Source organism: Drosophila miranda, chromosome XR, assembly GCF_003369915.1.
Source record: "Drosophila miranda strain MSH22 chromosome XR, D.miranda_PacBio2.1, whole genome shotgun sequence".
NCBI lineage: Eukaryota > Metazoa > Arthropoda > Insecta > Diptera > Drosophilidae > Drosophila > Drosophila miranda.
The window spans coordinates 33116570-33187665 of record NC_046674.1 but is presented as its reverse complement, the minus strand read 5'-3'; the positions used below and the strand labels follow the sequence as shown (position 1 = coordinate 33187665).

Genomic DNA, 71096 nt, shown 5'->3' with positions numbered 1-71096 from the left:
CCCTTGGCCAGGTGGAGCAGTAGAGCAGCGCATGCTGCCTTACAATGGTGGAGGTTTATCTGCAGGAGCGTCAACGACATTCCTGAGGCTCGCCTCCACCATTGTTGCTTCTAGATCGCTGTCAGGGGACTCCGGCTCCTCCCCGACAACGATGTGGCTGAGACCTCTTGCTAGGTCGCTCTCGTCGAACGCGTAGTCGTCCAAGATATCGTCCGACATCATGGACGCCGCATCCGACGCCGGGTTGTCTTCCTCGCACGAGGCCCCCTCTTTCGGGATCTCCGGCAGCTCCGGGTCTGGCTCGACCTCCGCTTGCCTGCCCTTGCGATCGCACTTGTAAGTGGATATGGTGACCTTCTTGTAGCCATAATCCACTACACCGTCCGACTTTGCGAGGAGATCAATGGATTCCTCATTTAGGACGAGGATAATCTGGCGCCTCTGCCCTTGGATATCCTCCACCTTTGCCACCTTCCAATCGGCTGTAGGAAGGTGGGGGTTGCAGACCTGCAGTAACCTGAGGATCTTCTCAGGCTCTGCAGGCTTAGCCGAGACCCACGCTCTGGCTCTCGGGCGACTAGGGACATCTTCACACTTCACGGCCTCCAGTTTCGCCCCTGGATAGACCTCTTTTAGGGCCGCCACCGCCTTCATGTAGAGGGCCGCAGAGCGAGCGTCTTGGCAGGCGATGGCTTTCACCTTGCCTTGATGCCACCCTGCGTCCTCACACTTTGGCGGTGGTCCGCCGTTCTCCTCCAGTTCCAGTAGGAACCGGTCCTGGAGCTCGTTCTCCACCAGGTGCCACTTATCGCGAGGGACATGGCCGTCCTCGGCGCCCCTGTCCAGGACACCGATCAGGGTCCTGCCCCTCGCCACCTCAGCGAACGACCGGTTCGTGAGGTGGGTCTTCACCCGCTTGGCTTGCTGGGCTTGGCCTGGCTGATTTGCGGGGTCCTCCGCTGAGCGTTGCCGCTTGTTGGCGGCCTTGGCTGCGCCCTTTCCGGCTTTGGCTGGCTGGAACAGTGGAAGGATTGAGCAGGCCCACAGCCTCTGCTCCTTTCCTTCGGCTGACGCCTTGAAGTTCGGGTCTTCGTTGGACAGGATGAAAGCCGCTCGTCTCCTGTCCTGGTACGACGGCTTTCCACCCCGTGGTGCAGAGACGCTGCCCGCCGGGGCTCCCATGGGTTCTTCGGTCCCGGTGCGCTTACCAGCCGCGATTACGCTCTGCTTGGCAGCCACCCCGGTATCCGCTTCGCCCTTGGAGCCACCCGACTTGGAAGGACCCGATTGGCTTTTCGGGCCCCCCCTCGCTGCGGCTGCTGCCTGAAGACGGTGGACCGACTCAGTCTCCTTCCCCGTCTTCTTTGTACCCGGTTTCCCAGGCGCTGGTGCAGAGGGATTGGCTTGTCCCTCCGGTACTTTAAGAGGAGTACCGAGCTCCTTTGCGGCTTTGTTGGTTTTTATATGTTTGTTATTTGGCATAGTAGTTCCCACGAGTAGGCGGGAAGGGGATGGTCACCCGAGGCATAGCCCGCTTGCCCCGGGAAGCCTGATTTAAACTGGAGGTCGGCAGGTATCCAGAGTCCGCATATTAGCGACCGGGCACCCCCCCCGGCCATGCATCCCTCGGCATATAACAGTGTCACCTTGGATTGGGGTAATTTCACTGAGAGTTTTCTTCTCTCCGCCCGACTACCATTCGCCAGCATCCTAGCAGAGACATGACCGTGCTAGGACCTGTTTCCAGGTCTGCTTAAGCCGGTTGTGTTTTTTTTCTTGCTCCCGCATTCTCCGCCCTTTGCCTAAATATCATACAACATTGTTGTGACTTTGTTTTGATATATTATCGCATCTCTTTAATTTGATTCTACTTTGTGTTAACCACCAGTGTTTTGTTTGTAAACAAGTGTTTAATATAAATTCAATATTGCAACGTAACACATCGGACTCGTGCAGGCAATTTGTTATTGTTTTTTTGCCCAGTCTGCTTTTCGTTATCGTTTCTTCGGTGTGCACTGTTCTCGCGCATCAGCGTTTGCATCGCCCACACTCTCTCGTGAGCATAAGCAGGCTGCTCGCATTGTTGCTCTCACTCTCTCTGGATTGCCTATACTCTCCCTCTCTGTGGACTTTTCTTTTGTGTCTGTGCTTTGGTGAGTTTACTGCTCGTTTTCTGCACTTCGTTGGATCTGCTTTGAATTATTGCCGCTGCAGCTGATTGTCTGGCTTGCTCTGCTGTCTGCTCTCCTACTTTACTTGCGATCTCACTCCGTTCTTTTTTTATTCGTGCACAGTGATTCTACTACTGTCCATAATGGCAATTGTTTGCAGTGCAAAGAAATGTGAATTCGGTGGTGTTATCATTGGTGATTAATTTCTTAGCTGCTGGCTGTGCGACAATTTTGCCCACATAAAATGTGCTGGTGGTGGAAATTTTGGCCGGCTGAATGATCTGATCTCGAAACGCATGGGCGTGTCTTGGTCATGTCTGGCTTGTCGGGAGATTGAGGCCGAAATGCGCACATTTATGAGACAGACTCGAACTGGGTTTCTGGATGTCCGGAAACAATTTGTGGCTCTCAACGAGAAATTTCTTGCCCTTGAATCACAGTTTCTTGGGCTCAAACTCTTGAGCGAATCGCCTAGACGGAAAATTCCGCATAAAGATACCAATCTCTTGCAACCTAATCCGATTGATACGCCTGCCTCCCACCTTCATCCATCGGAAGCATTTCCGTGTAGTCATGCCACGCCGTTGTCTGTAAATCCGCCAACGGTGGCTCCGGAGTTCTTTACACCGAGCAATGTGCTTCCTTCGAGCACCCAACTCCCAACAGCATCAATCCCATCCCTGCAGTTTCTGTGGCCGTCACTTCTGACGCGGTGTGCTGGTTGCTGACGACGTCTTGCCAATTCCTGCTCCAATTCCTGCTCCAATTCCTACTCCAATTCCTGCTACAGCCATTGCTGCCAATTCCTCTGCCCTTGTACCGAGATCTCTTTTAGGAGTGGCTCCACCATCTCGATCTCGCTCGGGACTTCAACTTAGAGCACTGGTCCCTCGGAAAGCAATATTTGTTTCTCGTCTTATTCCTGAGGCTACAACGGAGGATGTTAAACAACATCTTGCCGCTAAAATTAACACTTCGCCTGTTGATATAGTTGTGACTAAATTTACATTTAAACATAAGCGCAACATATCATCCTTTAAAATTCTTCTCCCTGATTCTTTACTATCCTGTTCTCTAGAACCGTCAATATGGCCTGAGCATACAATTGTGCATGAGTTCCTTCTCAAAGATTCGAGCTCGAATCCAAGAATTACCGAACATGCTCCAAAAAACTGATGTACTATTTTTCCATGCACTATCAGAACGTCCGCAGTTTGCTGGGAAAATTGCGTCAAATTCATACTTATAGCGCGTCCTTTGATTTCGATGCCATCGCGTTTACCGAAACCTGGCTTAACTCCTCTGTCAATGATCATGAAATTTTCATTGATAGTTACACTATTTATAGAATGGACCGCCCATCTTTTTTTTTTTTTTTTTTTTATCTTAGATGTTGTTTTATTCCCTTTAAAAAACTGCTACGCATCTGACGGTGTTTTTGTTGTCCTTAAACCTCGTAGCCATAGGATTTGATGATTTTGTTGAAGGGCTCAGCCGCCTTGGCAATGTTTTCACGTGCCTGAACAGTCAGCTTCTTCAGCTCGCGGTTGTGCTTGAGGGTGACACGCAACTTGGCCTTGCGCTTACGCTCCAGGCTCTTGATCACATCCTGGTAGTGCCAGCCAACCTCGTGCGACAGACGGCCGACCTGGCAGTACTTGCGGTCGGAGCGCAGTGTCAACACACGCATAGCGATGGGGACAACGACGCGGCGACGCTTGTCGTAGGGCGATGGGATGCCATCGAACACACGCAGACGAGCGAGTGCAGCCTGGCCACGCTTAGTCTTGTGTGGGATCATACCTCTGACCGCCTTGTAGAAGATCCTGGACGGGGCACGGAAGTGGAAGGGACCACGAGCTGGGTTGACGTTGCAACGCTTGCGCAAGTAGGCTAAGAACTTTATTTTGTTTCTATAGAAGTGGCCGGAGAGGTTCAGCTCCTCGCAGCGAACGACGGCCACCTTGCCGCCCTGCAACAGGTACTTGGCGACGACGGAAGCCAGACGGCCAAGCAAATGGCCGCGACCATCAATAACAACGGTCCCATTCGTTAAACCAGTCATGTTTAAGAACCGCACGGAAAGGAAGTGGGGTTCTGGTTGCAGTTAAATCTGTTTTCTCATCTGAGTTATTCCCATTCAATAACATTCATGGAATTGAATTTGTTGCAGTCAAAGTTCGTGTTGGCTCCGCATTTTTCTATTTAACCTGCTCTTACATTCCTCCCAGGTCTGATGCTGAGCTTTACTTACACCACCTCTCAGCAATTAATACTGTTGTTTCTGCATTAGGGTGCAATGATCGAATTATTGTCATGGGGGACTTTAACTTCCCATTTCTTTCTTGGCTGCCTTGTGATGACGCTAACCTGTTGTTTCCCAATTGCCATAATGACTTTATCAATGACTTTATCAATTTGTCCAAATTAATGCCGTTAAAAACATTAGGGACCGACTTCTTGACCTCGTTTTTGTTAACGATGGTTCTCTTGCTACGGTATCTAGAGCAAGCCCAATATCTCTCCCTGAAGATCCTTACCATCCAACTTTGTTGATATCACTGGAGTGTACACAATCTGGAGGTGCTGACAGTTCCATGGCTCCTTGTCACATAAAGTGTTTTCGCAAAACAAACTTTATCGATTTAGATCTACATCTCTCGCGTGTTGATTGGTCGTTTCTTTATTCATTACCGAACATAGATGCAACTGTTAACTCGTTTTATAGTTCTATTTACTCCGCCCTTAATACGTTTGTTCCAGATATCACTGTACCTGTATCGTCCAAGCCTCCCTGGTTCTCCAAGTATTTGTCATACCTAAAAAATAATAAATCCCGGGTCTATAAAAAGTACCAGAAGTCGGGCTCCACGTTGGCCTTAGCTCTATACTCCTCCGCTCGCTCTCTGTTCCTTGCCGTCAATAGTCAGTGTTATAATCATTACCTTTCACAATGTAGTAGTAATTTTCGTAGTGATCCTAAAAAATTCTATTCGTTCGTTAATTCTAAGCGCAAGTCAAACGTTTTTCCTCCGTCCCTTCATTACCAGAACAAAACAGAAGCTTCTGCTGTTGGTATTGCAAATTTATTCGCTAACTTTTTCCAAACAACTTACTCGTCTCATATTTACAACGCATCCACTCCGTATCCGTACCAGCTACCTCAAGCTAACAGCATTTTTCTGCCCTTTTTCGAGGAAAGCGTTGTTCTGGAAAGTTTGTCATCTATGGACATATCGTTTTCTGCGGGTCCAGATAAGGTACCAAGTTGCATCTTAAAACACTGTGCCCAGTCCCTTTGCAAACCCTTGACCTTTCTCTTCAACCTCTCCTTGGAACAGTCTTGTCTCCCAGTAATTTGGAATGAGTCCTACATCATTCCGCTTCACAAAAAAGGTTCAAGATCAAACATTGAAAACTATCGTGGTATCGCAAAGCTTTCCGCCATCCCGAAGCTTCTTGAGTTCCTGGTCACCCGGCAACTGCAACATCTTTGTTGCAGCTTGATATCTCCGTCGCAACACGGTTTTTTCAGACATCGTTCAACATCGACTAACCTTCTTGAGTTTTCTAACCTAATCCACCGTGGTTTTCAAATTGGTTTGCAGACGGATGTAGTTTTTACGGACTTCAGCAAGGCATTCGATTCTGTGAACCATGCTCTGCTTATTCAAAAGCTCTCTTTATTAGGGTTCCCAACGAATCTTCTAAATTGGATTTTGTCCTATCTCTCTAACCGTACTCAACGTGTTTTGTTTTCTAACGTGTTGTCAAATACTGTTAATGTTACTTCAGGTGTGCCACAGGGAAGTCATCTGGGCCCGCTTCTGTTTATTTTATTTGTGAACGACCTTCCTCAAGTTATAACATACTCTACTACACTAATGTATGCTGATGATGTCAAAATCTGTCTTTCTTACTCTGATTGGTATTTGCACACACGCCTTCAACTTGATCTAAGTGAACTACTATTGTGGTGTTCAACTAATCTTCTTTTTCTGAACCTTTCCAAATGCAAACTTATGACATTTTACCGTCGCGCTCCTCATTTTGTCTCATATGTTCTAGGTAATCATGTCCTTGAGCGAATTTCGAGTTCAAATGACCTCGGAGTCCTTTTTGATCATAAGATGTGTTTCAACACCCATATAGCTGCAACTGTAAATAAAGCTAAGGGTGTTTTAGCGTTCATCAAGCGTTGGTCCAAGGAGTTTGACGACCCGTACGTTACGAAACAACTGTACATCTCGTTAGTACGTCCTATATTGGAGTATTGTTCTTGTGTGGAGCCCGCAGTATAAAGAGCAGCAGGCTGTTATTGAATCCGTGCAAAAGCAATTTTTAATTTTTGCCCTTCGGAACTTTAACTGGGACTCGGGTAGAATCTTGCCACCTTACCGGTCTAGGCTAAATCTTATTGACCTGCCATCGTTGCACCATCGCAGAATATGCAATGGTGTAATGTTCGTGCACAAGCTCCTTCTTGGGACTGTTGACTCCCAAACTCTCTTGGGTCAGATTGACTTGGCCGTTCCATCTAGACCTACCCGTACTTTTAGGCCTATCCGTCTACCCATATGTAGGTCTAATTATGCTGATCATGAACCTTTTAGGGTTTTATGCCATAATTATAACTCCCTCTGTCAAACCCTATCCCCTGAACTGTCTCTTAAACTAATTGCATGCAATATTTATAATCATTTAAATTTAGCTAACTTTTAACTTATCTTTTTCCGCCTTTAGTAACTAAGCACCATTATTAACAGATAATTTGTTATTTGTTAATTTGTTCGCTTACTAGTCAATGATTTCAACAGGTAAAGATCACCTTCAAGCATAGCTCCTAAAATCCTCTCATTGACGGACACATTGAGAAAATGGACTGAAAAGACCCGATCAAATCTGTTTTTGCTCAACTCGCTCTTTGCTCAAGCAAAGACCGATTTCTTCACTTCTCTTTTGTTCCTGTTTTTCACTGAGCATCTTGTCGCGAGTGAACGAACAAAGTGTCTTTTGCGTATGTATGCGTGCTTGAACGTGTGATGCTTATGGCAACGATCAATTTTTGTGAATTCTATACGGTTTGACTATTGGAGCTTAAAATGAATCGTGAAAAGCAAAACGAAAATGTTCGTTTGCCAATTTTGCAAATAAATATACATATTACAATACAATAGCCCAAAAGATGCGGAAAACATGAATAAATAAACATATACACGAAAAAAACTAAAAACACTTTACTCAGACACTTTTTTGGTTCTGCTCATCTAAAGACACTTTTGCTGTGAGCGCTTGACCAAAGTGTCTCTCTAAGTTGTTATTGTGAGACACGATCGTGTGTCGGGCTCACCCGAAAACCCGAAACACATAACACAAGCGAAGAGACAAAAAGTGTTCTGCTCAGTGAGAGACCGTGTCTTCGTGGTCTTTTTCGGTTTTGTCAGTGACGAGACAGCAAAGGGAAAAAGTGTTGACCGTCGTTTGCGAGCTATGCCTTCAAGCAACTCTGCAGAGTTGCTGACTCTACGGCTGTCAGCATACCTTTCATCGTGCTCGTGCTCGGGCCAACCTAGTCATTGGCCCTACTTGCACCTGCCGCTATCAAATGTAAATCTATTTTATGCATCGAACAGAACTTGTTCCTTGATACCTATTTTTTTCAATTTAAGTAAAGTTATGTGGATGAATAATTGCATATGTACATATGTATGCATCGTTTCGTGACCTGAAGATATGCTGGACGAGAATATAAGACCGTTTGAAAAAATTAATATATGTGTGTACATATGTACGTAAATTGGAATGTTATAGTTCATTTAATTTAATTATGCGTTTTGAAGGTGTTAAATAGATGATACGCGGTTTTTAGAATTTCAATTAAGCATGGTTGGAAGCCCGATAGAATATACAATGCTCCCGTACTTACAAGCTTGACCGTATACAGAGATTACATCCGTTAATATTTATTCCGCTGATAAATGTTGGACTGAACAGGCTAGTTGGTCATAAAATATTTAGCAGTACGCTATGAATATTATACATTAATATGATACGATAGTTATAATCTATAAGACAGCTCTAAAAATCTTGTATTTTCTATCTCAGTCTATATTCGATCTGAGCTATGACCGCGTAAGTAACTTCTGTATTCATTTCTTACAAATAATTACTTGATTCAGTTATAATACTATTGCTATAACCTTTTTGGGAATGTTTGTATGAATTTATAAATGTAAATAATAAATTTTAAAATTCAATTTTTGCGTTCCTTTTCTTTGCATGTATGCATGGGAGGTGCAAAAAATGTGACATTTAATTTCGCAATGTTTTTTAATCGGGTAAGAAAACGTTTTTAATTTTTTTTTTTGGGATAGTTTTGTCAGCTCCACGCTGAATACTCTATACGATTTAGGTACATAACCAAATTTGTGATCCGTTGCATATCGTATAGTTTGACTGAGATTTGAGTTCGTGCATTAGTCCATTTTTCCCACTCTCCTTATTCGGATGGAGTTAGATCGCGCTCCAGCTCGTTTTCGTTAAGGATTTGCGACAGCAACTCGTAAAGCGGCTCGAAAATTTTTTTGGCGCCGGTATTCGTAAGGTTTTTGTAGTCAAACATATCGTGGTGACTGATAGTACCGTCACACTGTACCAAACCCTTGTCGATGGCAACTGTCTGTACGCGATCCATGCCCTTAGTCATCTCTTTAACCAACTCGTTAATTTTGGCATTTTTTTCGCGAAGTTTATTAGGTTGTTGACCTCGTGGGAGCAGTGACTGCATATACGTAATAGGTATTATGGTCATGTATATTTTCATAGGGAGAGAACGACTGGACACTTACAGGAAGTATAACGTAGGCGCCGTTGAGTTTCTCACATATTTTTGCAACATTTGCGAGAATACCTTCCGCTACTTCGGCGGCACTGTTGTTAACATTGTTGGTGCCAACGTGCAGAACAACTATTTTCGGATTAACATTGTCCAACGCTCCATTTTCGATACGCCACAGAACATGTTCTGTACAATCGTCCCGTATGCTGAAATTTAGGCAGTGCAATGGTGCAAAATACTGATTCCACGTCTCGCTATCTTGTAACGTCTCAAATATGCAATCTCCGAGGAAAATCACATCAGGATCTTTTTCACGACAATCGGAAATGAACCGACGATGTATGCTATGCCAGCGTTTGTCACCGGCATCGTCGGGAACGGGCGTGGGCAAAACACACGGATTCATATTCGTGTTCGGAATATTCTGCATTCAACGCAGCTCTTCGTACTGAAAAAAAAGAATTCGCTCAGGAACATAAAAGTTATTTGCTTCGTCTCCTGTACCTGATATTTACAATGTTTTAAATGTTTTCTTCTGAAGCGGACGCAAATGAAGAAAATTACAATATAAAGAATCATTAACACAAAACGGCGCCGTTATATATATGGCCAATGACCACGGCATTAATTGAATGGGCATATCACATATCGATATTTTCAAATATTTGATCGATACTATGGTCATATATATATATTAGGATGCATATGGGCTCTGCACACTGAGAAAATACCCGAGGAACGGTGGGAATTTTTGGGAGATGTGAAGCCCAGAATCACACTGGCACACTGTATCATCAGTCATATATATATAGATATATATAATAGGCTGATGAGTATAAAATTACAAAGTTTTGGTCTATTCTTTTTTTTTTTTTTTAATTAAAGATTAAGATTAATTAAGATTATATGTTGTGTTTTTGATTATAAAATAATCAGGAAGGCTCCGTTTTTCACTTACTTTTGCGGATTACGTTTATGGCCTAAACGCTTCGTTTTACGGTGTTGTTTTTGTTGCCCTGGCCGATTTTTTCCGAGCCAAATTTGAGGTTGGGTTACAATAAAAATATTTCTAGAGAATGTAACAATTAAATTACTCTGATATAGGTGACAAGTTATTGTTAATGCATCAATAAGTCATCTGTTTTTTTTTGCTTTTGCAATTAAGGTTCGTTTCGTTGTATACAAAGCCGTTTACTTTTCATTTCGTCGACGAAAATGTTTTCGTTTTGAAAACGAATAAATCTTGCGGAATGTGAAAACGGGAGCCTCAATTTATGTGTATTCAAAAGTTAATCGGAAAAATGTTGTGAATGTGAAAAACGGATCCTGGCTGAATATCACTGATACAAATTATGTTGTTTGCTGTTACTGTTAGAGTAACTTATACAAAAGTTACAGAAAACATTACGATGATTTAAAAAAAAATGCTTCTCATCAGGTAATGGCCGATGCAGTCCGATTTGGTTATCGGAACGTTGGCAAGACATACATTTTTGCGCATAACAGCCCAAATGTGCATGTAACAGTTCAGACTGTGCTTGTAACATGCGCTAAACAGAACGTCTGGGTGAGCTGTTTCCCGCCCCATTCAATTTAGACTTCAAAATGTAGGGGATATTCTTTATATCCAGGGGAAAGCATAAATTATCTTTGCCCAAAATAATTTAGAAAGTCTGTTTGTCGAAATGACTTCACAAGTCTGAAATCTTGACCATTAGCAATTTAATTTTAAATTTGCAACACAAGTGTTGCATATAAGATGTCTGGATCTTCTTAGATCACGTTATCTCTACCGTCGTTTTGCTTATAAACAAGCTATTGAAACAATAAAATGCATTTTAATCATGCTGTAGTTTTACATAGCAGCCAGGTCAGCAGTTTTTGTTTGCCAGAAACGATGAAAAATTAAACATATTGTTACGTTCATACAAATCGTATCTTCTAGGTTGAGAATATGAAAACAGAGAGTATTTTAACTATATTTATTTTTGATCCAAACAACTTCTAGTCAAGGCAGACTATTTTCAATATAATCCGACATGACAACAATGGGCAGTCTACTAAATCTCCATTCCTTACACTGTCCTCCGCCTAACCTTGTTCGTCCCGAAGAAGTGCCAAGTCTCCTCCATGGTAAGGTGAAAGTCTCTCGAGATGTATCATTTTTAATTTTGCTCGTCGGTTGTCCTTTTTTTGGATGCGATACGCCACATCATTGATTCTTCTATGATTGTAAGGGGATCCTCCCAATTGTTCTGTAGCTTGGGCGATAATCCCTTCGTCCTTTGTGGATTATAAAACAGCACTAAGTCGCCATCATGAAACCCTTCAGTGTTCGCCTTCAGATCATATCGGGCCTTTGTTCTGTCACTCATTAATTGGATGCGACATCTTATGATTTTTTGAATCTCGTTCAACTGGTTCCTTTTATCACCATTACTTCTAGTTCCATTAAAAGTTGAGGTTACGCCGAATTTCAAATCAGCCGGAAGCCTTAAATCTTCCCAAATATTGCAGCTGCCGGTGGGGTCGCTGTTGCATCATGCTTTCCGGAGCGATATGGAATTAAAAACATTGGACTAAGCTCATCCCAACTTTTCTTATTTGTGTCGACGACTTTAATAAAATACTCCTCTAAAGTTCTGTTAAAACGGTCCACCATTCCATCGGATTGAGGATGAACTGGTGCTGTACGCTTTTCCAGAATTCCTAATGTCTCATATGCATCTTTGAATGTGTGAGACTCAAAATAATTTATATTATATTTATTTCCACTGTCACTGGTTTGGAATGGGCTTGTTGTATCCATGGCGATCCTCTCAAACGGTGCTCCTGAATTGTACTGCCGCATTTTTCGGTGACTTCTAGTTGGTGCTTTTGCTATAGTACAACGGTCACATCGACGGATCCAATGAGTTACCGACTCCTGGCAACCAATCCAATAGAATCATTTTTTGATTTTTTCGATTGTTCTGTTTATGCCAAAATGTATCCAAAAAGGAAGAAGCTTTTATCTTTTGGGGTTTTGATAGTAAATTAACTCAATTTTGTATCTGTAATCTTTCTAAATCCGCTGGCTTTACACGATAGCTATACATTTGAGATTCATTTGCTTTGCAGTCACATCCATCGTAGCCTCTTGAAACTGTTCAATTATTCCCCTTTATGAATAATTTGATTCGTTCTAGTTAAGTTTAAGAGCCCTAGTGGTATCTGTCCATCTTCGGTAGCGTTTACAAGAGTCTTTTCCAACAAAATGTTTTTAGATTCTTTTTTTACGGGCTCGACAACCAATAACTTCTCATCTCCATCCCTCTGACATAACTTAATCCACACTATAGTTTCCATATTGGGCGGCACTACGATATAGTGCCATGCTCAAATATTCCTCACGTAGCCGTCGTCCCTAGTTCCACTTACGTATAGGCAATTCTACATTTCCATATTTCACAATTTTTTTTTGGAAATCCACTGTAAAGTCATAATTTTCATGATCAGTTATCCACTCCGATAATGATGTCTTCTACGATATCAGCAACGCTAAAATCGTGTTCAAAATTTATATGTGCAATTCTAAGATTATTTAAAATCATGCCTATTATATGCGTCTCTTCACCTGTAGCCGTTCGCAGGCAGTTCTCATTCAGAGGCTCCACATTTCCTGTAGCTATACCTCTCTTGATTATAGAATAAGATGCGCCTTTGTCCAAAGTTAGTAACAACTCGGTTTCATCCAAGATGCTCCTGTTAGTAAGGTTCTTCGAGTTTCGAAGTTTCGACAGTTCGAAGTATGTGTCAACCCTTGCCCCTCTGTGTCGACTCGTTCTAGTTTTAACAAATCTCTATCGGGGGTCTCCATGCCCTTAATCCTGTGATAATTTCCTCTCCATGGACCAGGATCTCGGTCTTTTTTGTCTATCGCAAAATTGTCTCGCCATTTGGTTGCAAATACTTGTTCTTGTCGGTCGATTACCATTATTCACCAAAAGGTGATGGAGGGCATATCAATAGTTATGTTTCTCCTCGTATGTTTTTCTCTGCATCAGAACCACAGCGGGGCGTGTGTCTAAATCCTTGATTTTGCATCTCTCCAAAAAGTCGGTTGGGACATCATTGCAAGCCAGGCGCGAGAGTCGTTCTATGTCTGTCGCGAACTTTTGAAGCGACTTCCCGTAACGTTGTACCCTAAACTTTAGTTCCAAGCGATGAACTTCCCGCATGTTGTCACCTCCAATTTATCTGCGTCAGGAATCGATTATAGCACCTCAGCAGCAAGGAAAGCACCAAAAGCACCGAATTGAATCAAGTAGACACCAAATGTTGTTTTACCATCAAAACTAGGTGTAGGGAACTTCGGTTTGGCTGCTGTCATGTTGTTCAGAGGAGTACCCAATTCCAATTGACGAAATCGGTGCTCGAGCCAAACTTCGAGACGATTTTCTACTTGCCGAATTCCTTCATCAAGACGTGTGATCTCCTCATCCAGACGCTGAACTATTTCTGAGTTTTCCTGGAGTTTCTTGTTAACGCTGGCCCATTTCTCCTCCATCTGCTTTGTCATAGCTTTTAATTCCTTTTTTAATCCTTCACTCTCATTATCTGCAGCATTATATGTTGTTGTCGGACACCCTTCATCTGCAGCATCATCTGTTGCAACATCGCCATCATTTGGATATTGTCTGCCACCGGCTGCTTATCCTCCACTGTCGACCTGGAGCCTTGCTCATCCAAGAACTCATAATCGACATTGAGGCCTGCTCTCCCGATTGCAGCTTTCAACCGTGGCTGAAGATTGGCTTTCAAGCCGCTTGTCGGTAAGCCCCGCTCAGCTAATTTCTTTTTGAATTGTTTAATTATAAGCTCTCCGTAAAGCTCTCGAAAAATTCGAGTTTCGATTTGAAATATGTCTAGGCGCGAACTATTTTTGATTGCCATTTATTTTTTTCAGAGTTGGATTCGTAAACTATCTTTTAAATATCGCAAAGAAACGTGCGGCTTAGAAACATCCCAGATGAATGGTGGAATAACTGGGAAATTTTCGGAATTGCAAAACCTTACAGACCATCCCCGAAATAGATGATGGATGGTCATCAGTGGGAATAGATTTTCGTCTTTTGTGGTGGCGAACGACGGCATGGCAAAGTTTTGAAACAAACTTGATTTAGTTTGATATCACAGGAGTCTGGATACAAAATTTCGTTGCTGTAGCTCTTATAGAGAGCTCTGAGAACAAGGCGTCAAGAAAGACGGACAGACGGGCAGAAAGACATGACTCTATCGACTCGGCTATTGGTGCTTATCAAAAATATGTATACGATATGGGTTGGGAAAGGCTTCCTTTTGGGCGTTTGAGTATCGAGTATACAAAATTTCTTTCATCGATATATCTACGGTATGGCCGTCCCAAATTTCAGCAATGAAGACCAAACAGCAGTGAGCCTCGAAGGCCAGGGGTGCTCACTGAAAATCGGCTTTACATACATGGGTCACGACCAACCAGACCCCCTCCACAGGCGCTTCGGGCGCTAATCGCAGACTGCGAGGACAAGGACACCGGCCTAATCGCAGGGTGCAAAGCCAATGCATACGACTGCCAAGCCGGGAAGCCAAGCGACTGGGGAAGCACTGACTCTAACGAAAGGGGTGAGTACCTTTTCAACTATTTACTGACCACCCAGATGGTCCTTTTGAATCGGGGGAGTGATACCACCTTCATTATTAAAAACCGCAAGGAGGTCCTGGACCTCACACTTGCCTCTCATGAGATACATGGGAACATCGTATCCTGGAGGGTCCTGGAGAAGCACTCCTTTTTGGACCACAGGTACGTGGAAACCGTATTCTCTTTTTCACTACCGAGACCAGCTCAATTCCGGAACCTCAGGCGGACAAACTGGACTCGGTACTCAGACGACCTTTGTCGTGCTCCACCTGAAGAGGGGATTTCCAGGGAGGCCACAACTCATCTCGTTAAAACATTTACAGACGCCTGCAATGATGCGCTCGATAAATCCTGCACCTTTTGGCAAGACCAGAGGCCGGAAGAAACCTCAATTGTGGACTCCTAAACTTGGGGAACTCCGGAAATCCTCCCGGAGACTCATTAACACAGCTAAGGCTAAGAACGTTCAGCGGAACTGGGCCGAATACAAGGTCAGTCTTTCAACTTATAATAAAGAACTAAGGAAAGCCAAACGCGCCTCATGGAGTAAGTTCTATGGCGAAATTGAGAAACTCAGAAGCCCCACGCTTGCACATGGTTCTCTCGAAGACTTCACCCAATCTGGGCTACCTAAAGAATGCCGACCAACGTCCGGCAATGAGTCGCTACATCTTCTCCTAAACACCCACTTTCCCGGCTGCGATGCGACAGACCACACTACATTGCGGCTCCTTCCGTTGCCTCAAGTGATATCACGAACCTGCTAAGCCAGGAGAACATTTCCTGGGCAATCAAAAGTTTCAAACCATACAAGTTTGCGGGGCCAGATGGCATCATCCCTGCCCAACGGATTCACGTTAGACAAAAAGCCACTAATTGGCTCAAAAGGATATATAAGGAGTATATCCTAGTAGCCTTCCTCGGCATAGAAGGTGCCTTTAATAACATCCTCCCGACCGCCATCACGAGTACACTGACGGACCTGGGGGTTGACTCCCGGACGGTGAGCCTGATCGATCAGATGCTACAATGCAAGACGGTTGAGGCATCACTGGGGACGTCAAAGTCCACCAGATTTGTCAGCAGAGGCACCCCGCAGGGCGAAGTACTCTCGCCCCTCCTATGGAACGTGGCATTTATCGTACTGCTGCAAGAGATAAAGGGGTGTAGCATACAACGTATAGCGATACGCTATCATAACGAGCTGATCTTTTTGTAGCGACCAGAGGAGCACGCGCTGCTTCCGGCTTCTATTTGTCGTCTGCAAGGGGGGGGGGGGTGGGGGTGGGAATTTACCACTGTGCTACCTGCTCGCATTGGATACATATAATCATATTGATTTTGCGTGCTGTTTTCCTCCCTAACACATGTTCGATCGGACTGGACATACAGAAAATAAGCTACCAAGAGTGACAAGCTATGCACGCATAGAGGTTGCTCTGCACAGAAAACAGAACATGCTGAAGTACGGGTTGCGCTGCTGAGTAGCTGTAGGTGCAGCAGCGTTTTGCCCACCCTACCTTGACCATCTGGGCCGCCAAGCCATATTAGTGGCCGATGATCCCTAAAACCCCCAGACTCACTTCATTTCCATAATCCACTCGGCATGGCGCCCTAAAATAACTTAGTTCATTATCGATTTCATTTTAAAACTTATTTATTACTTCAAACAGGGGCATTTCCCTACTCTATTTGAAATCCCAATTGACCCAAAAACTATATTAGCGAACAACAGAATTCAAGAAACTTTCAAGTTGGCAATTAAAATAATAATAATAATAATAATAACTAAAATAAAGGAATTATAAAAAAATAGGAAAATAAAAAGGAATTACAATATATATAAAATATAAAATAAACAGTATGTATGTAGGAGGTAGCCGCTAAACTGGCATACAAATTTAAAAGAGCATTTATGACAACAACAAAAAACCCACGGTTACTGTTCTTGCTCTCTCTTCCGACATGTGGATCTGCCCAACTGTTTTACCTCTCTCCTTCCTTCTTTCCTATACCTCTTCTTCTCTCACGCTCATGTATGCATTTTATTTAGAGTAAAGCAATATTCCTTCACTTTTGTCGAAGACGATCCGCTTGCTGTAATTGCTGTAAATGTAATTTTATTGGAAGAGCACAACAACAAAAATAGAGATGAGGGGGAACGTTGTGAGTTGCTGCGGACACCGCAACTCTACATTTATACCCGAACTTAGTCAGTATGTCTCTCCTCCGGCAGACGACGCTAATATTAAACGACACGACAAAGAGTGCGTGCGAGAGAGACAGAAAATCAGTCTGAGCGTGACGTCGGGCGCTGCGTAGCCACTGCAAATTGATTTGTTCCTATTGGCTATACAAATTATCTGATCTGATTCAGCAATCTGATAGATATCGTCGTTATCTATAACTCTGCGTTTTTATACCCGATACTCAAAATGAGTATTGGGGTATATTAGATTTGTGGTAAAAGTGGATGTGTGTAACGTCCAGAAGGAATCGTTTCCGACCCCATAAAGTATATATATTCTTGATCAGCATCAATAGCCGAGTCGATTGAGCCATGTCTGTTTTTCCGTCTTTCGGTCCCTATCAGCGCCTAGTGCTCAAAGACTATAAGAGCTAGAGCAACGATGTTTTGGATCCAGACTTCTGTGATATGTCACTGTTACAAAAATATTTCAAAACTTTGCCCCGCCCACTTCCGCTCCCACAAAGGGCGAAAATCTGTGGCATCCACAATTTCGACGATACGAGAAAACAGAATCGTAGAGGATGACTATATCTTCTAGAGTGCAAAATCTGAACCAGATCGTACAATTATTATAGCCAGAATCAAGAAAACAATTTTATTCTTTCTCGCTCTGTCTCTCTCTAACACACAGGTTTCATGGTCGGTTTTGCCAATTGCAAAATATGAGTTCAAGGATCTCAGAACCTATAAGAGCCAAAGCAACCAAATTTGGTATCCACACTCCTGTGATATCGGACCTTGACCGTTTTGTGTCTAAATTTTGGACGAAAATCTGGGGCATCCACAAATCTCAGAGACTATTAACGCTAGAGTAACCAAATTTGGTATCCGCACTCCTCTTAGATTTCACTATAAAACGCATATCTCAAAATTTCGCCCCACCCCCTTCCGCCCCCACAAAAGACGAAAATCTGTTGCATCCACAATATTGCAGATTCGAGAAAACTAAAAACGCAGAGTTATAGATAACGACGATATCTATCAGATTGCTAAATCTGGATCAGATCAGATAATTTTTATAGCCAAAAGGAACAAATCAATTTGCAGTGGCTAAGCAGCGCCCGACGTAACGCTCAGACTGATTTTCTGTCTCTCTCGCACGCACTCTTTGTCGTGTCGTTTAATATTAGCGGCGTCTGCCGGAGGAGAGCCATACTGACTAAGTATCGGGAATAAATGTAGAGTTGCGGTCTCCCCAGCAACTTACAACGTTCCCCCTCGTTTTTTTTCTTGCTTTGGCACTGGCGCGAGGTCAAGTTTTGTTCTTCCGCTAATATTTCCTCTTTCACAAAAACACTGCCTTCTGAAGTGGGGCCCAAAATCGAAAAGAGCGACCGTAGCTGGACTGGCATCCACGAACCCTCCTAACAGCGAAAGTGCCAACCACCATTTCCCTCGAATTAACATAACAGCGGTCTACTCTCACCCGAGTCCGACCGTCTGCCCAAAAAGTACCCGCCGATCACCAGCAATAGGGGCGCTAACCGCAATTACGATATTCCTTGGATTTAAAATTTTTGTTTGGTTTTTTCGTTCTTTTGTTGTTGTTGTTGTTGTAGTAATGTTGTTGTAGCTGGTTCAAGCGTCACTACAGGGGGGTAGCTGCCACGTATGCTGCCAAATATCTTGGCCTAATTCTCGACAGAAAGCTCTATTGGAAACTGAGCATAGAGGATAGAGTAAAGAAGGCCACAGAGGCCCTTTGCACATGCAGGAAACTAAAATGGGGAATGACCCCGTATATAGTTCGGTGGCTTTACACCGCCATCATACGACCGGATTATTGTATCCCCAGTGATCACCTCTCGACGCCTTTCCAGGTATCAATCCCACCTAGGGAGGACTGGGAGATGGGCGAACCAGGACCTGCAAATGCGGTCCACTGATGGCTCAAAGTTGGACGGCCGCGTGGGAGACGGAGTCTACTGCAGCGAGCTGAACATCAGTCATTGCTTCAGGCTCCCGGATCACTGTAGTGTGTTTCTATCCTCTGCAAACTACTTCTAGACACGCACCTAGTGTGCGTCTTCTCGAAAAGTCAAGCAGCTATTAAAGCCCTATGCTCAATATCGTCGAACTCAGCGACTGTAAATGATTACGTGCAGGCTCCTAACGCACGAAATGTTCGAACAAAATGCCAATAGGAGATGGCAGCAAACCGTTTCCTGTAATGTCTCTGGACGGGACAGCCCTTAATTTGCAATAGTTTCTTCTCCACGGATTTAGGCATTGAGAAGGAGCACACGCCCATGCGGCATCACAACGGACCTTTTACAGGTCCAAGTGAGCTTGGGGGGTTTCATCGCTCCCCACAGGCTACCGCCTAAGCCTAACCTAACCTATATCTACGGTGTATTTTGAAAATGAGAAGGTATATTATGGTATATTTCTGAGGTTTAGACGGTATATTTAATCGATTTGTCCGCTAAGTCCGATAAGTGCACAGCACTGTTGACTTTGGACTCTAACCATACAGTATACTGTAGCGCAGAGGAAACATTTTTGCATGTGTTAGTACACACGCAATATTTTTCGACAAAAATATGTGTTTGTATGCTTTTTTCGTTTCCAGAGATCTGATGCTGATGCTAGTTTCTGTTTTCTGTTGTGCCTCCAGAATATAAGAATGTATGGGTGCACCCGCATTCTCACGTACTTTGCGTGTGTGTGTTCTAGCATTGCTGGCCGCTAGAACTTAAGTTTAAGTTTGCTTCTTGTTTTGGGTCTTTTGATGAACTGACCTACCGCCACAAAATAAATGAAGAATGGGCAAGGGGTGGCGGTATGGTACACTAGGGCGCGGGAAATAAAATAATCTGTTATGATTTGATTTGTATTACAAAATATAAAATATTACAATAATATAATTACATATTTATTTCGTTATTTTCAAACAGGTTGATTATAAATTACACAAATTATGTAAACGGCATCGGTTCTCGACTTCTTTATTTATTATAACTAAAATAATGATGTATCTAATTACACGATATAAGAAAAAATATATATAAACTAAAATAAATATAAAGTCGCCGCTCAAATTGGCTCCCGATTGAAGATCGGTACCCAGGGAACATCACGAGAAGGCCATTATAAATTAAATGGGGTCAAAAATTAATCTGACTTGTCGACTTAGGTTAGGTTAGGTTAACCCGGACGGCCCTCAGCGGGGCCACGCATAGGCCAATCTGGCCCTTAGTTATCCGGATAGGGGGGTGTATGAACCGTCGCGGGAGTGTTTATGTGGTTTTGAAGTCCCCGAGAATCGAAGTGTTTTTAGCATAGGCCAGCAGTTCCTGTGGCGTCCTTTTGGAGGCATCTTCCAGTGATGCCAGCACTGGGGCGCCCAGGTATCTCCTCCTTGCCCTTGAGAGAGCCGGACAGTAGCAGATGAGATGTTCCAGGGTTTCGATAGCCCCAGGTTCATCACATTTCCTACAACTTCTCTGTTGGTGATGCCTAGCTTTGCTGCATGTGCAGCAGCCATACAGTGACCTGTAAGTATTCCCACTAGCAATCTACAGTCCTTTCGTGGTAGGTGTAGTAGGTAGTGGCTAAGTTTCTCGTTGCGTTCCTTGCACATTATCTTCGAGGTTCTGCAGGTAGTGGTGCTTCGTTTCCTTCGATGCCCTGGTGGCTGGGAACCCAATAGATCCGCACTGTCTTTGTCGTGCTTAGGATGTCTAATGCCTCCCTGCTCGCCAAGACACTTATGGAACTGACCGCGGACGACTGCATGGATCTTATCGCCGCTTGGCTGTCGACGAATAGGTTGACCGCATCGTGTGCTCGTTCTGTGAGAAGAGCGACCTCCGCTGCTTTTCCGATGGCAAAAACTTCTGCCTGGAATATGCTGCATTGGTCCGGTAGCTTATACGACAGCCTTATCTCAGGGTCTGTACAGTATAGGCCCGCTCCTACTCCTCCGTCCATCATGGAGCCGTCTGTGTATATATCGAGGTGCTCAGTGTGGTCCCTTCCAATTTTCCAGTCTTCAGGTCCCAAAAATATGGTTGTTTTGACGTCAAGGCAAGTTTGGGGGGTCATGTAATCAGTTGATCTGGTCATGTCCCTGCCAATTGAACTGTGCCCGTATCCTTGTAGCGATAGATTTCCTGATGCTATAAGGCGTTGTGCTGCCTTTCCCGCAATCAGGTGAGCGTGAATGTCCAGGGGGTCGATTCCGAGTACAGTTTCGAGTGCTTTTGTTGGGGTTGACCTCAGCGCCCCTGTAATACAGAGCAGAGCCTGTCGCTGAGTCTTTTCCATAAGCTTATGGTTTGTCTTCTTTTCAGTAGCCTGCCACCACACTAAGGCTCCATACAGCAGAGTTGGTCGCACCACCGAGATGTAGATCCAGTGCATTAGAGCAGGTGACAGGCCCCATGTGCTGCTGAGCATCTTCTTGGATGCATAAAGCGCAATGGTAGCCCTCTTCATCCTTTCCACTACATTGGGCCTCCATGCCAGCTTGCTGTCCATTACTGTGCCTAGGTATTTCACCTGTGATTTTGGAGTCAGCCTAGCTTGGTTAATTTTCGGGTGGGTCCATATCGGAACCTTGTACCTCTTGGTAAAGAGGATGAGGTCCGTCTTGTCCGCGTTGATACTGAGTCCTACCTACTCACGTATCTCCCTGAGTGCACGTTCCATTAAGGAGCTGAGGGTCGATGGACATATACCCGTAATAAGTATGCTTATGTCGTCTGCATAAGCTGTTATTTTTGGGGCCTTCCTTTCAAATCTCTTAATGAGGTCGTCGACCACCAAATTCCACAGTAGTGGCGACAGGACTCCACCCTAAGGTGTGCCTCTGTGTGCCCCCTTTACCATGGAAGCAGTGCCCCACTCCAATTGCACCCGTCTACAACTTAGGAGGTTTTTGATCCAGACGTTGATTGCAGGGTGTATGTTATTCGCTTCTAGGCGACTTGTTATTGCAGTTGTGGCCACGTTGTTGAATGCTCCTGAGATTTCCACAAATGCTCCCAAAGCATAGTTTTTGTTGTGAAGGGCGCTCTCGATGGTGGCTACTAGCGAGTGTTGTGCCGTTTCCACTGATTTCCCCTTGGTGTAGGCGTGTTGGTTTGTTGACATCAGTCCCCCTACCTCATTCATGATGTGTAAATCCAACAGCTTTTCTAGTGTTTTTAGTATAAAGGAGGTAAGGCTCATCGGTCTGTAATCCTTGGGACTCACGTGGCTGCACTTTCCTGCCTTAGGGAGGAAAACAACTCTCGAGGTTCTCCATTGGATGGGGATATAGGCCGTATTTAGGCATGCTGAGTACATTGCGAAGAGCCATGGGGTAATAACCTCTTTGGTCAACTGCATCATGGCTGGGAATATCCCGTCCAGTCCTGGTGCTTTTATGCCCGCGAAGGAGTCTTCTGTCACCAGATTCCTAAGTTCTTCCGGTGGGGCGGGCCTGTCGTGTGCCATGTAGCAGGAAGCTGCCATTAGGCGCTTTTCCTCGCTCTCCAGCATCACCACCGTCAGGTCATCCGTGCTGTAATGAGACATAAGATGAGCATGGATTCCCTTCCGTACGAGTACGGCGGTTCTGTTCCTGCTTACCGATGTTGAGTAGAGAAGGCTGTAATTTGAGGACTTTAGTCCGGCCACAGAGTTGTCTGACGCAATCCACGGCTCCTGGACTAAAGCTATGCCGGCGGGCCCTTGCTCCATGGCAATGAGGAGTTTCGCCGACGATACCTTGCTTTTATGAAGATTGAGTTGCAGCACCCTTAGTGTCATGGGTGGCTAACTCAACCTTGCACGACGGGTTGACTATGATTGTCAGGTCACCGTCCTCCTCCTCCTCCGAGTCGTCCAGCGCAAGACTCTGGGCGGCCTCCACTATGGTCTCCAGACCTAGGTCCTTCTCGACCTCGCCTGCCTGGAGGGTGTGCGCATCTTTGTCCCTGGGGGTGGCGCTTTTTCAGCCGTAGGTATACGCTACCTACGCCCCATGCCATCTTCCCGAACTTGGGATACAAGATGTCCTCCGCCTCCTTGCTGATCTGGAGGATCACGTGCTGGCCCCCCTCGTTGGGTAGTGGGCTACCGGCGTGCAGAACCTTCCAGTCAGCCGTTGGCACGTCCGGATTTTGCCTCTGCAGCAGCTTCAGTGCTCGCTCCCCCTGGACAGCAATGGGGAAGAGCTCCTGTCTACCACCTCCAGCTTGGCCCCCTCCCACAGAACTTCCAGTAGGGGCACCTTCTGCACCAGCCACTGCCGCGTTGGGTCGTCATTACACTTGAGGATTTTGACCCCGTTCAGCCATCTTGCTCCATCGAACGTGGGCATGGGAGCGCTAGGGTCCTCCTCCATTCGCGAGAATAGTGCCTCGACGAGCTGCGCGTGAGCTAACTTCCACTGCGCCGCCGTCATCTTCCCGTTCTCGTCGCTGCGGTCGATCAAGGCCACAATGAGATGTCTCTTGGACACCTCGCTCATGGCCTTCTGTCTCGGCTTCCTCGTCTTCGGCTGGGGGGTGGCCACCTTGGGCCCGCGTTGCCGCTTGTTCGCCGGAGTGTCTTTCGCAGCACTCTCGATCGAGCGTTGCCTCTTGGTGGCCAACATCTCCTCCACCTTGTTGGCGAATCCACCGTTTGTTGCCGTCATCTGGGGCAACTGCGCGTAGTGTTCGCGGCCCTCCTGTACCCGTTGCTCAGCCCAGGCTAGCTTGGACTTCTCCTCTTGGGAGATATCCGCCTTGCCCCGGAGCCGGCTCAGTAACTTGAGGGCCGCCTTATACTGAGCTTTTGCCTTCATCCCCTCCCTGGAACGCTTCGGCCCTTCCCTACGCAGGGAGCTGGTACCTGGTTCCGGCGAGCGGAGAAGGCTTTCCTCTTCGGTCCTGCTAATGGATAGCACGCTCTCCGGGTCCGAGTCTTCGTCGACAACGGCACCCGCGCGGCTCACCCTGCAACGCGTCGTTTTTGTGGCAGTAGTATTACAACTGACATGACCTGCTCCCGCCATGCCCGAGGTGTGACCGCTGGCGACACGCAGAGAGGATTGCTCCTCCCCGTGCCCGCCGGTGGTAGCAGTCACGCTTTCCACCGACGTTTGGGTTGACATCCCAACCCGTGCTTGCTCCTTATCAGCCTCCATATTTGGCCCGAAGGTCCATACCGGTTAATGTTTTTCGGGGGGACCACCCCCTAGCGTTTTATGCCTGGCCGCCAGGCACCTCTAGCCATGGCCTTGACGATGGACCATAGCCTTAGCTAGACACTGCATTACCCCGGGCAGGGCAAGCGACAGTGCACTATCCTCGCCCGGGATAATGCAGTGTCCATTGCCCAGCCGGCACCCTCGTGGAGGGTTCAGCTAGAGGGTTTTTGCCAGCCGACTTGTCGACTTGATATGACTTAATTTTAAGACTTTTAAGTAATTAAGTCACATCCATGTTATCCGCCTAAAATTAAATCTGTTATATATATGTGTACATACAATTTAAATAAAAATAAAAAAATTAGCAAAAAATAATAAACTTATACATAAGTATTACAAGATAAAATAAAAAATCCTACTGCCGCAAAATTTTGTGCTTCTTCTCGTATGATTTTGCATTTTGATTCCCTTTCATCCTATCTGTTAGGCATTTACAATTTGTTCTTATCAAAATCAATACAAACTGATTAAGCAGATGATTACGGTGTGCAAAACACGGATCGGAACATTTAAACCAGTCTGCATATTTATCTATTTGTATACCCGATACTCAAAAAGAGTATTGGGGTATATTAGATTTGTGGTGAAAATGGATGTGTGTAACGTCTAGAAGGAATCGTTTCCGACCCAGAAAGTTTATATATTCCTGATCAGCATCAATAGCCGAGTCGATTGAGCCCTGTCTATCTGTCCGTCTGTACGTAACTATTAGCGCCTAGTGCTCAAAGACTATAAGAGCTAGAGCAACGATGGTTTGGATCCAGACTTCTGTAATATGTCACTATTACAAGAATAATTTAAAATTTCGCCCCGCCCACTTCCGCTCCCACAAAGGGCGAAAATCTGTGGCATCCACAATTTCGACGATACGAGAAAACAGAATCGTAGAGGATGACTATATCTTCTAGAGTGCAAAATCTGAACCAGATCGTACAATTATTATAGCCAGAATCAAGAAAACAATTTTATTCTTTCTCGCTCTGTCTCTCTCTAACACACAGGTTTCATGGTCGGTTTTGCCAATTGCAAAATATGAGTTCAAGGATCTCAGAACCTATAAGAGCCAGAGCAGCCAACTTTGGTATCCACACTCCTGTGATATCGGATCTTGACCGTTTGATCTCAAAATTTCGCCACACCCCTTTCCGCCCCCGCAAAGGACGAAAATTTGGGGCATCCACAAATCTCAGAAACTATTAAGGCTAGAGTAACCAAATTTGGTATACTTACTCCTGTTAGATCTCACTATAAAACGTATATCTCCAAATTTCGCCCCACCCCCTTCCGCCTTCACAAAGAACGAAAATCTGTTGCATCCACAATATTGCAGATTGACCATATCTATCCAGTTGCTGAATCTGGATCAGATCGGATCATTTTTATAGCCAAAAGGAACAAATCAATTTGCAGTGGCTACGCAGCGCCCGACGTCACGCTCAGACTGATTTTCTGTCTCTCTCGCACGCACTCTTTGTCGTGTCGTTTAATATTAGCGGCGTCTGCCGGAGGAGAGCCATACTGACTAAGTATCGGGTATAACTGTAGAGTTGCGGTGTCCGCAGCAACTCACAACGTTCCCCCTCGTTTGATGGTGCTTTCTCGCCATACAAAGAACTAAGTTCATCAACACATTCTTGTTGTGAAAAATAATCCAACGAAAACCATCTCGAAAAATTTCTATTTTTTTGCCAAATAAATTTTTGTAAAAAGCAAAGCAAAGCAAAAAACAATTGTACATAAAAACGTTTGTATTCTAAAAAAATTATAAAGTTTATTGTGGCTTTGTCAGATTTTACGTATGGGCATTATTGCCAAATCCCAAAATATAAATAGCAACCTACGTAATATGAACAAACTAAAGGGTGTTGCGGTTTAGGCGGGTTAAGGGAACAAGGACATTACTTTTTAGAATTTATGATACTACTTGTATTCATATTCTTCTTGACAATAGCAGAGTCGATATAGCAATGTTTTCCTGTCCGTCGTGTTTGACGCCTTGTTCTCAGAGATCAACCATATTTGTGCATACTTCTGTGATATCACACTGACAAAAAACTGTGGCGATTGCCGGTATCTGGATGAAATCGGATCATTATTATAGCCAGAGGGAACAAATGAAACTCCTGAAACTGACTACGCAACTCCTTCCAAAAACTTTCTTATTCTCTCTCTCTCTCTCACACACTCTTCCTTGTGCACTGTGCGCCCCCTGGCAGAAGGAACCGAGATAGCAAAATAGCTGGTGTTGGTGTGAGAAGATAGAGTGAGAGAAAGATGTACCGAATGAAGCAAATGAAAGATTTTAAAATTTGAATAAAATAGGTCAGTATTTTTAAGAAAAACGACACCAATAGACAGAGAGAGAAACAGCATTACGTAGGAACGAGGGGGAACGTTTCGACTACTTTATAGCCGGTATTCAGTCACTATTTGCATATGTATGGGATCTTATGATTTATGTAACTTATACAATTTATTTTATATCTAGTTTGGTATCGCTGTCCGCTGCTTTGTTTCGTCGTTCTCTTTCGTAGTGACCAGACGCGTTTTTTTTTTTGCGATCCGCTTTTTATACCCGATACTCAAAATGAGTATTGCGGTATATTAGATTTGTGGTAAAAGTGGATGTGTGTAACGTCCAGAAGGAATCGTTTCCGACCCCATAAAGTATATATATTCTTGATCAGCATCAATAGCCGAGTCGATTGAGCCCTGTCTGTCTGTCCGTCTGTCCGTCCGTCCGTCCGTCCCCTTCAGCGCCTAGTGCTCAAAGACTATAAGAGCTAGAGCAACGATGTTTTGGATGCAGACTTCTGTGATATGTCACTGCTACAAAAATATTTCAAAACTTTGCCCCGCCCACTTCCGCCCCCACAAAGGACGAAAATCTGTGGCATCCACATTTTTAAAGATACGATAAAACCAAAAACGCAGAATCGTAGAGGATGACTATATGTTCTAGAGTGTAAAATCTCAACCAGATCGTATAATTATTATAGCCAGAATCAAGAAAACAATTTCATTCTTTCTCGCTCTGTCTCTCTCTAACACACAGGTTTCATGGTCGGTTTTGTCAATTGCAAAATATGAGTTCAAGGATCTCAGAACCTATAAGAGCCAGAGCAACCAAATTTGGTATCCACACTCCTGTGATATCGGACCTTGACCGTTTCGTGTCCAAATTTCGCCACACCCCTTTCCGCCCCCGCAAAGGACGAAAATCTGGGGCATCCACAAATCTCAGAGACTATTAAGGCTAGAGTAACCAAATTTGGTATCCGCACTTCTGTTAGATCTCACTATAAAACGTATATCTCAGAATTTCGCCCCACCCCCTTCCGCCCCCACAAAAGACGAAAATCTGTTGCATCCACAATATTGCACATTCGAGAAAACTAAAAACGCAGAATCATAGATAATGACCATATCTATCAGATTGCTGAATCTGGATCAGATCGGATCATTTTTGTAGCCAAAAGCAAGAAATCAATTTTCAGTGGCTACGCAGCGCCCGACGTCACGCTCAGACTGATTTTCTGTCTCTCTCGCACGCACTCTTTGTCGTGTCGTTTAATATTAGCGGCGTCTGCCGGAGGAGAGCCATACTGACTTAGTATCGGGTATAACTTGTTGCATGCGAAGATATCGATAGGCGAGACCCTAGAAGCGCTGAGAGGAAGGTATTTTTTTTGAACAGGGTGGCAGGGCCAAAATTTAAGGGGAAAGGTTAGCGAAGAGTGGCCACCGGGTCCTGGAGAGTTAGAGTTCCGCGCGCTCTCCGGAGCCGTTGTGAGAGGATTTCCGATCTCATCCCATAACGGAGTCCCGAAGCCAACTCACCCACACCCAAAAGAAAAGAGAACCAACAGCAGCCCGAATCAGGCCATGCCCTTGAACCTAGTTCAAGGGCGATAGAACAGAGAGCGATGGGGATCGGCAGCCGGGAGCATTAAACAGAACAGCCAAGAGGGGGTTCAGAAAAAAAAGTTCCCGCAACGGAGGAGCATGCGCGCCGGACCTAGTGACTTAGCGATTTTTTTTGTTCTGAAAGAAAAAGTGAGTGGGATGAGGATGGAGTAGTGGCCATCACCCTGCAAAAAAATGAATAAAAGATAAATAAATGTGATTCCAGGGGATCCAGATCAGGGAAAGACCAGGAACCAGGACCAGGAAGCATAAGAGTGAGTCCGCTCCAAAGGGGGAGTAAAGAAACCCCAAATTTATTTTTTTGTTGGCCGTAGGGAATAGGTCACAGCTCCGCCACCCTGGCCTGTTGTTCCTGCTGGTCTCGAAGGATCAGACCTGGCCACGTAGTGCGGGACCCTCGCCCACTTAGGGAGAAGAAAAAAAAGCACATCAACTTATTTACTCCCATTAATTATTTTTGTTAGACGTCTCTAGTTATAAGTATATGTAATTTAAGTCCGTCCATATTTATTATATATATGTAACCTATTTATTTATATTTATTATATTATTTATTCCTATTAATCTAATTATTTATTAACCGCCAGTAGTACTAAGATGAGGGGGGGATGAATAGGCAGGCCTAGTTTAGAAATGATATCGTGTGAAAATAGGAAATGAAGTGAAGATTATAACGAAGAAATGAATTGTTAAGCGTTTCGTATGGGGGGAAGAGGAGCCACAGCAACGAGAGGGTAAGGCTTTTGCCAATGGCAGGGAGATCCGGAACGTGTGATTCAGATCTCAGGTAGGGTGGGTGCGTCGGGGGGTAAAACATCGACACCTCGACCTGGTCCAAGTCTGTGTTGAGGGAAGACTGTAATGTTGTTTGTCGAGTAGAGTCCGTTTTTTTCAGTTTTTTTTTGTCGGTTATTTTTGTTGTTTCATTTTGTTCGAGATGTCCAATCAGTTGGTTGTTGTGCGACCTGAGGGCTTGGGAAGTATCCAGCCCTGGGATGACTGGCTAGCCGGCCTTGCCCCAAAGAAAAACAAAGGTTCGTAACAAACTGTAGAGTTGCGGTGTCCGCAGCAACTCACAACGTTCCACCTCGTTTCCTTTTGTTTTGCATAAACAACCGGTGTTTTCGTGAATAAACTTTAATTAACTTCCAAACCATCCTGCAATCTGGAAACCTGCATCTGTGTTAAAACATTATTTTACTTTTTATTTTTCGGCGTCGTCTTGTCGTGTTTGTGTTGTTGCAGTGAGTACGCATTACATTGCATTACAGCCTGCTCTTGTAGGTTTTGTTGTGCTATCTCTCTCTCCCTATCAGCTAAACTTAAATAACTGCTCTTCCTCTTTCGCTCTCGAAACTTTCTGTTCAGTAGCTCTCTGTCTCATTAGCTGCTGCTGCAACTGCTCTCCTCTCCTCCTATTAGCGTTTGTCTGGCACACTGGTCTGATACCTATTTGGTTTGAAATCTTATTTGATTTTATTATTGTTCATTATTATTATTTATTATTATTATTTAATTTTTTTCTGTTTCGTAGTGCACACAAAATGCGCTGGTTTTACGGCTCTCTTGGGTGATGCCATCTCAAAACGTTATGGCTTGCACTACAGTTGTTAGGCATGCCGTGCGTCTGAGAATGACATGGTAATATTTATGAGGCAGACGCGGAAGGGCTTTAAGGAGCTGACCGTTTTCTTGAAATAGCAGTACGATCGGCTCCTAGCCATTGACTCTCAGTTTAGCAGTCTGCAACTGCTTGATGAGTCTCCGAGGCGCAAAAGGCTCACTCCGCGGGATCTCCTTCCATCCTGCTTCCACCCTTCCAAAAAACTAACTTATCTTTTAGTAACCTATCAGAATGCTAGAGGCTTACGTAGTAATCTCATCATTCTTTTCCGGGATAGTATTGCATTTGCTGCCCACGTTATTGTGCTTACCGAAACCTGGTTAAAGCCGGACATTCTTAGTTCCGAGGATTTAACAGGCCGGTACACAACTTTTAGGAAGGACCGTTCGTCTCGACGTGCAGGAGGGGCTCTGATTGCAGTGAACTCTAACTTCGCGTCGGAACACTTCACAGTCCAAGTCCAACAGGAACTGGAATTCCTGTGCGTAAAACTTTATTACTTGCTCATATATTCCACCTTCTTCGGATATCTCTATTTATGAGCAGCATTTGTCCGCTTTAACTGCTGTTTCTTCCTCGTCATCAGATAAAGATCATATGATGGTTCTTGGTGACTTCAACTTGCCAGGAACTGTTTGGTCTTCGGTAAACGAGTCTAGTAAACTATTGCCCATGTCACGACATTGTTGACGGCTTGCTTGTTGTCCCTGTTTCAAGTCAATCATGTGAAAAATTCCTTGGACCGATTGCTTGATCTGTGCTTTGTTTCGGATCCGACCATAGTGTTGTTAACCCAAGCCCTTCCGCTCACTATACCTGAAGACGCCTACCATCATACTTTCGAAGTGTCGCTAGATAGGACCAACTGTATTGGATCGGTCGACGAGGCTACCTGAACGCTTTCGTAAAGCCGAGTTTGCGCACAACAGCACAAATGTTCTCGTAACCCTAGCATTTATAATTCAATATTTGTTTCACTCTGTATATTAACGAAACCGGGAATGCTGTTTTTCTTTGTCAGAAATTTGACAATGAAACATATCGATGAAAAGGGAGCACCGAAAAATAAAAACCTAAAAAGTAAGCAAACGAGTGGGAACGTTGTGAGTTGCTCCGGCGACCGCAACTCTACATTTATACCCAATAATCAGTCAGTATGGCTCTCCTCCGGCGGACGCCGCTAATATTAAACGACGCGAGAAAGAGTGCGTGCGAGAGAGACAGAAAATCAGTCTGAGCGTGACGTCGGGCGCTACGTAGCCAGTGCAAATTGATTTGTTCCTCTTGTCTATAAAAATTATCTGATCTGATCCAGATTCAGCAATCTGATAGATATAGCCATTATGTATGATTCTGCGTTTTTAGTTTTCTCGAATCTGCAATATTGTGGATGCATAAGATTTTCGTCCTTTGTGGGGGCGGAAGGGGGTGGGGCGAAATTTGGAGATATGCGTTTTATAGTGAGATCTATCAGCAGTGTGGATACCAAATTTGTTTACTCTAGTCTTAATAGTCTCTGAGATTTGTGGATGCCACACATTTTAGTCCTTTGCGGGAGCGGAAGGGGGTGTGGCGAAATTTTGAAATATTTTTGTAGCAGACATATCACAGAAGTCTGGATCCAAAACATCGTTGCTCTAGCTCTTATAGTCTTTGAGCACTAGGCGCTGAAGGGGACGGACGGACAGACGGACAGACAGACAGGGCTCAATCGACTCGGCTATTGATGCTGATCAAGAATATATATACTTTATGGGGTCGGAAACGATTCCTTCTGGACGTTACACACATCCACTTTTACCACAAATCTAATATACCCCAATACTCATTTTGAGTATCGGGTATAAAAAAACCATACAACAGAAAAAAATGAGGGGGAACGTTGTGAGTTGCAGCTGCGACCGCAACTCTACATTTAAACCCGATACATAGTCAGTATGGCTACATTAAACGACAACGAGTGCGTGCGAGAGAGACAGAAAATCAGTCAGAACGTGTCGACGGGCGCTGCGTAGCCACTGAAAATTGATTTGTTACTTTTGGCTATAATAATAATCCGATCTGATCCAGATTCAGCAATCTCATAGATACGGTCATTCTCTATTATTGTGCGTATCTTAGTTTTCTCGTATCTTCAATATTGTGGATGCCACAAATTTTCGTCCTTTGTGGGGGCGGAAGGGAGTGGGGCGAAATTTTGAAATATATATTTTATAGTGAAATCTAACAGGAGTGTGGATACCAAATTTGGTTACTCTAGCCTTAATAGTCTCTGAAATTTGTGGATGCACCAGATTTTCGTCCGTGGTCGGAAGGGGGTGTGGCGGAATTTTTGAAACTAACTCGTCATGGTCCGATATCATAGGATTGTGGATCAAAAATTAGGTTGCTCTAGCTTTTATAGTCTCTGAGATCTAGGTGCTAATGTTTTGCGCTAAGCCAAGCCGGCTATGATACGTGTGTGTTAGAAAGAGACAGGGCGAGAAAAAATGAAATTGTTTTCTTCATTCTGGCTATAATAATGATACGATCCAATTCAGGTTCTGCAGTCTAAAAGATATGGTCATTCTCTACGATTCTGCATTTTTGGCTTTTTCGTATCTTTAAAATTGTGGATGCCACAGATTTTCGTCCTTTGTGGACAGACAGACATGGCTCAATCGACTCGGCTATTGATGCTGATCAAGAATATATATACTTTATGGGGTTATGGAAACGCTTCCTTCTGGACGTTACACACATCCACTTTTACCACAAATCTAATAAACTCCTATACTCTTTTTGAGTATCGGGTATAAAAAGGATTACAAAACTGTTAGCGCCAAATCTATCAGAAAACGTTGGTTTGGTTAGAAGCTTAAATAAAATGTTAAATTTTGTTGCCTAGTATAATTTATAAAAATAATGTCACCGAAGAATGTTCTTTAAACTTAACTTACATTTTAATTTTGTGATTTTTAAAATATAATTTATAATTATTATGATCGCTGCTTATAAAGTGAAAGCCTGGATCAACCATGGAAATGCCGCAACTGGCTGCAATACTGGAGCAGCCCAACTCAACATATAGTGGAAGCAGCAACGTCAACAGTACTGACACAGTCACAGAGCACCTGAACAATGAAATACATAATGAACATATTACAACTCAATTGCGACAGTTTGGAAGGCCCACGTTGGCAGTTTCGGAGGAAGAAGGGGCTGCTTCCAGTACATCGTACTCATTTACGGGGAGTTCTCTTGCTGGTGGAAACATTGCTGATTTGAATAAATCTGACGATTCTGGGATTGCACAGTCAGTACCGACTGACTCTGAGCCAGGCTTAAGTGCTGATAAAAAGGACACAACTGGCAATAGCTCTAACGATAAGGAACATAGTGATGAATCACTTTATGAGTGTAACATATGCTTGGACACAGCAAAAGATGCCGTGGTTTGCATGTGCGGACATTTGTTCTGCTGGCCCTGCTTACACCAGTGGCTATTGACGCGTCCCAGTCGTAAACTCTGCCCCGTATGCAAGGCTGCAGTTGACAAAGACAAAGTCATACCACTTTATGGTCGAAATAGCACGCGGCAAGAGGATCCTCGGTGAATACAACTTAAAAAATAAACAAACAAAATTTTAAAATTTAACAATGATATTTGCTTCTTTATTTCTACAGCAATAAAGTTCCCCCACGACCCGCTGGCCACCGCACCGAGCCAGAACCGGTGCCTGGTTTCCCTGGCTTTGGATTTGGTGATGGCTTTCATATGTCGTTTGGCATTGGCGCTTTTCCTTTTGGTTTTATTACATCTTCACTTAATTTTGGTGAACCGCGTCCGCCTGGTGAGTTCGTTTGCTTTATTGTTCTTTTCCTATGTCGTATGCCCAGTCTCTTTATTTGCCTACTTCTCTCTAACTTTTAGCTGCCAATCGCGGCACCACGCAATACGAAGACGAACAGACACTTTCCAAGCTGTTTCTTTATTTGGCTTTTCTGTGCATCGGATGGTTACTCTTTGCATAAAAATCACAAAGCCGTATATGAGAATGACAACAACACCATTGACATTAAACCGTTAAGGAAAATCGCAAAATATAGGAAAAAAAATCAAAAAGCAGGTTCAGCAGCGGAATTTCAGCAATTACGAAACTATCACACACCAGTGCATTGAACTCCGAGCTTACTGGTTATAATGCGATCAATTCACAAAAATTCACAAAAAATATTCAGCGTCCTGAATGAAAAACCACAAAAAGGGTTTAGTTTTGGGTGTGGCCCCACAATATTATTAATAAAAAACCAATTATTTCTTTATGCTCTGGATCGCCTTTATATATTGATAATTATAAATTAGTTGTAAACAAATTATAAACGGAAATACATACATAACCAAATGACGAAATTTCTCAACTGACGTTAGTTCAATAGTTTCATTTCAATATGTTTTTTTATCTCCAGAACTAAGTAACAAATTATACTTTTGATCATCATTCTTAATTTATAAATAGAATTTTCATTAATACTACCATTAACAAACAAGGAAATTGAATTATAGTTATTCCAATTCCATCACGTGCACTTAGCTATACTAAGACAAAGTTTGTTACGCTCGGATCCCAGGAAGAACCGACCGCAGGGCTCTGCTGCATAACGAGCGACATTTATACGAGGGCTGCTTTTTATATTTCGGGAATAGCAAATATTAAAAAAAACTTTTAAATGAAAATGGCTTTATTTTTTTTTAATACATTCCCTCTCATGATCAATATACTTTTGCATTCGTTAGAACCATGCTCATAGCAATTTTTCAATCCCTTTTGAGACACCTCCAAAACATTGTTTTTGAACTCTAGAACTGCTTCTTCGACGCTCGTAAATCGTTGACCACGCAGTTTTTATACCCGATACTCAAAATGAGTATTGGGGTATATTAGATTTGTGGTAAAAGTGGATGTGTGTAACGTCCAGAAGGAATCGTTTCCGACCCCATAAAGTATATATATTCTTGATCAGCATCAATAGCCGAGTCGATTGAGCCCTGTCTGTCTGTCCGTCTGTCCGTCCGTCCGTCCGTCCGTCCGTCCGTCCGTCCGTCCGTCCGTCCGTCCGTCCGTCCGTCCCCTTCAGCGCCTAGTGCTCAAAGACTATAAGAGCTAGAGCAACGATGTTTTGGATCCAGACATCTGTGATATGTCACTGCTACAAAAATATTTCAAAACTTTGCCCCGCCCACTTCCGCCCCCACAAAGGACGAAAATCTGTGGCATCCACATTTTTAAAGATACGATAAAACCAAAAACGCAGAATCGTAGAGGATGACTATATGTTCTAGAGTGTAAAGTCTCAACCAGATCGTATAATTATTATAGCCAGAATCAAGAAAACAATTTCATTCTTTCTCGCTCTGTCTCTCACTAACACACAGGTTTCATGGTCGGCTTTGCCAATTGCAAAATATGAGTTCAAGGATCTCAGAACCTATAAGATTCAGAGCAACCAAATTTGGTATCCACACTCCTGTGATATCGGACCTTGACCGTTTCGTGTCCAAATTTCGCCACACCCCCTTCCGCCCCCGCAAAGGACGAAAATCTGGGGCATCCACAAATCTCAGAGACTATTAAGGCTAGAGTAACCAAATTTGGTACCCGCACTTCTGTTAGATCTCACTATAAAACGTATATCTCAGAATTTCGCTCCACCCCCTTCCGCCCCCACAAAAGACGAAAATCTGTTGCATCCACAATATTGCACATTCGAGAAAAGTAAAAACGCAGAATCATAGATAATGACTATATCTATCAGATTGCTGAATCTGGATCAGATCGGATCATTTTTGTAGCCAAAAGCAAGAAATCAATTTGCAGTGGCCACGCAGCGCCCGACGTCACGCTCAGACTGATTTTCTGTCTCTCTCGCACGCACTCTTTGTCGTGTGGTTCAATATTAGCGGCGTCTGCCGCAGGAGAGCCATACTGACTAAGTATCGGGTATAACTGTAGAGTTGCGGTGTCCGCATCAACTCACAACGTTCCCCCTCGTTTTTTATGTAAGAAATAAAAAGAAGTCATTGGGTTCCAAGTCAGGACTGAAGGGCGGATGAGTCATCAATTCGATGTTTTGACTGTTTAAAAATTGACCTGATTGTCGAGATGTGTGAGAGCTCGCCTTGTCATGATGGAGATTGATTCGTTTTCGGCAGTTGGTTTTGCGAATTTCTCCAAAGACCTCCGACAAAAAAATGGTCGTTTACCACTCAGAATTTACAGTCCTACGTTGCTCTAGCAGAACAATGGCCACATGACCTATTCTCCCGAAGAAACAGGCAACCATTTGCTTCACAGTGCTTCGTGCTCAAACAACTTCTGTTGGATTCGGCTCATCTTGGAACACCCACACGGTCGATTGCTGTTTAGTTTCCGGCTCATACGCATACATCCATCATTCATAACCTATCACTCCAATCGACGCGAGCCTTTTTTTGAGCGATTGATAAGTTATAGGGTATCCAACGAGAACAAACCTTTTTTGCAACTAAGTGTTCATGGAAAATGGAATTTATTGAAGTGGAGTTAGTGTGCAAGGATGCCTCTATCTTCCAATATGTCACATGTCGATCTTGCACTATCAGTTCACGCACGCCATCGATGTTTTGTGGTACAACAACTGATTTTGGACGACCTTCACGGGACTCGTCATCGACTGAGCTACGACCACGATTCAATTCTGCAAACCAGCGATAATCTGTCTTTTTATACCCGATACTCAAAATGAGTATTGGGGTATATTAGATTTGTGGTAAAAGTGGATGTGTGTAACGTCCAGAAGGAATCGTTTCCGACCCCATAAAGTATATATATTCTTGATCAGCATCAATAGCCGAGTCGATTGAGCCCTGTCTGTCTGTCCGTCCGTCCGTCTGTCCGTCTGTCCGTCTGACCGTCCCCTTCAGCGCCTAGTGCTCAAAGACTATAAGAGCTAGAGCAACGTTGTTTTGGATCCAGACTTCTGTGATATGTCACTGCTACAAAAATATTTCAAAACTTCGCCCCGCCCACTTTGGTATCCACACTCCTGTGATATCGGACCTTGACCGTTTCGTGTCCAAATTTCGCCACACCGCCTTCCGCCCCCACAAAGGACGAAAATCTGTGGCATCCACATTTTTAAAGATACGATAAAACCAAAAACGCAGAATCGTAGAGGATGACTATATGTTCTAGAGTGTAAAATCTCAACCAGATCGTATAATTATTATAGCCAGAATCAAGAAAACAATTTCATTCTTTCTCGCTCTTTCTCTCTTTAACACACAGGTTTCATGGTCGGTTTTGCCAATTGCAAAATATGAGTTCAAGAATCTCAAGACCTATAAGAGCCAGAGCAACCAAATTTGGTATCCACACTCCTGTGATATCGGACCTTGACCGTTTTGTGTAAAAATTTCGCCACACCCCCTTCAGCCCCCGCAAAGGACGAAAATCTGGGGCATCCACAAATCTCAGAGACTATTAAGGCTAGAGTAACCAAATTTGGTACCCGCACTTCTGTTAGATCTCACTATAAAACGTATATCTCAGAATTTTGCCCCACCCCCTTCCGCCTACACAAAGGACGAAAATCTGTTGCATCCACAATATTGCAGATTCGAGAAAACTAAAAACGCAGAATCATAGATAATGACTATATCTATCAGATTGCTGAATCTGGATCAGATCGGATCATTTTTATACCCAAAAGGAACAAATCAATTTGCAGTGGCTACGCAGCGCCCGACGTAACGCTCAGACTGATTTTCTGTCTCTCTCGCACGCACTCTTTGTCGTGTCGTTTAATATTAGCGGCGTCTGCCGGAGGAGAGCCATACTGACTAAGTATCGGGTATAAATGTGGAATTGCGGTCTCCTCAGCAACTCACAACGTTCCCGCTCGTTTTTAAATTGAATTTGTGAGACTTTGTCTCGAAATGCCGATTAAATATATCAAAATAAATTTTAATTAATGTAAAGAATTTTCAGAAGGAACTTTAAGTTTCAAACTACTGCTGACATAGCCATGAAACAACGCCATCAGGGGTATAAAGGTTTCTATTTTGGACAATGTTCCTTAGCGATTTAATCAAATGTGGAACATCGTAAACATCATGGAAAATTGTCGAAGAACTGTATGAAATCGATTCCAGAAATTCAACGCGATTTTGCCCGACAAAGAACAACAAAGAATATATATTCAAACAGCTTTGAAAAAATGAAGGTCAAATATGCCTTGTCGCAAAGATCAAAAACCCAATCGTTGTGATGCCACGTAATGGCTTGCTCTACAGTTGTGAGAGCATGCCCTGCGGTTGAGACTGACATGGTAATATTTATGAGGCACACGCGGAAGGGAGTCTTTAATCAACTTTCATAGAGATCGGCTGTGTCGCGCTTGTGCAAAGTTGTTTTCTCTAATCTGCTTTAGCGGTGCATTCTCTTGTGTGCTAAAAATAGCATACATAGTAACTTCGGGCGCTGCTTCGCGCGGTGTCGGCAATTGGACAAAAACAAAAAACAATTAGTGAAGGTTTATACAACTGCATTCACTGCCCTTCGGGCAAGACATTCCCCTCACTCTGCGCACAGCCGCACAAAAGGGGCAATAAAAACTTCGCTTATCAGCTAAGGTGATCTCTCCCTTCTCCATTTCTTTAATATTGGTAAATTGAAGAATATAACTATAGAATGAATAAGAATATTTGATCATGAGAGAATGCTTCTAATATCAGGCAAATTACCTTGTGAGATTCGTTCTGAGTACCGTTCAGAGACTGAACGCTCTACATGCTCAGAAACCACAATAACAGTAACATTCACTAGTGCCACCAGCAACACCACCTACACCATGGCTATTGCTACAATAAGCAGTATCTGCCCTGCACTAAGAACTGATAGAACCCAAGAACCCTCCATATCGATATGCCCAGAGGCAAAAACAATTAGCGCTGCTGCCGAACGATTGCTGGATGCTTAAAAACGGAGATCGGGCAAAAGAAAAACAATCAGACTTTGTCATCCACTTCTACCCCAAAACAAGGGAGCGGCGGCCGGGATCTGCGCTCGCCCCCCACTACAAGCAAACAGGCAAACTGCAAAACAGATTTGCCACTCTTGACACGGACATCCCAAGTGATAGTGAGGATGAGGAAGTTCGCATGAATGTAGATGCAGACGCTGAAAATGACCACCTTTATGAAGCAGTTAATACAGACCAGTGTCTGCAAGGAGAAACAGCGAGCTGTGGTAATCAGCTTAAGGGCTTTCCAAAACCACCGCAAATAGTTGTCAACATTAGCAACTTAAATGACCTATTTGATCTCATAAGGGAAGTTGCAAATTTGAATAACGTTATCGTCATAGCTAACCAAGGGGAAACGGTCTGAATCCTCCCAAAAGACAGTGATACCTATAGAGCAATTGTGGATTGTTTAGATGCCATAGGAATAGAATTCCACACATACCAAATGCAGACTGAAAAGCCTCATAGAATTGTAGTGAGAGACCTACATCATAGCACCCTAAACAATGACATTACCGCCGAGTTTAAAATCTTGGACTTTGAGGTCCTTCATATCCATAATCCAAGCTCAAGGACTAACAACGACGAAAAACTTAATATTTTCTTCATTAATATTAAGCCTTGTGTAAAAATTAACGAAATTTACCAAGTCAAGACCCTTTGCCGCCAAAAAATAATACAAAATAAGATTGAAAAGATGCGAAAAACTACAGAGATTGCACAATGTCGTCGATGCCAGGGTTACGGCCACACAGCTAAATACTGCCGCCGACATCCCAATTGTGCCAGATGTGGTGAAAATCACCAAACCTCACAATGCACACGTCCCCTAGACGCACAGCCAACCTGCATTCACTGCTCTGGAAGCCATATTGCCAGTTACAAAGGATGCCAATGGTACCAGGAGTTTCTACGCCGATCAATGGGTTCCGCAAAGAAGGCAATTAATACAAACCGGACGAGTCATGTCCCCTTAAACAATCAAGTGGCATATGCTTACTCTAACACACTTCCTGGAGACTGGCAACAGTTTCCTACCTTGCAGTCTAGCCACAAAAAAGGGGCTAATAGACCAGCAATACAGCAACACCAGCGAAATATTGTCCAGCATAAACCTTTGGTAGGAACTAGAAGTAAGGAAGCAAAAGGTAATTCAAATGCAATACCTCGCAAAGATGGACCTGCACAGCGTCGTTTTCATCAGATATCTCAGCAACAAGGATTGAATAATCAGCAACAAAATTCATATGAAGTTCAGGCGCTGCTGCAACATTAGTAGGCACAATTTCAGCAATGGCAACAACAGCTCCAACAGCAGCAGCAGCAGTTTCTTACGTGGATACAGCAACAGCAGCAAGAACAGCAGCAGCATAATAGTCAAGCCAATCAACGCCTTGAAAAACTTGAAAAAATAGTTTTTAAATTGGCCAACACGATTAAGCAATGGGCTGGATCTAATCGTCAGTTCCAGGACAACGTTTCAGCCTCTCAATGAATCCACTAAAGGTTCTCATCTGGAATGCTAACGGCATTTCAGGGAAAGTAAAAGAATTTGAGCTCTTCGCGCACAACAGCGTTGACATTCTTCTTTTGACGGAGATCAGAATTAAAAGAGGGGTAGCTGTAAAAATACATGGATATGCCTTCTATCCAGCCTTCAAGCCATCGTGGAAAAATAATAGCGTTGGTGGAGTGGCGGTTTTAGTGAGGACCTCGCTTCGCCATTTTCCACAAAGGGTCATTGAGACGCAGCATGCAAATGTCAGCAGTAAAAGTAGCCACAGGACTGGGCGATGTGGAGTTCAGCGCCATTTACTGCCCTCCCAGAGTCAGGATTGAGGAAAGACATTACATCGACGCACTTCGTGCTTGCGGGCAAAAGTATTTGGTTGGTGGTGACTGGAATGCCTGACATTGGCTGTGGGGAGACACTTACAATTCCCCTAGGGGGCGAGAGCTAGCGGAAGCCATCTCTGCCACTGGCGCGAAGATCCTTGCAACTGGATCACCAACCAGGAATCCATATGTATTCAATCACACGCCGTCCTGCATAGACCTCGCAGTGCATCATGGTATTCCGGATTCTAGAGCAACAATAAGTCAGAGCTGGGATCTGGACTCCAACCATCAGGCCCTAGTCATCAGCATTGACACAGATGGCATTATAGAAAATCCAAGCCCTCGTCTAGTCACCAAGAATACTGATCTGCTCGCCTTTAGGCAACATCTGGAGAGGTCGATCCAACTGAACTTAACGCTAAACTCTGAGGAAGATATCGAGATGGCTGTGGATAACATCACAGAGAGTATATTACATCCGACAAGCGCCGCCTATGGAATAGTTCTTACAAGAGAGGCCAGAGAGCTTTTGTCACAAAAAAGGAGACTTCGAAGACGCGCAATCCGATCTCAAGGCCTATGGGACCGAATTCTATGGAACCGGGCTCCCAAGCAACTTCGAAACACACTAAGAGAACTTCGAAGCAACTTTTTTGAACAAAAGCTTGCTTTCATAGATAACACCATGGATGCTGGATATTCGCTTTGGAAGACCACTAAGTCTCTTAAGAGACAACCGTTAAGACAGGTTCCTATCCGGTGTCCCAAAGGCGATCTTGCCAGAAACGAAGAAGAGCAGGCCAATTCGTTTGCACATCATTTAGAGGACAGGTTCACCCATTACCAATTCGCCATGGAGGCACAGTTCAGAGAGACCCAAGTCTGCAAGCACCTCTACAAATGGCCTTACCCATTAAACCAGCCAGGGTTGAAGAGATTGTTGAAGTCATCAAGTCCCTACCGAGGAAGAAGGCTCCTGGCATTGACATTCCACACTGAAGGCATTGCCTACACGGGCGATACTCTACATAGCGCTCATTATTAACGCCATGTTAAGGGTGCAGTTTTTCCCTAAGCAGTGGATAGCAGCAATCCTGATGATCCATAAGCCTGGAAAACCGGAGGATGACCCTGAGTCGGATCGGCCAATAAGTCTCTTGTCTTCCTTATCTAAGGTGTGAGAGAGGCTTCTTGCCAATCGTCTTGGTGGTATCATCAAGGAATGCCGTATCTTGCCGGATCACCAGTTTGGCTTTCGGGAGGGACACGGCACAGTGGAGCAAGTCCACAGATTGACAAGGCACATCCTACAGGCCTTCGATGATCTAAAATACTGTAGCGCCATTTGGCGTATAATCCGTATTATAATGATTATTAGGATCGAATTTTATGAAGTCTTTTGTAAGTTAGGCTAGGGCAAAGCGGGAGCGCAATAAAAGCTCGCTCTCTCGCTCTTGTCGAATTTGCCCCGTTTTGCCACCATAGGTAAGATAGGCTAAGAAGAAATTGTCTTTGAATACATGGGAGAAGTCGAGAAAATCTATTGAAACGAACGCACGCACTTCTTTTTTTTGCGTCGTAAAATACAATAATTTGCAGCCACCCAAAGTTTTCGGTAATTGATTAGAAAAACTCTTCTAATTTTTCATGGCGCCCCTGGGTGGACTGTAAAGTGAATTATAGGCAACAACAATAAGTGACAGTGACACAAGAAATTGCAGTATACATATGCAAACATATTCGTTGCCCGCGTCGTGTGTGTGTGTGTCAACCAGCAATCAATTTGCGTAATATCATCGCGTCGGTCGCGCCAATAATAATTCTGTGCAAATTTCTGCTACCGCCGAGGGATGCCCTGCGATAAAGCCAGGAAACTAGCAGTTGGATTCAAAGATCCAAAAGAGGAATCAGAGGAATTTGTGCAGAAAATTGAAGGCTGAGCAAAGACATTCAGATCTCTCTGTGAAGTGTCTTGTGCTGAAAACATTGCACATCGCCTTCAATTCTAGGTACAGACGTATGATATACATATAGTAGAGCTTGATTGCATGCATTTTATTAGAAATCGCATAGATATAACTAAACACACATAAATACATACATATCGACACATACAGACATATGTGATCCGCTATTTGGACGCAACAGTTATATGTACATACATCTATCGTTTACTGCAATCACTGTCGCCCTCCCCCCCCCCTTTATTTTTTTCTACCTTTCTCGTCGTTAGAACCTCACAAGAAAGTTTGTTCGTTCGTTCACCCAAGCCACGGCGTATAAAAAGTATCCACACATACATACAAGCAGCAGCACCGGTGCATTATTTCGTTTTCGCTTCTCCACTGCTGCTTGCGTTGTATTTTTTGGGAGAATTTTCGTTGCCGCTCTTGAGCTTAACGGTGCGCCAAGTGACGCGCTGCCCTACATTCTAAGGGTATATTGTTTTCGGCTGTTACTTGCCAAGTGACGCGATACCCTACATTCTATGGGTATATTGTTTTCGGCTGTTACTTGCCCAGTGACGCGATACCCTCCATTCTAAGGGTATATTGTTATCGAACGTCACTTGCAACTTGTAAAAAATAATAATAATAAATAAATAAATAGAAATAATAGTGGTTTGTTGCGTAAAATCTACATACACAAATAATGAGGCAAAAAACAGTAAATCCACTCTTGAAGACTGGATTAAGCTCAAAAGTCGAGTAAAAAGCATTCGCCGCTTAGAGGATCGATTAGATCAAGGGTCGATTCCCTTGCAATCACCGGAATTACTATGTAGATTAGATTGTTTGAATGCTTCAATTGAAAAGGCGAACCATTTGCGGGAGCAAATCGAGGACATAACAGGTGATGATGCATATGCAGCCGAGTTGGAAGAGCTGTCGATTGTAACCAAGGGAAAGATAATGTCGCTTATCGCCGCCTTTGATGCCGCAAGCGAGACGAAGCCAGTGTCTTCTTCAGCCCCAACTCATGCTAGACTTCCGAAATTGGCATTACCCAAATTTAGTGGGAAACACTCGGAGCTCCAAAATTTCATTAGCCTTTTTGAGAGACTAGTCCACAGCGACAACAGCATACCGGTGATCGAAAAATTTAATCATTTGATTTCGTGCCTCTCTGATGAAGCATTAGGAACAATAAAGGCGTTCCAAGTCACCGAGCAAATTATGAAAAGGCCATGGCTGGCCTAAAACGAGTGTATGACAACGATTATTTGATTTTCACGAATAATATTGCCACATTGTTCAACCTGCCGATAATATCGCATCAATCTGCATCATCTCTAAGAAATCTAATCGATACTGTTTCGTCGATTTACGGATCGTTACTGTCGATCGGAGATGATACAAAAATTTCGAATGCATGCTCATTCATCTCGTTTTAAACAGAGTCGACCCAGTGACGAAACAAAAGTGGGATGAACAGCTTACTTATGAGAAGTTGCCGCCTTGGTCCGACTTTGGGAAAGTCTTGAATCGTCGATACCAGCATCTGTCTGCTGAGGAATCGACCAAGCCAAGACAAGACAAAGTCATGCCAAGCAAGCAACATAATCGCAGTTCATTTGCTTGTTCTTCCACTTCCACCAACGTTAGAACTCAGTAAACTTGTAGCTACTGCAATTCAGGAGACCATGTAGTGTCAAATTGCCCTCCATTTTCGCGTCTCTCGGTGATGCAAAGGTTTGAGTTTGCCAAGTCGGCATCCTTATGCATTAATTGTCTGCGAAAAGGCCACGCTGTTGTAAAATGCAAAGCCAATAAATGTCGAGTGTGCAGCCGCTCACATCATACATTATTGCATCGATACACAGTGTCGGCTAATAGTCTCGCGTTGCCACCACCCCAAGAGAGTCCTTCTCCTCCATCAAATCAGAATCAACCTTCCACGTCACATGTTCTGCATGCGACAGCGTTGGACAGGGTAATTCTGGCTACGTCGATTGTAAGCGTCCGAACTAAGAGCGGTGAACACATTCTGGCCAGAGCTCTGCTCGACTATGGATCACAAACAAATTTCATTACCGAGGACCTCGCTAATCGCTTACAGATCAGTAGAGAGGAGTCCTGTATTAACTTTCTTGAAATTGGTGAATCTAATTCTCAAGTAAAGGATAAAATACACACAGTGGTGAAGTCGCGAATAAATGATAGTGAGTTCTCCTTTGATTTTTGGATCCTGAAATCAATTTCAGGTTATCACCCTGACCAGACAGTGAATGTGACTGACTGGCGAATCCCAGGGAATCTACCACTGGCAGACCATTATTTCTACAAGCCACAAAGAATAGATATGCTAATTGGAGCAATTGGAGCGTTCTTTGAATTATTAGCTGTTGGTCAAATTAAACAAGGTCCTGACTTTCCAACTCTTCAGAGTTGGTGTTTAAACATAAATATATTATTGTATACATTCACTCATGTAACAAAACCGATCTCTAAAGAAATCACATAAAGTAGACAAGTTATGACTACCGTGTAGTACCGTGTACCGTGTAAAAAGAGATCTGTAACCCATTAATACTGTGGCCCCGGACTTTCCGTAGTTATACTTTAGTCCAGGACGCCAGGTTTTATTATAATTAGTCTTTATTTATGAATTAGTTATGATTACAATGGTCGCTGTGCTTAAAGTATATTTAGATTAATACAAATAATTGCGCTCGTAATTTGCGTATGGTTGAGTGAGACTTTGTCACCGAATTAAATGGCGTCGATCGTTGAGGGTGTGTTCTCTCCTCTCTTCGTTTGACGGCCGCTTCTAGTCTCTCTCTCTCTGTTACTTGCTCCTTCTGCCCTACAGACTCTGTTGCTCTCTGTGGCTTCCTACCAAATCCCTCATTCGGCCCTCCTGACATAGAGTTCGCCCCGAACTCCTTCATAAATTCGGCCACCGTAGATGTTTTAAAAGGGTCTTCTACTTCTCCCACTCTTTCTACATCATACCGGCCGTGCTTGTGAATCTTGACCACCTTTTAGAGCCCTAGAAACTTTCCCCTCAACTTCAATCCAACACCATATTGGGTCCGCCTGATTGCAACTAAGTCATTGAGCTTGTACTGCTTTTCATACTTTCTCTTTTTATCAAAGGATCGCTTATTTTCTTCCTGCAACGACTGAATATTGTCCCTAGCCTCTTTCCTTACTTGCTCACGCTCTTCGTCTAGCTCACCTATGAGAGACTGCTGTACCAATTCTCTCAATTCAGCTATGTCAGTTATACGCATGTCTACTCCTGTTAGGAGTTTAAATGGAGCGACTTTGGTACTCCTAGATTCGACAGTGTCAATTATCTATTGCACTCTACCCACGTGCCTATACCAATTTCCTGGATTTTCTAAGCTCATCTTTGACAGCATCGGTACTACTATTTTGTGCATTCTCTCGACCTGTCCATTGCCTCTAGGTACGACTGTAGCTATTAACAAATGTTGTAACTTCTGCTTATCACAGTACTCTTTGAATGAGTGCGATGTGAAAGCTGCGCCATGATCAGTGACAATTCTGAATGGGTTACCAAATGATACTGCTTGCCTTTCTAAACAGTTCAGCACCTCCTCTACTCCGGTACTACGTGTGGGGTACAACCAAACGAATTGTGATTATATCTTTTCTTTGTAATCTCCATCGGCCCGACGTGGTCTAAGTGATAGGTAACTAATGGTTTATCACCCTTGTCAATGGGAGTTAGGTACCTTTCTTGCCTGCCCGCTTTTTTATTAACTAAGATACACTGCACACAACCGCCTACCACTCTTTCTACTTTATTTCTTAGTTTAGGGATAAAGTAAGATTTCTCAACCAGATCCTGTGTTTTCTTCACCGAAAAATGTCCCTGCCTGTGGGCGATCTGTATTATTTCGGTTTCCATTTGAGATGGAACAACTATTAACTCTCGGTTTAGATCTTTGAATAAGATTTGGTTTGCCATATAATAATCCTCGTATCCCTGCTTTTCCACCAGAATTTTGACCACCCTTGTCCATTCATCTGCACACTGCGCATCCCTAAGCCTGTGCATAACACTCTCTGTTAATACGTAACAAGCAACTCGACTGAGAGCGTCTACGTGTCGCATCTTCGATCCTGAACGATGTTCTATTTCGTAATCGTAGTCCTGCAGATACATTGCCCACCTAGCTACTCTTAATGGAACGTCTTTCTTTTTCATCGTCATGGTAAACGCGTTACAGTCCGTAATGATTTTAAATTTCAGTCCGAGAACATACACACGCCATTTAGTCAATGCTCCTATTACTGCTAGAACTTCAAGTTCGTATTAATGATAGTTTTCCTCATATGGCTTTGTTTTCTTACTCATATACATCATTGGGTGCAGCTGACCATCTTCTGGATCCTTTTGTAACAAGACAGCCCCAAAACCTAACTTAGAAGCATCCGTGTGTATCTCCGTAGATAATTTAGGATTGTACAATCGTAAAACTGGTTTCCTAGTGAGAGCGGCTTCAATTGCTCGAATGCTAATCGCTGCAACTCCTTGAACTCGAACTTAGAATCCTTTCTCAACCAATCTGACAATGGCCTGGCTATAACTGCGTATCCTTCAATGAATTTCCTGAAATAAGAAGTCAGCCCAATGAATCGTTGTATAGCCTTTTTATCCTTTGGGATCGGAAAGTTTGCTACACATTGTGTTTTTTCCTTACCGGGTGTTATGGTACCATTTTGTATAACATACCCCAAGAAATCTACCTTACTTTGCAAAATTTGATCTTTACTCCAGTTTATCTTTAAACCATTCTTTCCCGCCACTTCTAGCACTCTTTTCAACTTCTGTAAGCCTTCCTTAACATCCCTACTTGGTATAATGATATCATCCATATATACTATAGCGTCACCCTTCTTAATCAATTCTCTCATTACCGCGACTATAAAACGTGTGAAGATTGCTGGCGAATTCAAAATCCCAAACGGTACAAATATGAATTGCAATTTCTCAATAACATCCTGCATCTGTACCATCGGAAAGTTATCTCGCACTATTTTCTCATTTAAATTGCGATAATCGCAGCATAGACGTTTCTGTCCATTCTTCTTTGGTACTAATACAATCGGAGAGGCATATTCTGATGTACTGGGCTTGATTATCTTTTGTGCCAACCACTCGTTGACCTGCTCGTCTTCTATGTTCTGCTCTCTGTAAGCCATACGCCTAGTATGGCTTCCCTTTCATCTCTATGTTCTGGAACATTGCGCATAGTACTTACTTGACTTCCTGATCTGAGGACTAGTGCTGTTCCATCTCTTGTTACCTTCATGTCCACACTCTCTAAAAGAGTTCTACCCAATATAGCATCAAATCCCATGTCCTCGTCCGCAATTACGTGAAATTCTACAATTAAGTCAATGTCATCAATCTGCACAGGTATTGTGATACTACCGAAAGTCATAATTTGGCTTTCACCAATTCCCGTTAAACATTTACTACGTCCTGCCAGTTTTCCTCTACCAAGCTTCAAAAACACATTTCTGCTTAGAAGACACAAATCTGCACCTGTATCGATCAATCCTTTAAACACAACTTTTCCGTAGTTTACCGATTTCAACTCTAATCCTGACGAAGTGAACGTGCTTGATGGCTTTGTCCTACCATTCTCCAGAACTAGATTGGCTGCTTTCTCCTGTTTAATTGCCATGTCCACCTTGCATTGAGCAGCTCTATGTCCTAGCTGGTTGCATCTGAAACACCTGTTATATCTCTTTGGACAATCCCGCTTAGGTTAGGTTAGGTTAGGTTGAGGCGGCTGCCGGGCTCGCTCAGAGCCCGTCACACTTAGGCCAGTTTTGGCCCGTTGTGATACCGCATAGGATCATTCCTTCTCGCGTTGTGAGACTTCCTGTAAGCAATTATCCCATCCAGATGCTCTCACAAAGTTCGCTATCTTCCTGGGACATAGTTTGGACATCTCTGAAATGTCGTTTAGAAAGGCTGAGCCCAAGTGCTTTAGCCTTCTTCTGCTGAGAGCTGGGCAGGAGCAGAACAGGTGTTCCACTGTCTCCTCCTCTTCCTCGTCTCTACAGCTGCGACAAAAATCGTTATGTGGGGCCACCAGCCTGTTAGTGTGGGTGCCTATTAGCCAGTGTCCTGTGAGGGAACGTATGACTACGCTGCACCTTTTCCTGCTTAACTTGAGGAGCTCGGAGGTGCGCTTCATGTCCATGGTCGGCCATGTTTGCCGAGTTGTGCGACATCGTGGCACTATTTGCCACATATCGTTTGTTAGTCACTTGTATTGCTCTTTTATAATGAGCTTACAGGTGGCCATTGGCATACAGATATCCTCCTTGTCTTGGAGAAGGGGGATTGTAGTGCCAGATCTGGCCAGCTCGTCCGCTATACAGTTGCCCTCGATGTCCCGGTGGCCCGGGACCCAAATCAGGCTAATAGCAAATTGCTGAGCCATCTCGTGCAGAGATTTGCGGCAGTCTGCCACGGTGGCCGAGTTCGAGGAAATCGCACATGCCGTAACGGCAACCGCTTGTAGACAGTCTAGAGCCTCCCTGAACGCTATGACTTCCGCTTGAAAGACGCTGCAGTGATCTGGGAGCCTGAAGGAATGCCTTATGTTTAGCTGTTCAGAGTAGATTCCCCCTCCGACTCTGTCGTCCAGCTTTGACCCATCTGTGAAGATGTTTATGGCCCCATCTGGGCCTGGGAGTCCCTCGAGCCATTCGTCTCTGTGAGGGAAGATTGTGTTGAAGGGAGTAACTGTGTACTCTCTTGGAACTTGGTAGTCTGTTTTTGAGGGGACGGTATTGCTTTTATTTAATATGGTTGAGTGACCTATGCACTGAGTCACCCATTGATTTGAGTCTCTTAGACGTATTGCTGCTGCTTCTGCCCGTTCCTTTCCTGCGAAGTCAAGGCTCGGTAGGCATAGTATGGCATTTAGCGCATCATCTGGGGTGGTGCGAAGAGCTCCGCTGATGCATAGGGCGGCAGTTCACTGGACTTTGCCCACTTGCTTGGTAATCGCTCTTTTTGATAGGGCCGGCCACCACACAGTAACTCCGTAGAGTAGTATTGGTCTAACTATAGCTTGGTATATCCATTGGACTATGCTTGGGATCATACCCCATCTTAGCCTAATAGCTTTTTGGCATGTGTAGAGTGCAGTCGTTGCCTTCTTCACTCTGTCTTTGACATTCAGGTTCCAGTTAAGCTTCTTGTCAATTATCAACCCTAAGTAACTGGCACTGTCGCTAAAGGAGAGCCTGCATCCATGTAGTATTGGTGGGTTGAGGGGCGGTACCTTTGCGCTAGCTTTACGGTCATTAAGTCGCACAGTGTTTGGGGTTATTTCCCTGAGAAGATAATCGTAGCGTCGTCCGCATAGGCCACAACTTTGCAGCCACCTCCCCCCCCCCCCCCCCCCCTCAAGGTCATATAGTATCTTGTTGACTGCTATATTCCACAGAAGAGGAGACAGGACACCACCTTGCGGGATGCCTCTGTTGACATACTTTGACTGGGCGGACGATTCCATCGATGATGTGACCGTCCTGCATGTGAGCAATTGATCAATGAGCATCACCAAGGGACGGTCCACCCCCAGGTCAGTCAGGGCTTCTGTAATGGCGCCCGGAACAACGTTGTTGAAAGCTCCCTCAATATCGAGAAAGGCTATGAGTGTGTACTCTTTGAAATGTAGAGATTTCTCTACCGCTGAGATCACTTCATGAAGAGCCGTTTCCGTGGATTTTCCTTTCCGGTAGGCATGCTGTGCGCCTGACAGCAACTGAGGGTGTATAGTTGTCCTTAGTTGCAGCCCGACGAGTCTCTCAAAGGTTTTGAGGAGGAAGGACGATAGGCTTATTGGTGTAAAGTCCTTTGCAGTTGAGTGCGTGGCTTTCCCTGCTTTGGGAATGAAGACTATCTTTGCCTTAAGCCATGCTCGCGGGATTTTACCCACAACCAATATCTTCCTGAAGATACCTTGTAGCCAGTTGATGGCCGTATCCCCGGCCTTCTGAAGTTTGGCCGGGATTACCTGGTATGGGCCTGGCGATTTTAACGGGTTGAAGCTGCTTATTGCCCAGCTTATGTTACGTTTTTTGAGGATGTGATCCATCGAGGTTACCGGTCCCTGTCCTGGGAGATGTACCGTCTCGATGGTTGTGCGCCCTGGAAATGTGTGTCTAGTAGAATGTGCAGGGACTCCTCACTGGAGTTGGTCCACGTGCCGTCATTCCTTTTAAGATACCCTACCGAAGGGTTAGTTTTTGAGAGAATCTTAAGAAGCCTTGCGGCCTCTGACGTTTTCTCAATTTCCGAGAAAAATTTTTGCCAAGAGGCCCTTTTTGCTTTCCTTGTTTCCTTTTTATATAGTGACAGACTGATTTTGTAGTCTGCCCAGTGTTGCTCCTCGCTCGAGCTTTTGGCCCTGTTGAAGAGGGTCCTGCAGCTTTTACGTAGGATGTCTATTTGTTTTGACCACCAGGGGGGTTTCTTTTTCCCCCTAGGTTTGCTAGAGGGGCATGCTGCCGCTAAGGCTTTGTTGCATGCTTCTGTGAACCTGTTCACTAGACGATCTAGGTCGTCTTTTGTGTCCGGGCATGTTGGTGCTTTGGAGGGGAGTAAGTTCTCCAGGGCTGAGCTATATTTTTCCCAGTTGGCTTTCCTGGGATTAATATAGTTATTAGGTTTCGGACACTCGAGGGATAGTATGGTCTCGATGTATCTGTGGTCAGAGAAAGAGTGGTCATCAAGATCTTTCCAACTCTTGACTATGTCTAACAGCTTGTGAGACACTAAGGTGAGGTCAATAACCTCGTGTCGATTTTTAATTATAAAAGTGGGGTCGTTGCCCCGATTACAAATAAATAGATTAGAGCTAAGAATGAAGCTGAAAAGTGACTCACCCCTACATTTGTGTTCGAGCTCCCCCATTGAGTGTGGTGAGCGTTGGCATCGCAACCTATCAGTAGGTCTATGTCCGACCTCTCGCTGTCGCTTGCTAGTTTGCGGACCAGGTCGTTTGGAGGATCGTTTTCCTCATGGGCCATGCTATAATTATGGAGAAGAAAGATATTAAAGTGCTTTCTGGCGAGATAGCAGTTGCGGGTTTTACCTTCATGTTGAGCTACAATTATCTTGTACTCCTTCGACCCTAGTCCACAAACCTTGCCTCACACTATGCAAGGTTCCTGGATTAGGGCTACGTCTACTCCGCTCTCTTCGAGGCGGAGTATAAGAGCAGCGGATGCTGGCTTACAGTGGTGGAGATTATCTAAAGGAGCCTCAAGGACATCCTTAGTGTTCTCCACCAATGTAATATCGGCATCTGGATCGTCCTCGACTTCCTCGTGGCAACACATCGCCTCGAAGTCGCATCTCAGCGTGCCATCGGTGGAGTAGCCCTCTGGGTCTGTCTCCGTATGATCGTCGGGTGCTTCGATTTCCGAGGCAGCGTCCTGCTCGACTGGCTTGTCGACAGGACGCGCCCCGGCCACTGCATCTGACTTGTGGACCTTTACGGTCACCGAGCTGAGCACGGGGCCAGCGACTCTTTGTTGAGGACGACCACCGCCTGGTTTGTGGGGCCCTGTGTCGTGACCACCTTCCAGTCCGATGTTGGGAGGTGGGGGTTGCATCTTTGCAGCAGGGGGGGGGTGGTCCAGGCTGCTTTTCCAGCAGCTCGAAGCAGCGGTCGGCCAGTGCCGCTTCCACCCACTTCCACCCACTTCCACTGATGTTTGGGGATTCGAGAGTCCGCGCTGCCTCTGCCATGGACGCCAATCAGCGTCCTTTCCCTGGCAACCTGCGCGAACGATGTGTTTGGCAGTACTCTGGAGCGCCTCGGTGTTGGGCCAGGAGTCTCTTGCGAGCGCTGCCTCTTTGGCTGAGGGGCTTCCTTCTTCGGTGCTTCCTTCCCAAAGTTCGGCAGCACCTTCGAGGCCCACTCAACCTTCTTTAACCATTTGTCCGTTGGGCTGGACATCTGGCCTGCGTTCTGCCGACGGAGTATATTGCCAGCACTCCTTCTATCGGCATATGTAAATGGCTTGGCTTGGACACTATTAGATGGTAACTCATCACCCTCCACTTTACCAGTAGGCAGGGCAGCCGCAGGATTGCATAGCCACTCTGCCAAGGTATCGGTTTTGGGAGCCAATTCACCACCCACCCTGAATCCGGGATGAGATCCCTTTGTGCTCTCCCTAGCGTCGACCGCCGCGCAGGTTTTCACCGCTAGTTTGTGGGTTGGGCCAGGCCTTTGGGCCGCTGCCTTCCCCTGTTTGGGATTGCTCCCTGTAGGCATTTGGGGAGTGCCAGACTCATTTTGTTTTGTTTTGAAATCTTCCATTCTTTTCCCACGAGCTGCAGAGAAGGCGTACGGTCCGTCCGGGCAGAGATCCACGTTGCCCGGATAAGGCATACTTAGAACAGGGGGCTGCCAAGTCCCTGAGCTCTCCGTTAACGACTGGGCTAGTTTTATATACCGGGCCCCCAGCCAGGCTGACTCTCGGCACGGGTCGAATAACACTCTTAGTCCGGCCCGGTGTGAGCTGAATGTGGGGGTTGGGATGAGTGTAGGTAGTGTGTAGGGATAGAGGAGTGTGTGAGCTACTTATACGAGGCGGCACCACAAGCGCACCGTCAGTGTTGCTACTTCGCGAACACCCGCTGGCTGTCCGGGGCTGCTTATTTTCGGTACTCTCCCTAGAGATGTCCGCTTATTCTCAGCTGACCTACCTATATGACCTGTATATAGGTAGGTCTTTCGCTATCCGCAACCTGCGACCCGTCCGGTGGCCTCAGCTAGGCCCCCTTTGAGCCACCTCACGAGCTCATCAAATCAGACAATCCCGCTTAATATGCGACTCATCTCCGAAGTTAAAACACTTTTTAAACTTTTCCGCTGATTTCACTAACTCTTTTTCTCCTTTATTGAAGTGTGAGTCAAACTTCCCTTGTGATCTCACCGACCCTGTCGTATGCGTCAATTTGCACTTTTAAATGCCTCATATTCCTAGCTTGATACAGTTAAGCCTTGTTTGCACTGGAATCTGGAATACCGCTGACAAAATATTCAATTAAACTTTCGTCATCAATCTCGATTGGCTTTGCCAACTCCTTTTTCTTTTTCTCCTTTATTGAAGTGTGAGTCAAACTTCCCTTGTGATCTCACCGACCCTGTCGTTTTCTGGTATGCGTCAATTTGCACTTTCAAATGCCTCATATTCCTAGCTTGATACAGTTAAGCCTTGTTTGCACTGGAATCTGGAATACCGCTGACAAAATATTCAATTAAACTTTCGTCATCAATCTCGATTGGCTTTGCCAACTCCATCAGAGCGTACAGATACTCGTGAAACGTTTCGTTCTTCCTCTTCTGCCGCTTCCCTAGCCTACGATGTATCTCAGCTGATGACACCTTCACCCCAAATTCGTCGATCAATGCACCCTTTAAAACATTCCAATCACGAATATCGCGTTGACTTCGAATAAATAGCTTCGCTGCCCCACTGAGCAATTGTTTTGCATAAATGAACACCTGTAATTGGTTCCATTCCACCGTGAGTGCACACTCCTCGAGTTCTTCGATCCACTGATTAATGTCTGGTGAACTTGTACCCGAAAACTGTGACACACTGCCTTCTACATCTTTCAACGTAAACCATGACCTTCCTGAATTAGAACTGTCTGCTTGCCGCCTCTGACCAGATCCAATTGGATTTTCATATCGGTTTTCATTTCCCCCTGCTTGTTCATTATTTGAGGCCACTGTTCTAAATGATAACTCTTCATTAATCTAATCTGCAGTCTCTCCCTCACCCCTTACTTCTTCATTGTTTTGATCGGTTTGAAACCCATAATGAGCCAGCAGTCTATTTTTCAATTCAACTTTTCTTCCGGTTCTATTTAAACCTATCTCGGCCAAATTATCGCGCAAATCTGCCACCAACAATGTCAATATCTCATCTCTATTCATTTTTACAAACTTGTATGAAATATAATAGAATAAGAAATGGATATATGCCGCTCGCTCGCCAAAATACAGTTTTAGAATCCAGTTCCTTTCAGACCTTACAATAATTAACTGTATTCCGCTCTTTAAACTTGATGTTAATTATTATGTTATGTTATTGAATATGTTAACTTAACACTATGTTAATTAGCACTGCTACCGCCGTTCTTGTCTGTCTGCTTCTTTGCAATATTTCGCTTGCACTCACCAACAACAACCAATTCCAAAATGTTTTCGTTGTCGTCGCACCAACACAGCTCCAGAATTTTTTTGTCGTCGTCACACCAACCCATCTCCAGAATTTTCGTGACCAGCCGCCTTTATCGCTGTCTAGCACATGCGAACCTCTAGCTACCTTCTCTGCTCCACGCCTTTCTCCTTGTCCAGATAATGTTCACCGCCAACGATCCTGCCTATTGCACGTTGCTGACCATCCACCAAGTCTTGCGTTGCCTTCAGATTGGGTACTGGGTCTCTTTATCGCCGTCTCTGCTGATTACGCCGTTCCTCTCTATTCCTCTGCTTTTACAGTTACTGACTGCTGCGTCTCGTTTCCACGCACGCACTGCCTTGTCAATTTTCTCGTCGTCTTCTTGCTGCAGACTTTTTGCGTTGACCAGCTGCCTTTTTCGCCGTACAGCATTTGCGAACCACTAGCTACCTTCTCTGCTCCACGCTTTCTCCTTGTCTAGATGATGTTCACCGCCAACGATCCTGCCTATTGCACGTTGCTGACCATCTACCAAGTCTTGCGCTGCCTTCAGATTGGGTACTGGGTCTCTTTATCGCCGTCTCTGCTGCTTACGCCGTTCCTCTTGATTCGATTTGCTTCGGTTTTTCTTCTCCTTTTTACCGTAGCTGCTTTGCTGCCGTCTTGCTCACTCTCGCGCTGCTTTGCCAATTGTCTTTTGTTTGAATTTTCGCGCAGCAGAGTTTTTGAAGATTTCTTCCAGAATGTTCCAAACAACACCACCACAATTCACCAAGTTCTCGCAATATTTGTAAAACACAACTTTAGTTTGATGACTTTCCGTTTGTAATCGTTCAAATCCCGGTTGAGCCCCCAAAAATTGTGGCCCCGGATTTTCCGTAGTTATACTTTAGTCCAGGACGCCAGGTTTTATTATAATAAGTCTTTATTTGTGAATATTATTTATTAGTTATGATTACAATGGTCGCGGTGCTTTAAGTATATTTAGATTAATACAAATAATTGCGCTCGTAATTTGCGTGTGGCTGAGTGAAACTATGGCATCAAATTAAATGGCGTCGATCATTGAGGCTGTGTTCTCTCATCTCTTTGTTCGACGGCCGATTCTAGTCTCTCTCTTTGTTACTTGCTCTGTTATCCCTACAGACTCTGTTGCTCTCTGTGGCTTCCTACCAAATCCCACAATACGACAACAAAACACAAGTGGAAAAAACACTTAACAAATGCAGAATTTACAACTGTCCCCGCAAATGTCTAGACTTTTCTTCTAAGGTCTTAACAGTTGGGTTGTATCGGGAAAATATGTTTCCAGGAGTTCTGCTCCTCAAATTACAAACAGTTTTAGTTGCAGTGAAGAGTTGCTAGTATCCATCGATAGGACCTTGAAAAAGTTTTGGTCACTGGAAGAAATGCCATCTACCAAGAAAATTGCCACACCTGAGCACAAGCTATGTGAAGAACACTATCGTAAGACGACTCAGGTGCTATCATCAGGTCGGTTCGAAGTAAAGCTCCCGTTTAAATGAGATCCAAATTTTTTAGGCAACTCCTTTGAGCTTGATAACGGCGGTTTTTGTCGCTTGAAAGACGATTGCATCGTGACCCTGAGTTGAAGAAAATGTACTTGGAATTCATGGAATAGTACCTCTCCTTAGCTCATATGTCTCCTACTGACAATACGATTCCTTCTACTCCACACTACGTAATCCCTCTTCAGTGTGTTCTGAGGCCCCAAAGTACGTCTAACAAGCTCCGAGTCGTGTTCGATGCTTCGTCCAAGACGTCCTCACAAGTGGCCTTGAATGATAGAAACATGTTCGTGCGAATGAAGGAGCTTCACACGAGCATCAATGAAGCAAGCCAAGCAACAGCAGCGGGCAGAAGCGTCAGTCAGGAAGGCCTCGACGCCGCAGTCCTGTGCTCAAAATGCTCACAGAGCACTAAGAGCATGAGCATGGACAAAGAGCAGCAGACAACGACAGTCTGGAAGAAGGATGCCGCGGCGCAAACGGAGCCGTGGCGTAGGCTAAGCCAGCCACTGGTGGATCCGGGTCCCCCCCCCTCCCCCCACACGCCCAAGGCAGCCAAAAGGTGCCAACGCAACCAGGAGGCCGCAGAAGAAAGCCCCGTTACCGCCACAAGAAGATGTGGCGACGCCCAGCGTTATGAGCCAGACTAAGAGCCCCGAGATTCCGGTCAGCGGATGGAGGGTGGTGGCCAAGAAGACGAGGGCAGCTAAGAAGCCGGCTTGGAAACCTCACCGCCCGGACGCCGTAGTCGTCGAGGCGAAAGGAAAAACCTACAGCGAGGTGCTGGCCCTGGTCACGCGGTCAGCTTCAGGACCAGAGTACGAGCGTCAACAAGGTCCGCCGTACCGCAAATGGTAACCTGCTCCTTGAGCTGAACAGAGGCGATAAAGAAAGCGCAACAAAGATAAAGGAGAGCCTCGAATCGGTACTGGATGGAGTAGCGGAGGTACGAGCCCTTTCCGAAGACACGAGGACGAGGGTGCTAGCGATCAGCGACCTGGACCCGCTAGTAACCACGGAGGACCTTGTCAAGGCCTTAGCGGAACAATTTGCCATCGAAGCCAACTCGGTGAATGTGAGAAGCCTACGCCCATCATACCGGGTTACCCAGACTGCCGCAATTGGACTGCCGAGCAAGGATGCTCAAGTGGTCCTCGGCAAGGGCAAGGTCAAGGTGGGATGGACGGTATGTAAGATCAAGGAGAAGGACTCGCAGCCTAGGTGCTACAAGTGCTTGGAGATTGGGCACATTGCGCCAAACTGCCATAGTGCAGTGGACCGAACTGGGTGCTGCATTCGCTGCGGCGTCAATGGGCACAAGATAGCAGACTGTCCAAACAAGGCAACCTGCTTCGTCTGCGCCGGGAGAGGCCAGAGGCCATCAATCGGGAAGCCGGCAGTGTCCCTTCTCGAAGCTAGGAGAGGTAGCCGGAACAAGAGGATGTAAGTGATCCAGCTCAATCTGAATCACTGTAGGGCCGCACAGGACCTGCTCCTGCAGACGGTGAGAGAGCTCAAATCGGACCTGGCCATACTCAGCGAGCCGTACAAATCAGGTGACAACGAATCCTGGGCCACCGACAGAACAGGGAAGGCATCCCTGTGGGCATGTGGAGGCGATCCCTGCAAACTCAGCAATGTGCTGGCAGGAGACAGATTTGTGCGCGCGAGAGCTGGGAACCTATGGGTATACAGCTGCTACCTAGCGCCCAGTCTACCCCTCGAGTCCTTCGCCCGAATCATTGAGGATCTAGCTGAAGACGCAAGAAACCGCGGGGCAGTCCTAATCGCCGGGGACTTCAACGCGTGGGCACACGAGTGGGGCTCACCAACGCAAGAGGCCGAATCCTGCTAGAAACTTTAGCATCGCTAGACCTAGCGCTGCTGAACGAGGGCTCCCAGCAAACCTTCTGCAGGGGTGGCGCTGGGTCAATCATTGACCTAACGTTCGCGAGCCCTTCGCAGCTGCGCAATGCAAGGTGGCGAATAGGAGACGTGTACACCGGAAGCGACCACGAAGCCATAGTATGCACCATTGGCGAGAAGACCCCCAGACCCAGCAGGTCAAGCGCGAAGAGCAAAGCCTACATCGTGGACACGATCAACACCAGCGCTCTGGCCAGAAGCCTCGAGATGTGGGAGGTCCTCGGCGACACAAGCGCCAACGAATCGGCCAACCAGCTCGCCTTGCGAATGGAGGAGGCCTGTGACAGGAGCATGAGACAGCGGAAGCCATTCATGCGGCATCACGAGCCAATCGTGTGGTGGAACGCCGACATCGACAGGCTCCGGACAACGTGTCTAAGGGCCAGACGAGCTATGCAGAGAGCGCGACGCACGACTCGGTTCGACACATCGCATGAGGAGTATAGAACCGCGAGGAAGGCACTGAAGCATGCAATTCAGAGCAGCAAGCGGGAATGCTTTCTCCAGCTCTGCGACACAGCGGAACAAGACCCCTGGGGCAGGGCTTACAAAATCGTTATGAAGAGGCTAAGTGCCGGGAGCAAGGCGCCAACGGACCCCAGCACCCTCGAGGACATAGTGCACACCCTGTTTCCAAGCGAGCAACAGAGGCGTCCAGGCCCCTTAGAAAGCGACGCACCGATCACGGGCATCGAAATGATCACGGAAGCGGAGATCCTGGAAGCCGGTAGGAGCCTGCCCAGCAAAAAAGCCCCAGGCCCGGATGCAATCCCAAATACGGCTTTAAAACTGGCATTGGCACTACAGCCATCCGCCTTCGCCGAGGTTTTCAATAAGTGTCTGCTAGGTGGAAGATTCAAAAGCTACTGCTGCTCAACAAGCCAGGGAAACCACGAGGTGAGCATTCCTCGTACAGACCAATTTGTCTCCTAGACAACGCGGGGAAGGTATGCGAAAAGCTCATTGCACGTAGGCTCAGCCGTGCCATTGAAGATGCCGGTGGCTTGTCGCCCAACCAGTATGGCTTCCGGAATGGCAGATCAACCCTGGATGCCATTGGCATAGTCACCAACGTAGCGGAGAATGCCATAAGTGGGACTCGCTGGAGAGCGGGCCAAAAGCAGTACTGCCTGTTGGTTACCCTAGATATAAAAAACGCGTTCAACTCTGCGGACTGGGGTAAAACGATGGAAGCCCTACGGAGGCTACGGATCCCGGAATACCTCCTGAGAATAGTGGACAGCTACCTCAGCGAGAGGGTGCTGCTGTATGAGACGAGCGAAGGGATAAGATCATATAGAGTAACTGCTGGAGTCCCGCAGGGGTCGGTGCTGGGGCCGCTCCTGTGGAATACGATGTAGGAGTTCTGCGACTGAACCTTCCCGAGGGCACGACGGTCGTGGGGTTTGCCGATGACGTCGCCATCGTAGTGGTAGCCAAGGACCTTGCAGCAGTTGAAGCAGCTGCAAACGGGGCAATCCGTGCCGTGGAGACTTGGCTCGCCATAGCGGGATTACAGCTGGCGGCTCACAAGACCGAGGCTGTTCTGATTAGCAGCACGAAGAAGGTGGAGACGGCCCGAGTGTCGGTTGGCGGACACGACATTACATCGCAAAGGGTGCTTAAATACCTAGGAGTTATGCTGGACACTAGGCTTTCATTTAGAGAGCACTTGGAGTACGCCAACACAAAGGCCGCACAGACCGAGCACTCTCGCGAATCCTGCTCAACACCAGGGGGCCAAAGCAAGCAAGGAGGAAGCTGATCACCAGCGTCGTCTCCTCTCAGCTCCTGTATGCTGCCGCAGTGTGGTCCAAAGCGACGAAGGTGCCGAGCTATATGCGAGGAGTCGAATCAACGCACCGCTTGTGTGCCACCAGGATCGCCTGGGCGTTTAGAACCATATTCGACGACGCAGCACTGGTCATCGCGGGACTAGTCCCAATAGCAGAGCAAGCGAGGAAAAGGGCCGAGGTGTACGAGCTATCTCGCAGGGACACCCACAATCCTCCCACTGGAGTCGAGAGAGAATCACCCAGGCACGAGACCGTCAGGAGGTGGCAGATGAAGTGGGATTCCTCGACTAAAGGACGCTGGACCCGCCGGCTTATTCCGGATATCAAGCTGTGGTTGGAGAGGAAGCACGGACAGGTGGACTTCCACCTCACTCAGATGCTGAGCGGTCACGGATGCTTCAGATCGTACCTGAAGCGGTTTGGACACGAAACGGAGGACTGGTGCCCATCATGTGGTCGAGGTATCGTGGAGGACGCTCACCACGTCTTCTTTGAATGCCACCGTTTCGAGTACGAGAGGCGCCAGCTAGAGGAGGAGCTAGCCACCAGCATTAGCGTCGGAGAGATCGTGCCGCTCATGGTAGCGAATCCCAAGGCGTGGGATGCCACCACTAGGTTCGCCGCCACTATAATGCGGGAACTACGGAGAGCAGAGAGGGAAAGGAAAGTGTCGGAGGAGTAAGGAGGAACGGCTGTGCGAAGCAATGCTTTGCGGCCGTACCGCATAGCTACGCCCCATTACCCCACCAACAAACCTGTAACGAACCGTTCTTTTCCGTCTGATGCAGCTGGGCTGGCTTAGCGGTCGGTGGGCTCGCTGAAACAATATTTGTATGTTGCCCCGACGACAAGTAAGAAGGCACGTGTTGGGTTTTGTACTGATATGACAATATGCTTTATTGGTATCTTAGAGCTATCTTACGCTATTCCGACTCCGGTGCTGGTCCTACCCTTGTTTCTCCTCTGCGTTTTGGTGAGCGTGACGCACCCTGGACCCCCAAAGGCGTCGCCAAGCGTGGCACCGCCGGCTCTACTGACTGGGGCTAGCGATTCTTGACACGAGGCCCAAATCCGCCTCTCAGTCGGCGCCTGACGCGTTCGCTCTCACTCGACTCACTTGTCTTTTCGGCCCGAAGGTGTCTCACTCCCTGTGGGATGCACTCCAAGCGTGGCACCGTTGGTTCAAGGGATTGGGACCTTTGGCTCTTGGCTGTACGCTCGAGTCTGCCTCTCAATCCTCACACAACGCGTTCGCTTTCCAAAGTTCTTTTTCCTTTGCTCGGTCTTACTCTTGTTGCTCACTATTCACTTCACTCTTGATAGCTCCGCTCGCTGACTGTCCCTGTTCCTGGTCGCGGCCCTCCTCTTATAGGCTCGCTTCTACGTCGGCGCCGCCGATGCCGCCTGGCGCTAACTGCACTTTCCGCCATGCGGTGCCCGTACTTTTCCATCGGCGTTCCTTCATTCTCTGCTCGCTTGATCTCATGACCATATTTGGTCATGCGCTGGGCCACTGCCGGCCCGATCCCGTCATCCCGCTGTTCTCTCTCCGGGGGTCCTCCCCTCTCATCTTGGGTCCCCGGGAGAGCTCTCCTCGGGAATTCGCCGCCTCCGGATATCCCCGGATAACGGCCGTTAGCCCTTAACCCTGTACCGCCCCCTGCGTGTGGGAATACCTTTCCTCACACTTCCCCCTTTCTTTTATTGGCGGAAAACCCCGGTTTTCCGCGTCCCAGGTTTGGGACGTTTCAAAAACCCCGCGCAAACGGCGCGCTTGCGCTTCGTTCTCGACCCGGGTGCACCCTGGCGCCCTCTTTCGGCCGTGCGGTGTTGCCGTATCTCTCCGATGTGCGCGATCGATTCGTTTCCCCCTTGTCGATAGTTCGCATAGGAGCTCTTGTGACCCGCTCGATATAGGGTAGGGTCGCTATTCTGACCTACTCGATATGGCGTAGCGTTGCATTTACGATCCACTCGATAAAGCGTTGGGTCGTTTTTGTGATCTACTCGATATGTCGCAGCGTGCGTATTCTACTTCCGCATCGCGAATTCCTCAATGGACTGGGAAACGTCCTATTTTCTCGCTGTTCCGGGTGTTTTCTTTGTTTTTCCTGTGCGCGTCCGGTTTTTCTTACTGCCCTTCGCTGGTGCGCAGGCCTTCCGCCGGCCCTCTGGATGCTTCGGGTAAGTTTTCCTCTCTCTTTCACGCCTTCCGCCGCCTTCATTCATGCTTTACCGATAATTTCTAGCGATGCCCCTCTGTTCTTCTGCTGAAAGGTAAATACCCTGTTCTTCTTGAAAATTTTTTTTGTTTTTTTTTTTCTTTTTTATTCGCTTTTGTTTTCAATTCCTTTTTTTTCATCATTCCTCTTCTCTACTCTTCTCTTCAGTACGTTGCCCGGAATACCTCGTGCCGATCGGTGGACACCGATAGCCGGTACCGGACGCCACCGTCGTTGACCAGGCGCTTCACCCTCCTCGCAGTTGGCTTCATCCGCGCGAGAGAGCGCGTGACGACGGCCGGCCACTCCTCTTGTTTGACGGGCCGCCACCGTGAGTTGTCCGCCGACCTCGTCTGGGGCCACGATGCCTGACGCTGCAGCTCGGGCCGGCGCGCCTCTGCCCGCTCCCCTGAGCACGACGCCTGTCGGCCTAGCTTTGGCCATTGCCAGGTACCTCGCTCCCATGGCTCAGGTGGGCGTTGTTCCGCGAGCGTGTCCTTCCTTGCTTCCGCCGTTGCCTTCGCGCCGACATCTGCTGCCGCCGCCCCCTGTGTCGCGTCGGGCATCGTCGCCTTCGCCGGCCTCTTCGCGTCGCCGTCGGTCGTCACCTCGACTTTGGGTGCCGCCGCTGGGCCTGCCGCCGTCAGTGATGTCGTCGTGTTCGCCGTTCCCTCCGTCTTGCCGTCTGCCATCCCCTCGGGCGCCTCCTCGGGCACCACTTCGGCTGTGGGTGCCACCGCTGGGCCTGTTGGCTCCTGTGGCCGTGCTCGTCGCCTCGGGTCCCGCTCGTCGCTGGCGCGTGGTGCCTCCTCCCACAGTCGAGCCTCCTTCGTCTCTTGCTCGGGCTGCCGAGGCGCTGGCCCAGAGGCCCACGATATGTGCAGCGTTTGCACGTGCCACAGCATGCCATCTCGCACCGCGGAGCGCACCTCCTGTGAGACGAACGGCCCGATGGCGGCTCCCTGCGGTCCGTGCCAGTGCTGCTGCTGCTGCTGATGCTGCTTCTTCTGCTGTTGCCGCTGCTGCTGCTGCTGTTGCTCCCCTTGGCCGGGCGCGTTGTCAGCCGGCGGCCGACGCTGGAACAGCTCTTCCTCTGCCCCCGGTGACGGTGGGGCCTGCGGCCGCGGCTCCTCCTCGGACTCGACGTGTTCAGGGGGTGGCTGCCAGAGCTCTTCCTCCTCGGCTCGTCGTAGCCTCTCCTGCCACTCTTCTTCGGGCGACTGGACTCGAGCCGCTTTCGGCGCTGGTGGGCACTCCGCCTCCTCCTCATCGCTGGAGATCACCGCCTGCCCGTCTGCCGCGCTCTCCGTCCGCGTCGCCCTTGCCTCCTCCGTCTCCGCACGCAGACGCGCCATCTCCCTCTGCTCCGCCGCGTTACACCGGAGAGCACCCCGCCACTGGTGCGCGACGTCTCGCTTGTGGCGCTCCGCCTCCGCTTCTTGAGCCGCCTTTTCGGCCTCCTGCGTGGCCTTCAGCTTCTTGGCCAGCGCCAGGGCGTCCTCCCATACACGCCGTTGCCTCAGCTCCTCCTTCGCCGCGGCCAGCGCGATCCGCCGGTGCCATTCCGCGAGGCGTCGCGCCTCAGCGGCCGCGTTGTTTGCCGTGATGTCGGCCTGCGTTGACTGCGGCTCCTCGACCGCGTTTTCGGCCGGCGTTGGCTGCGGCTCCTCGACCGCGTTTTCGGCCTGCGTTGGCTGCGGCTCCTCGACTTCGTTTTCGGCCTGCGCCGACCGTGTCCGTGCCTCCTGTGGGTTAGTCGGCCGCTGGTCCCCTCGCCGCGTTGTCGACCTTCCCCTGGTGCGTGCCGACGACTCCTCTCTCTTGGCCGTACGCGTCGAACGCGTGGACGCCCGCTTCGATGGCCGCCCCTCTCTGGGCTCCTCCCTCCGCGTCTCCGTGCGCCCCCTGCTTCTTCCCTCCGACCGCTCCTCGCGCTTTCTGACGTGGGGATTCTCGCGGCTGCTGGGGTGGGACCCCTCGCGCTTGCTGGTGTGGGGCTTCTCGCACTTGCTGGTGCGGGCCTCCTCGCGCTTGCTGGTGCGGGTTCCCCTCGCGTGCGCGTTTTCTCGGTGGTGCCGGCTCCCAGCTCACCAACTCCAGGTCACTCTCCGCCTCGGTGTACCCCGGCGATACCACCGGGGACACCGTCGGTCCCATGGATCCCGCGGTTGACACCAGCGGTGAGGCCAACAGTTGTAGCTCCGGGGACTTACTCCTACGCGCCCTTCGCTCCTCTCGTTCGACTTGGTACGCCTGCTGCCGACTTTGCGTATCGCCAACAGCACGATACCCGCGGCGAATCCATTTCCGCTGCTCCGTTAGATATCGAATTAAGTGCTGCTGCATCTTACCCTTTTGCACGTGGTCAACTTTTTTTTGAAAAGACCTGATCGTGCGCTGCTCCCTCCTTCATAAGGGCTCGTGCCGGTGCTCACCGTTCCCTGTAACGGTGCTTTACATGGGCCCGTGGGACGGCTCTCTCTTGCTTCCAGTTGGCTCTCTCGCTCGCTCCCGTTTTGAAAGTTATCCGCGCCTCTCGCCGCGTTAACCCTATGGTGCCCCATGGTTTTGTTAGCTTTCCTTGGGTTCCCCTTTTTTTCCCTTTTTCTTTTTTTGATTTTTAATGGCCCTTTCTACTTCCAGGTCTGGCGTCGTGTTGTTTGGCTTCGCCTTGAATCTGGTAAGCCTCCCGAGTTCTTGGGTTCCTCATCTCACCTTGCCTTTTCTTCCAGCCCGTCCTTGGGCCCCAGTCCAGGGTGCCGACCGATCTCCCAGCTCGTGATCAATAGGTCCACCGACCTTTCGCCCGTGCTGCCAAACATCGGCCCGCCCCCTGGGGCCAGCTCCGCCCGTCTCCGGATTGGCTTGGACGCGGATGTCACCCCCGTGCAGCGACTCGGACCCAGGGATTATCCGATTCCCCAGCTGGTAGACCACGCACGGGCGGCATCCGCTTTTGTCCCGCCTTCCCCGATGTTAGCAGCTGGCTTCCATGCCCTGGACCCGGACCCGAACTTCGGCTCATCATCGGAACCCCCTTCTCGGGTGCCACCTCGTCCGTTGACGCACCACGCAACCCGCCCCCCTGGGATAGTGGTAACCCGGGTATCTTCTACCTTCTTTACCCTTGCTCAGTTCCTATTAGCTGATGAGCTAACTCTTATCCTTCTTTCCGTAGGTCCGGCTTTATTCGTCCGCCTGCCGCAGTCTGCTGCTTAGTTTTACAGCCTCTTGGCTTTGCCGATTTTAGTTGTAAGAGGATTCCGGGTGGCCTTGTCCTGCGTGGCATTAAGTTGGGCCGCCCGTTCCTGCCCTTGTGGACGATTCCTGTCCTGCGTGACACGAGTGGTTCTTAGTTTTACTGAACCTTAGTTGTAAGAGTATCCTGTACGACCTTGTCCTGCGTGGCATCCTCTTGAGGCTCTCCTTTCTGCCCTTGCCGCTAGTCTCTGTCTTTCGTGCCCCGTCCATCCTTCTCCGTATGTCTCGCCCGTTGCCCCTCCTTGTGCGTCGGCTACGCTTCGGTTCCAGGGCTTGTTTTAGGGGTTCTCTCACCGGGCTGTGGCTTCAGGTCCCCTATATGGGCGGTCCGCGTCCGTTTCTCGCCGTCCTTCCTCAATTTGCAAATGACCGGGGACACGAAATCCATTATGGTATAGGGACCGTCATACTTCGGGGCCAGTTTTGCAGCAAACTCTTCGGCCGCGTTGGATAGATGGTGTTGCTTGGCCCATACCTTGTCTCCAATCGTGGGTTTCCACGCTCTCCTCCTCAGGTTGTAATACCTCGCCTGGTCCTGCGCCGCCCTTTCGAGATTCCGCCTCACCAGTTGAAATAATTCTCTCAACTTGGCCGCGTTCTCGTCCGGTGTGGGCGTGCCCTGTCCTGTGCCAAGAACTTCTTCATCGTATAGAGCCTTTGGTAGCCTTGGCTCTCTCCCTTGGACAATAAACGCCGGCGAGTACTCGGTGGATTCGGTCACCCCTGAATTTACGGCCAACATTATCTCTGGCCATTTCTCATCCCAGTTCCTCTGGTTCCCTTCGGTGAACTGAGCTATCATCGTTTTCACTGTCCGGTTAGTTCGCTCCGTCGGGTTCTCCTGCGGCGTGTACGGGGCCGTGAACTGATGCCGTACGCCCACCTGCTCCACAAACCTCTTAAAAACTCTACTGGTGAACTGGACTCCATTATCCGTGATCACCACCTTCGGCACGCCAAACCGGGTGCTTAGTGCTTCCGCAGTGGCCTTTCTCAAGGGGACCAACTCGGTCCATTTCGAGAACCGATCCACTATCATGGCATTCCCATGCTTTGACCTGGGCAGAGGGCCCACGAAGTCGGCACACGCCGTCGCCCACGGCTCCTCTGGCACTTGTGTCAGCATTTTCCCGGCCGCCTGCAGTTGACTCGGTTTGTAGCGTATGCAGACTTCACACTTTCTCACGTATGTCCTCACATCTCGGTGCATCCCCGGCCAGTAGTACCGGGCGGCTACTCTGGCCATCGTCCTTCTGCCGCCCGCGTGCCCCGCCTCCGGCGAGTCGTGGTTCTCTCTTATGACTCTCTCTCTTAGCTCCTTTGGGACGCATAACTTCCATGATGCTATCTCCTCTTCTCCAGCTCGGTGCGGGATGTGCCGGTATATCCGGCCTGCTTCCTCCACGTAATCAGGATATTTCCTCGGTTCCGTCCTCATCCTCTCTTTGACCTTTTTAATCCTTCCGCACTCTGCCTCAGGTTCGTGTCCCTTCTCTGTTTCCTCCTCGGTGGTTCTCAGGCATCGCTCCGCCAATGGCTGTCGGGACAGTGCGTCCGCCACTACGTTCAGCTGCCCTTTCCTATATGCCACTTCGAAGTCGTATTGTTGTAGCTCCAGCGCCCACCTAGCGATCCTCCCCGTTGGGCTCTCGATGCTGTTCAACCATTTCAACGCCATGTGATCTGTGACTACCTTGAAACGGTATCCCTCCAGATAGGGCTTTAGCTTTCTTATAGCCCATACAATGGCCAGACACTCCTTTTCAGTCGCCGAATAGTTCTTTTCTGCGCTATTCAGAGTCCTACTGGCGTATGAGATGACCCTCTCGCCCTTCTCCGTCTCTTGCGTCAGGATCGCCCCCAGTCCGTAGTCACCGGGTCTGCTGTCAGCCGACTCTTTACGTCCTCGAACGCTTGTTGCTGTTCTGTTGACCATTCCCACTTCGCCTTCTTCTTCAGCAAAGTGCTGAGGGGCTGCACCAACGTGGCGAATCCCTTTACGAAACGCCTGTACCAGGAGGCCACGCCCAAGTATTGTCGTAGCTCTCTGACACTCGCTGGCGGCTGCAACTCCTTAATGGCTGCCACTTTCTCGGGATCGGTGCAGATTCCGTCTTCCGTCACCAAATGCCCCAGGTATCGTAGTTCCTTCCTAAAAAATTGACACTTGTCCACGTTTAGGCGCAAGTTTGCGTTTTTCAACCGTCGAAAAACTTCTTCGAGGTTGCGCTTGTGCTCCTCCTCGGTACGGCCGATGACAATGATGTCGTCTTGGTACGCGAACGCGTGTGGCATCATCTCGGGGCCTATCACCTGGTCCAATGCCCTCTGGAACGTAGCCGAGGCTGAGTGGAGTCCGAATGGCATCACCTTCCACTGGAACAGCTCTCTGCCAGGCACCGTGAACGCGGTGAACTTCCTGCTGCCTTCCTCCAGTGGTATCTGCCAATAACCGTCCTTCAAGTCTAAGCTACTGATGAACCGTGCCCTGAGCTGGTCCAAAATATAGTCTATTCTTGGCATGGGGTACGCATTCTTGATGGACTTCGCGTTTATCTGTCTGAAGTCCACGCATAATCTCCACTTTCCCGTCTTCTTTTTGACCATCACGATGGGTGAACTGTACGGACTCCTCGATGGCTCAATGCACCCTCTTTCCAGCAGCTCGTCAACCTGTTGGTTGATTTCGGCTTGCATCTTGGGATTTTTGGGGTAGTAACGCTGTTTGACAGGCTGGGCATCACTCATAGTGATCGTGTGGGTAGCTATGTTCGACACTCCCTTCAGTTCTCGGAACTCTTCCAACTCCTTTGCCAGGAAGTTTTCGACCGATCCCTCCTCCGCTCGCGTTCCGTCGGATGCCGGCTCGACGGATCCTCCAACGTTCGCTACCACCGCCACTGACAACTTCTCCTCCAACCGCCCCCGGCGGTGGCCTCTCGCAGGGATCACAACCCTGTGTCCCGCACAGGTCACTTCTGCTCCGACTGCGGCAATGAAATCCCATCCCAGGACAAGCGCATCAATTACTCCGGGCAACACGAGAAGCGGGATTGTAACAATCTTGTCCCCGAAGGCCAGCTCCACCTCGATCTGGGCATTGATTTCCCGGCTGCGTCCGTCAGCCAGCCGCACCAGCTTCCTCGTCTCTTTCTGTCGCCTCTCTTCCCACAGCCTACTCGCCGCCTCGCAGCTGATAAAACTGCTTGTAGCCCCGGTATCGACCGTTGCTTTCCAGTTGCTGCCCGCGATCCTCACCACCGCCGACAGCTGGACATCCTCCACCGTGAGCTCTCCTACGAGTTTTGGGGGGCTTCGTCTTGCGACCCTGGCCCGGCCCTCCGCGGCTTGGGTCGCGGGGCGTTTCCCGCTTTCTGGCAGCACTGCCATGTCGGGGCTCCTACCTTGCCGCACCTCCAGCAGAATGTTATCGGTCGGCCATTGCATGCTTGTGCCCAATGGCGGTCACTTCCGCATCGTCGACACGCCTGGGCTGGGTTTTTCACGAACCCTCCCTCTATGTTCGTGTTCGCTTGGTCGTCCCGCCGCGTCGGGACCGGCCTTTTGTCCGCTGTCGGATCAGAGTTGGCTGCCGTTTCGTCCTGGCAGCGGCGACATATCTCCGTTACTGCCGGACGCTGGACACTCCCGCTGGAACTCCAGCCGGTCCCTCTCCAGAGCCTCAAATTCGTCGGCCAGCGTCATCATGTGATCCAGGTCTCTGCACCTATGCGGCCGGATGAACACCCTCAAATCGGGCATGCTGTTCTCTCTGATGAGCTCCAACTGCTCTTCGGGCGTGCATTTTAGTGACCACATGAGGGTCTGCATATCCACCATGTAGTCCTTGAATGGCTCTCCCCACCTTTGCTTCCTCAATCTCACCTCCTGGAGTAATTTTTCAAAATACCCACGTCACGTCTGCCACTGCCTGTTGTTGGCTACAAACCACATGAGCGCCCGACCCTTTAGCAGCTCAGGCATTGCTCGTGGAATTAAATTCAAATCCAAACCGTACATGTCGGCTGACCACTCGATTTGTTCCAGGAACTCGAGTGGTTTCGCCGTTCCGTCGAACCGGAACGACCACTCCCTGACCTGCTTGGCGACGTGGGCAGAACTCGAACTAGGCGGTCTCGTGGTTTGTTCATCGAGTCCCCGTCGACGATCCTCCCCTGCTCTCCCCTCTTCCAACCCATGTGCGTTTCTCGCGCTCCCTTTCTCTGTCTGTGCTGGCCTGGTTGGCCTCTCCCCACTCTCTGCCCGCGGTCGGCTGGGCGACCGGCTTTTCACAGGGACCGCCAGGCTCGCGATAAGCTCCTCTTGGGTCTCGGACGGCCGTCTCCACAGCGTTGCCTGCTCCGCACTCGCCGGCAGCGTCAGGCGCTCGTATGGATCCGCCCCTTCCTCCACCTGGGCCGCGGTCGCGGCTCCTCCCGCCTTCATCTCCCAGGCCTCGAGCGCGTCCGCATACTCCGGTTCCTCTCCGTGCTTCTCTACCCACTCCTTGAAGATTCGGCGCATCTCGGCCAGCGTGCCTTCCAATCGAAGACCGCACGCCCGCGCACACTGGACCAAGTCCTCTTTCCTCAACGAATGAACCCATCGTCGGCTCCTCATTTTTGCGCCTTCGCAATACCAAACTCAGTACCGCCCTTCCCAAACGCACTTTGTCTTTTACTTGGCGTGAGGCCCGACGTTGGGCGCCAGTTGTAACGAACCGTTCTTTTCCGTCTGATGCAGCTGGGCTGGCTCAGCGGTCGGTGGGCTCGCTGCAACAATATTTGTATGTTGCCCCGACGACAAGTAAGAAGGCACGTGTTGGGTTTTGTACTGACATGACAATATGCTTTATTGGTATCTTAGAGCTATCTTACGCTATTCCGACTCCGGTGCTGGTCCTACCGTTGGTTCTCCTCTGCATTTTGGTGAGCGTGACGCACCCTGGACCCCCCAAGGCGTCGCCAAGCGTGGCACCGCCGGCTCTACTGACTGGGGCTAGCGATTCTTGGCACGAGGCCCAAATCCGCCTCTCAGTCGGCGCCTGACGCGTTCGCTCTCACTCGACTCACTTGGCTTTTCGGCCCGAAGGTGTCCCACTCCCTGTGGGATGCACTCCAAGCGTGGCACCGTTGGTTCAAGGGATTGGGACCTTTGGCTCTTGGCTGTACGCTCGACTCCGCCTCTCAATCCTCAAACAACGCGTTCGCTTTCCAAAGTTATTTTTCCTTTGCTCGGTCTCACTCTTGTTGCTCACTATTCACTTCACTCTTGATAGCTCCGCTCGCTGACTGTCCCTGTTCCTGGTCGCGGCCCTCCTCTTATAGGCTCGCTTCTGCGTCGGCGCCGCCGATGCCGCCTGGCGCTAACGGCACTTTCCGCCATGCGGTGCCCGTACTTTTCCATCGGCGTTCCTTCATTCTCTGCTCGCTTTACAACGGGACCTGGCTGGTGGCGTGATCTCATGACCATATTTGGTCATGCGCTGGGCCACTGCCGGCCCGATCCCGTCATCCCGCTGTTCTCTCTCCGGGGGTCCTCCCCTCTCATCTTGGGTCCCCGGGAGAGCTCTCCTCGGGAATTCGCCACCTCCGGATATCCCCGGATAA

At 47.2% G+C, this 71096-nt stretch overlaps 4 protein-coding genes across 5 annotated transcripts; 1 reads left to right on the top strand and 3 right to left on the bottom strand.

The window, feature by feature from the left end:
- Window positions 1-3612: 3612 nt before the first annotated feature.
- On the bottom strand, window positions 3613-4251 carry LOC108153069 (60S ribosomal protein L13a-like). Its single transcript, XM_017282849.2, has one exon. It carries the CDS (start codon window positions 4234-4236, stop codon window positions 3619-3621), a length of 618 nt encoding a protein of 205 aa, XP_017138338.2. The 5' UTR covers window positions 4237-4251; the 3' UTR covers window positions 3613-3618.
- A 3857-nt stretch (window positions 4252-8108) lies between these two features.
- Window positions 8109-9641, bottom strand: LOC117186409 (platelet-activating factor acetylhydrolase IB subunit beta homolog). 2 transcript variants are annotated; one of them, XM_033387169.1, is made up of 3 exons: window positions 9514-9641; window positions 9020-9457; window positions 8109-8952 (listed from the first exon to the last, which is right to left on the bottom strand). In XM_033387169.1, the coding sequence occupies exons 2-3, from the start codon at window positions 9437-9439 to the stop codon at window positions 8671-8673; spliced, it is 702 nt and encodes a 233-aa protein (XP_033243060.1). In that variant the 5' UTR covers window positions 9440-9457; window positions 9514-9641; the 3' UTR covers window positions 8109-8670. The 2 variants fall into 2 exon arrangements, with proteins under 2 accessions (XP_033243060.1, XP_033243062.1); XM_033387171.1 differs by having other exon boundaries at window positions 9525-9641.
- A 22993-nt stretch (window positions 9642-32634) lies between these two features.
- Window positions 32635-34061, top strand: LOC117186465 (E3 ubiquitin-protein ligase RNF185-like). Its single transcript, XM_033387331.1, has 3 exons — window positions 32635-33248; window positions 33323-33489; window positions 33570-34061. Exons 1-3 carry the CDS (start codon window positions 32674-32676, stop codon window positions 33668-33670), a joined length of 843 nt encoding a protein of 280 aa, XP_033243222.1. The 5' UTR covers window positions 32635-32673; the 3' UTR covers window positions 33671-34061.
- Window positions 33874-64572, bottom strand: LOC117186087 (vicilin-like seed storage protein At2g18540). The gene is made up of 3 exons (XM_033386187.1): window positions 64322-64572; window positions 63617-64260; window positions 33874-33881 (listed from the first exon to the last, which is right to left on the bottom strand). The coding sequence occupies exons 1-3, from the start codon at window positions 64570-64572 to the stop codon at window positions 33874-33876; spliced, it is 903 nt and encodes a 300-aa protein (XP_033242078.1).
- Between the last annotated feature and the right edge of the window lie 6524 nt (window positions 64573-71096).

Coding starts and splice junctions, on each gene's coding strand:
- LOC108153069 (XM_017282849.2), bottom strand. CDS start 4,236: ATGACTGGTTTAACGAATGGGACCGTTGTTATTGATGGTCGCGGCCAT.
- LOC117186409 (XM_033387169.1), bottom strand. CDS start 9,439: ATGCAGAATATTCCGAACACGAATATGAATCCGTGTGTTTTGCCCACG. Junction 8,953..9,019: donor GCGCCTACGTTATACTTCCT/GTAAGTGTCCAG, acceptor ACGTATATGCAG/TCACTGCTCCCACGAGGTCA.
- LOC117186465 (XM_033387331.1), top strand. CDS start 32,674: ATGGAAATGCCGCAACTGGCTGCAATACTGGAGCAGCCCAACTCAACA. Junction 33,249..33,322: donor ACGCGGCAAGAGGATCCTCG/GTGAATACAACT, acceptor TTATTTCTACAG/CAATAAAGTTCCCCCACGAC. Junction 33,490..33,569: donor TGGTGAACCGCGTCCGCCTG/GTGAGTTCGTTT, acceptor TCTAACTTTTAG/CTGCCAATCGCGGCACCACG.
- LOC117186087 (XM_033386187.1), bottom strand. CDS start 64,572: ATGCAGCAGCACTTAATTCGATATCTAACGGAGCAGCGGAAATGGATT. Junction 64,261..64,321: donor GAGGCGGAGAGTGACCTGGA/GTTGGTGAGCTG, acceptor AACCCGCACCAG/CAAGCGCGAGGAGGCCCGCA.